Consider the following 72,089-nt stretch of genomic DNA (forward strand, 5'->3'; position numbering starts at 1 on the left):
TTTTAGCGGTTGATAATGCTGTTTGTGCCAGGGGTTTATTGAGCGCTTAAAAGAACACAATCACTGGTTGGTGAATGGGAGCTGTTCTTTAGAAGTTCATTATAACCAAGAAAAATATGTACACACACGGGGAGACATGATCATGCATTCATATATATATGGATATTACATGAACATGCATGTTCATAAAAGCTAAACTTGCATGTTACAATGTCAAAGGTGACAGATCATAGATGGCTGAATGATTGTCAACTCTCTATTTGAGCTTTAGAGATCAATGATGGGGGGGTGCATTCTGCATTTTATGTCTTTACCACCAATGTTGAAACCTTCAACTGCAGTCAGGAGAAATATCAAAAACATAATTGATTAAAAGAATACTCCAGGCAAAACTTATATATTGTGTTATGTCTAGTGCAAATCTTAAGGAAGCAGTGTAGGATTAAGGGATTCAATACACACCAAAGAAAAGGTCATGCATCTGCCCTTCAGACACCAGGCATAACATAGATTATCAGTTTTGCCTTTAAAGATTTATTTTAAAATTGATAACATTTGGTAAAAGTAGTTTGCATTACCTTCTGTGTTTTTAAGGAAAACATCAGCATATAGCAAAAAAATCTCAATGATTGCTGTTTACTTACAATATTTTTCAATTCAGCAACAGAATTAACTGTAGCCAACTTTCTAAAATATAATTGACTATGAAAAATACAGGAAATGAATACAGAGCTTAGCAATATTCATAAAACGTTTTAATGTATTATTGATTTCCCTAATAATCGTATTGTATTGTAACTACAGGAAATAATGTTTAAATATATTTCCTGGTAAAACTAATAATGATTGGCAGCCATTTTAATTATCAAAAATACTTCTTAATTAGAAATCTTAAGTAAACAGTTATTTTTGTAGATGGCCTTTTAAAATTCAATAAAGTTGAATATCATAATTATCCACTATTATGATTATAATCTGTGCTCAAATGTCACGTGTAATGAACAGAAAGGTTATAACTGCGCCTTAAATCATCAGTTATAAAGTTGCACAGTTGGTGTTTTTACCTTTCATAATAAGATAGACAGATAAAAATGATATACTTAAAATTCGAAACAATATTCAATCAAATTACATAGTGTAATTATAAAATAATAAGTAGGGCAATGCGAACACAACCAACCGGAGGCGAAACTCGAAGCTCCTGAGCCCCAATCCAAAATCTGTAAGAGGCTCCAACCTACAATGTACCAATTGTAATACTAATGTCCTCTTATGTGGAAGAGGCAGGGGCGTTGCTAGGGTCTTAAAACATCAGGGGCACAAGCCCCGAGACATATGTTTACCCCTACCCCCCTGAAAAATATATCTTTTTTTTACATATATATCGGAGATAGCATATCTATAAGACTAAGGCTCCTATAGCTACACTGCTGGACAGATTTGGATGTATTGTCTCAGCAGATAGTAACACACATGACAGGCTTAGATATATGGCCCCAGCAGACAGTATCACACATAATAGGCTTAGATTCATGGCCCCAGCAGACAGATTCACACAAGATAGGCTTAGACACATGGCCCCGTCAAACAGTATCACACATGATAGGCTTAGATTCATGGCCCCAGTAGACAGTATCACACATGATAGGCTTAGACACCTGGCCCCATCAGACAGTATCACACATGATAGGCTTAGATTCATGGCCCCAGCAAACAGTATCACACATGATAGGCTTAGACACATGGCCCCATCAGACAGTATCATACATGATAGGCTTAGACACATGGCCCCATCAGACAGTATCAGACATGATAGGCTTAGATACATGGCCCCAGCAGACAGTATCATACATGATAGGCTTAGACACATTGCCCCAGCAGACAGTATCACAAATGATAGGCTTAGCTACAGGGCCCCAGCAGACAGTATCATACATGATAAACTTAGATTCAGGGCCCCAGCAGACAGTATCACACATGATAGGCTTAGATACAAGGCCCCAGCAGACAATATCACACATGATAAACTTAGGGCTCATTCAGACGTGAATCTCGTCTGTCGGCTGTGCGTTGAAACAACGCAGAACACACAGACCCGTTGATTTCAATGGGGCTATTCACACATGTGTGAGTTTTCACACAGCGAGTGTCCATTGCGTGAAACTCACTGCATGTCGTATATTGGTCTGTTTTCACCCACCTAGTCGCCCATTGAAGTAAATGGTGTGCGTGAAAACCACAGACAGCACACAAACGACATCCGTGTGCTGTCCGTGTTTCACGCATCAATTATATTGAAAAAAAAGTGCTTGCGAGTGCGTAAAAAACACATGCCACACGGGAAGCACACTGATGTAAAAACGCAATGCACATGAACCAGATTTACGCTTATTTTGTACGCGCGTAAATCTGTCATGCTCGTGTGAATGTAGCCTTAGATACAGGGCCCCAGCAGAAAGTATCCTTGCACGAAACCACAAGGGCAAATTTGGCATTTCTGGGGCCCCAAGCAAAGTAATATCTTAGGGCTCTAATCAAAAACACCTGTAGAGCGTTCCCCACACAATGCCCCCCAGTATATAGTGTCACAACCCCCTGTATGGTTCCACACATAGTCCCCCTGCCATACATCCCCCCTGTAGACAGTGCCATGCAGTCCCCTGTAGGTAGTCCCACATATCCACCTTGTCTCAGCAAACAGTATCATACAGGATAGGCTTAGATACATGGCCCCAGCAGACAGTATCATACATGATAGACTTAGATACATGGCCCAGCAGACAGTATCACACATGATAGACTTAGAAACAGAGCCCCAGCAGTAAGTATCCTTGTACTAACATATGTTCATGTATATGTATGTGTGTGTGTGTGGATATATATTTAAAACAGCATATCTGTAGCACTCTGACCCTATAGCTATGGAGAGGATTAGATACAGTGGCTCAGCAGACTGTATCACACATGATAGGCTTAGATATAGGGCCCAGCTCGCTGACATTGCGGCTCCAGCGCTGGACCCAAGAAAGGTAAGAATAATAACTGTTTTGCTTTTTTGTGTTACTAATTTTTAAAGGTTTGACCGTTGGACTATGCTGGATTCAGTTGTTGGACTACGCTTTGAGGACTACTTAGATGCAGTTTTTTTTTATTCTCCAGGGGTGATGGTTGGGCACTGGGGTGGCCGCAGGCTGGTGTTATTAGGCTGGGAAAGGCCAAAAACAGTGGCCCTTGCCTCCCTGGTAATGCTAGCCTGCTGCTGCTGTGTTGTATCTGGCTGGTTATGAAAAATGGGGGGCATGTCATTTTTTCCAATTATTTATTTAAATAAATGATCATAACCACACAGATACAACACAGCAGCAGCAGCCTAGCATTACCAGGGTGTGAAGGGTCACTGTTTTTAGCCATTCCTAATTAATAATATCAGCCTGCGGCCGCCCTGCCTTAGTGATGTACGCTGTCAATCAGCCAGCAGCTATTACTAAAGTGGTAGTAATAACGTTTTAATGAAAATACAAAGACATAAATAAAATATTTCATTGAAATAACCCCCCCCCCACACAACCCTCTTTAACCATTTTATTTAAAATAAAAAAAGCCGTCATCAAAGTAGTCCTCAAATCTGACGTAGTCCAATGACTGAACCTGTAAAAAAAACACAAAAAAAGAAAACCATTAGTAGCAGATGTGGTAAGATTAGATACAGGGCCTATCACACAGGATCAGACATGGGCCATGTATCTAAGAATACCATGTGCTCTTAATTTGAATGTGCTCTTTTTTAGTTGTGACTTCTCCCCCTGTCCAGCCAAACTTTCACTGTATTGTTCTATTTAGTTTGCAGCTTCCTAGACATTGATAAGGCTGTAACAGGGCAAACCAGGGTCAGGACGAAGGTTGGGGCCACTCTTCGAAGGGCGGTAGACAGGGTAACACTAGGGTTTGTTCGGGTCACTGGGTAGAAGTGGCTAAAGTATTGTCAATTTTTCTTGATCATACTTCTATTAAAAGTTACGTTTTAGTAATATTGCTTGACTTGCGGTAGTTGCCTCTGTGAGTTGTATTTACTTGTAAATACTACCAGCCTGTTACTATGGGTCTCCAAGCCCTTTACCTTTTGGGTCTGGGATTTTATGTTAGCATGGTTGAGCTTATTACATAGATATTTTACCTGTTCAGCTCCTAGAGCAAAGATATGGTAAGAGAACCAAGCTTACTGCATAGATACAGAAAAAGAACCATGCCTGTAGCAACTAGTAATTGTCGACCAGGCAGGACCATTATTTAGTGGCAGCAGTTAAAAAAAAATGCAATTCTGTGTGTTAGGATGTGCCTGGGCACATGAGGAACACACTGTGTCATAACATTTATGGCATATCCACAGGATATATCGTATAATTGTCTGATAGCTGTGGGTCTTACTTTGCGGTCGCAGTTCCCATAGAATTCAATGGAAAGATGACCACACTTGAACATCGTTCTCTCCATTAAAGCCAGTTCAAGTTACACAAAGAGTCGGGCACTGGACTGCGTCCACTTTAAATTGACGAATGGGGTCACAGGACACCTGTTTTCCCGATAGGTTAGGTATCAAATGTGTGACCCACATCTATCAGACATTTATGACACATCCTGTGGACATGCTATAAATGTTCAGCATAATGGTTCTGTGTTGTATTTATGGCATTATGGCAGAAATATGATTTGTCATCACTGGGCACCGCTGTGCCCTCTGATTGGCTGCAGCGATTACATGCTACATATGTGTAAACAAACTCCAGGAGTGCCGCCAGAGCATTAGCTCTGAATTGCAGGGGGCAAAAATAGGTAAGTATTGTTTTTTCTGTTTATTTATTTAATTTCCAGCCCTTACAAAAAAATTTAAATAAATTCACAACCCCGGATAACCCCTTTAAAGGGAGTCTGTCATTAGATTTTAGCCTAATGGGGAACATTGCAAGTTAACGATAGGGTAAAGCAATAGAAACATGCCAGTGTTAAATATCTTAGTTCTTTCATCGGGGTAAAAAAAAAAAATTATTCTGCTGCGCACCGTATGATGCTGAAGACAAGCAGAGCCATCAATCAACTGCAGAGGGGAGGAGTTGGAGCTCAAGATGCCAGACACTTCCTGGTTCAGCGGACCCTTGAAGGCTTATTTGTATACTACGCGCAGCAAATTAAAACTTTTTTTTTACCCTGATGGCTACCACTATGGATTTCAACTCTGGTATGTCTCTTCTAATTTACCCTTTAGCTAACTAGCGATGCTATCCGTTTAATGACAGACTTCCTTTAATTTTCTGTCTGAACAGAGAATAAAAGAATATATATGTAAAAGTCAGCATAATATAGCTAAAGTATTTGCAAAGATATTCAAAATTTTATATAGAACTGAATGGTAGAACCATGTAAATATTTTTTGCAAAAGTTGAGTTCACCTTTAAAACCTTCTGAGATGTAGCAATTCCTCACACTACTGCAGTTATTAATAGTAATTTGTAATGCGTGTTAATTTAGCAGAGAAAATTTATTAAAATCTTAAATAATATAAAATGTATACTGAATAGTTCTAGCATTTCCAAGGTTGTGCATTTATTGCTTTTCTGGATTATGCTACAATGATCATCATCATTACAATTAATAATAAAACTGATATAAAAGACTGTTATTGTGTTAAAGAACATTAACTTTGTAAAACAGCCTCCAGATGGTTCTCAAAAGATGTATGCGTCATTAGGCAACAAATATAATCACAAAACTGTGCACTAATACTGAGAATTACATAGGTCACATTTAGAACTCGGATGCATTTTTTCTTTCAATGTAGATACTAAGCATTTTTTCTTTTCTCAGAAATATATGTAATAATTTCTTCTTCTCCACCGGCTAGACACACTACAGAATAAATTGCCTTCATTTTCAAAACTCCACTCAAAAGTAATTATGGTATTTCTGTAGAGAGGGCCATTTAACATAATTGTGATAGTAGAACAAATGCATTAGAACTTATATAGGAACAAATCATTTCTTTACTTGTATCCATTTAAAGGACACAAAATTATAGCACACAGGTATTTGCCCTATTTTTCTATATTATATTTTTCAGTGTCTTTTTACATATCTATGGGTTTGCCATCATTGATTTGCAAGCAAATAACACACAAGACTAAACGAAAAAGCTTTCTCTCTCTTTTTTTTAATATGAAAGTTGCAGTAAAACATATGTGGCTTCCCCTTTCTAGAGTAAAGGGGAGGAAGCCTCCAGCTCACCGTTCCAGCGCCCGACACCTTCGCCTCGCCCGGATCTCCGCGACGGTCCGCGGCAAACAATGGTAGATTAGGAAAGAATTTGATCCAGCGCTGCAGATATGTGATTTAAAAAGGATCTCGGTCCCACTTTTATTTGTATCAAAAATTAAAATTCGATATCAGGTGCATACAGGCATCAAGGCAGTATTGTGTAGGTATTCAGCGCCTACGCGTTTCAAGCACGACTGGTGCTCTTAATCATGGCATCCATTCACACACTAAGGCCCAGAATTGTGGATTTATATACTGTGTTTTACCAGGTGGAGCTAGGAGGCCAGCTAGATTGAATAATTGCGAGCAGCTTGTGTGTTTCTAAAACACAGGAAAATTTGACCTGTCTTTTAAATCGTTATAAATGTCAGTCTGTATTGAAAACCCAGAATTCTGACTACATGCTCTGTTATTATTGCAAAAAGAAATTATTATGCGAGCAACATTAGCTTGGTTACTGTGTTTTCACTTTTGCTGCATTATCTTATTATTTAAAAGAGCCCCGATGTAAGAAAGGGGGAAAAAAATAGACTGGCTTATTTTAGAACCGCGTGAAAAACCGTGGTTCAATCTATCTACATTGAATAGAAATAGGGCTTAGTGCCTGTGTGTGAATGGGTGCTGAATTAATACCGATGTTACATCTTGTTTCGAAGTTAAACAATTATGTATAAAAACAAACCAATCTAAATAGAAAAGCCAAAACATGAAAGAGAAAGAAACATATAAAATTGGGCTTTCAAATACCAACAAATGTTATGCTGGGATCTGAAGATAACTAACATGATAAAATAAATGAATATATCATAGATATTACATCTAAGAATATAAAATGTATTGTATTTTTTATTGCTGTAGTGCCTCAGCATAGTATTCATTGTAAGATAGTGGAAGAAACTCCGTATATGCGTATAAATTGATTTCTATACAGAACATTGTTGTGTCATATTTATGTAGCTATATAAGATAGAATTCAGTAATAAGCACAATTATATATAGTTTTGTTGCAATTCATATTTTTCTTATAATTGATGTTACTGCCTAAATATTTTTGTGCATATACGTTTATTTTTTTGTTATAGTTTGTCATTTAATATTGACATCACTTGATCAATATGAAATAGTTTTTGAGTAGCTGTTATTTTTAATTAAACGAGTTATATATATATGAATTTTCATGTTTATATTATATTTATCGTACAGATATGGAGCCGTTATGTAAACTGAGTCTATACTAGATGGAGAGATATGGGAATTGACAGACCTGCCCTTGGAAAAATGAACTTGAGAAATAGCTCATATCTCATATGCTACAACATATCTTGAATATATTTTCAGTTTGGTTAAACTGTACCCTCAGAATTTAGTATAAGAGATTACATTCACTTTTATTCTTTTTTCTAATGGAACATCTGCAGCCAAGCAGGATGGAAGGACTCCTTGTTGTGTGCACCCTCTCCCGTGAAACACTCCCACTTTGTTTGAAAATCGATGATGTACAAATTTCGTCTCGCTATAAGTCATGAGGTATGTATTATTTAAATTAATTTTTCTAGTTTATTTTTCCCTTTAGGGAATTTCTTTAACCATTTTTAATTGTTGATTAATATACGAACATAAGCTCTCTTCTCAAATTAAGTCCGTGCGGAAACCTTGTTTGTAAATTAAATATCCAAAAGGCTTCTCGTGTTAGGAGTGATTTTTTAAGATTTACTCCACGAGCCGTGTGTTTGATTTTTTCAATGGCATATGTTTTTAGATATGTAGTATTTCTGTCATGACAAGTAATAAAATGTCATGCAGCATTCGATATATTAACAATTGCCGGGTTCCTAATGTAACCAAGATGTTCTAGGATTCTTGTTTTGTACTTCCTGGTGGTACTCCCTACGTATTTCAGGTTACAACTGGTACATTCTATTATGTATATTACAAAATCACTGTTGCAATTAATGTATGATTTGATGGGATGACTCTGTTGTCCACTAGAGTTTTCGAATTTTTGGACTATTCTCGTATAATTACATATTTTACAAGGGTGGGATCCACACTTGTAAAAGCCCAATTGCTCCAACCATGTGGTTTTAGTTGTATTGGATGGTAGTAGTGAGGGGGACAATGTGTTCCCTATTGTTAGTCCTCTTCGTGCTACAATTCTGCACCCTTGTTTTAATATATCTTCTAGTTTATCGTCATCATACAATAGTGGAATGTACTTTTGTACCATATTTCTGATAGTGGAGAATTGATTGCTATATTGCAAACTTAATGTAGGAATTTCTTTGTTTGGTTTATTGGTATTAGTCGCTACATACTCTTTGTCCATTAGTAGAGTGTGTCTATCCTTGGTCCTAACTATTTCCTTGGCCCTATTCAACATCCAATTCTTGTACCCCCTTTTGGCCAATTTTTGACTCATGTTTGATTGTTCTTTCTCAAAACTCTGTATTGTGCTACAATTCCTTTTGGCTCTTGTAAGTTCGCCTACCGGTATAGATGTAATCGTATGTTTCGGATGGTTCGAACTAGCATGTAATGTGGTATTTCCTGAAATAGGTTTTTGATATATCTCAGAATGTATCACTTCGTTAGTTGTGGCAACTATATTTAAATCTAGGAAATTGATGTTGTTCCTGCCTATTTTATGTGTGAATCTCAAATTGAATTCATTGTTATTGAGGTAGGTAAGAAAGTCTTGTATGGCAGATACATCTCCCTCCCATATAAGTAGGAGGTCATCGATGTATCTGCCATACCAGTGTATGTATTTGTTAAAGGGATTAGACATAGAAAAGATGGTAATTTCTTCCCACCAGGCCATAACGAGGTTGGCTACTGATGGTGAAAATTTAGCTCCCATGGAGACTCCACGTTTTTGGAGATAATACTGGCCATTGAATTTAAAATAATTGTGGGACATAAGAAAAATAAGGGAATTTCTCGCAAAATCCTGTAAATGCTTGTCGTGTGTGCCATATTTTAATAAATGAAAATTGAGAGCTTTGACCGCAATTGTGTGTGGTATGCTTGTATATAGTGCGATCACATCACAACTTAGCCAAGAATAATTGTGTTCCCATATTTTTTTGGAAAATATCTGGAGGACATCTTTCGTGTCCCTAAGATGACCAGGGACCCTCTGCACAAGGGGTTGTAATAACAGATCGAGCCATTCTGAGAGTCTCTCTGTGAGAGACCCAATGCCCCACACTATAGGTCGCATAGGGGGTGGGACTATACCCTTATGAGTTTTAGGTAGTGCGTGGAATATAGGTATAATGGGATGCTCGGTGAGTATATAATCCAATTCTTTTTTGGAGATAACCCCATTATCTAAACCAATGTTTAGTAGATCTTTTAATTCCAGCTGATAGATTTGAGTTGGGTTATGATCTAATTTTAAATACGTTTCTGTATCCATAAGAAGCTCCATAATTTGTTGGACATATATATCCGTATCCAAAACCGTCACGCTACCCCCTTTGTCAGACATGCGTATAACTAAATTCTTATTATCCTGTAGTGACTTGATGGCTTTTTTTTGTGCAAGGGATAAATTGTGTGTATGTTGGCCCCCTCTAGTAGGCTCCATATCTGTACGATAAATATAATATAAACATGAAAATTCATATATATATAACTCGTTTAATTAAAAATAACAGCTACTCATTAAAAACTATTTCATATTGATCAAGTGATGTCAATATTAAATGACAAACTATAACAAAAAAATAAACGTATATGCACAAAAATATTTAGGCAGTAACATCAATTATAAGAAAAATATGAATTGCAACAAAACTATATATAATTGCGCTTATTACTGAATTCTATCTTATATAGCTACATAAATATGACACAACAATGTCTGTATAGAAATCAATTTATACGCATATACGGAGTTTCTTCCACTATCTTACAATGAATACTATGCTGAGGCACTACAGCAATAAAAAATACAATACATTTTATATTCTTAGATGTAATATCTATGATATATTCATTTATTTTATCATGTTAGTTATCTTCAGATCCCAGCATAACATTTGTTGGTATTTGAAAGCCCAATTTTATATGTTTCTTTCTCTTTCATGTTTTGGCTTTTCTATTTAGATTGGTTTGTTTTTATACATAATTGTTTAACTTCGAAACAAGATGTAACATCGGTATTAATTCAGCACCCATTCACACACAGGCACTAAGCCCTATTTCTATTCAATGTAGATAGATTGAACCACGGTTTTTCACGCGGTTCTAAAATAAGCCAGTCTATTTTTTTCCCCCTTTCTTACATCGGGGCTCTTTTGAATAAGATAATGCAGCAAAAGTGAAAACACAGTAACCAAGCTAATGTTGCTCGCATAATAATTTCTTATTGCAATAATAACAGAGCATGTAGTCAGAATTCTGGGTTTTCAATACAGACTGACATTTATAACGATTTAAAAGACAGGTCAAATTTTCCTGTGTTTTAGAAACACACAAGCTGCTCGCAATTATTCAATCTAGCTGGCCTCCTAGCTCCACCTGGTAAAACACAGTATATAAATCCACAATTCTGGGCCTTAGTGTGTGAATGGATGCCATGATTAAGAGCACCAGTCGTGCTTGAAACGCGTAGGCGCTGAATACCTACACAATACTGCCTTGATGCCTGTATGCACCTGATATCGAATTTTAATTTTTGATACAAATAAAAGTGGGACCGAGATCCTTTTTAAATCACATATCTGCAGCGCTGGATCAAATTCTTTCCTAATCTACGCTTCCCCTTTCTGTTATGGTCCTTTTGTTATATTGTGGTGTTATTTAGTTTTAGCCTCTTGTTACTTAGTTTTAGCTACTAGAGCTGAGAGAGCTGTTCTGGGTCTGATAAGCTCCTGTTGTTTACATGTGTTTTTTTATGTGATCGCCGAGACTAATACAATATCACTTTTTTATTTTGTGTGAGTGCCTAGCGAACCCCCAATGCCTTGCGAAAGGTGTTTATGTTCTTATTAAGTGACTTACAACAGTGAGTGTATATTTTTTTATTTTGAAAATATTAAAGAGGTTTTATCGTTGGGACTAGAGATGAGCGAACTTATCAAAAGTTCGGTTCGGCTAGTTCGCCAAATTTCACAAAAAAGTTTGATTCGGACCGAACTAGTTTGGACCGAACCTGTCACTTCCGTGCGCCGAGCATGCTACTGTCCTGTGCTGATAGAGTTAATGGGCTGCACTAACTCATTCAGCAACCTTGACAGTACATGCTCGGCGCGCAGAAAATACAATTTGAATGTAATAAAAAAATAAAAATAATACGTTCGTACTTACTTTCCTCCTGTCCGGCCTCCAGTGATGACGTTTCATCCCTTTCGCCGCTGCAGCCAATCACAGGCTGTAGTGGCGGTCACGCACGTCAGGATGACGCTTCATCCCACGTGACCGCCTCTGAAGCCAATCACAGGCTGCAGCGGCGACATGGATGAAACATCATCGCTGGAGGCCGGACAGGAGGAAAGTAAGTATGAACGTATATATATATTTTTTTTGGCATGTATGTATGTTGGCATGTATGTATGTATGTATGTATGTTGTCATGTATGTATGTATGTTGTCATGTATGTATGTTGTCATGTATGTATGTATGTATGTATATATGTGTATGTACACTACCGTTCAAAAGTTTGGGGTCACCCAGACAATTTTGTATTTTCCATGAAAACTCACACTTATATTTATCAAATGAGTTGCAAAATGACTAGAAAATATAGTCAAGACATTGACAAGGTTAGAAATAATGATTTTTATTTGAAATAATAATTTTCTTCTTCAAACTTTGCTTTCGTCAAAGAATGCTCCATTTGCAGCAATTACAGCATTGCAGACCTTTGGCATTCTAGCTGTTAATTTGCTGAGGTAATCGAGAGAAATTTCACCCCATGTTTCCAGAAGACCCTCCCACAAGTTGGATTGGCTTGATGGGCACTTCTTGCATACCATACGGTCAAGCTGCTCCCACAACAGCTCTATGGGGTTGAGATCTGGTGACTGTGCTGGCCACTCCATTACAGATATAATACCAGCTGCCTGCTTCTTCCCTAAATAGTTCTTGCATAATTTGGAGGTGTGCTTTGGGTCATTCTCCTGTTGTAGGATGAATTAGGCTCCAATCAAGCGCTGTCCACAGGATATGGCATGGCGTTGCAAAATGGAGTGATAGCCTTCCTTATTCAAAATCCCTTTTACCTTGTACAAATCTCCCACTTTACCAGCACCCAAGCACCCCCAGACCATTACATTACCTCCTCCATGCTTGACAGATGGCGTCAGGCACTCTTCCAGCATCTTTTCAGTTGTTTTGCATCTCACAAATGTTCTTCTGTGTGATCCAAACACCTCAAACTTCGATTCGTCTGTCCATAACACTTTTTTCCAATCTTCCTCTGTCCAATGTCTGTGTGCTTTTGCCCATATTAATCTTTTCCTTTTATTAGCCAGTCTCAGATATGGCTTTTTCTTTGCCACTCTGCCCTGAAGGCCAGCATCCCGGAGTCACCTCTTCACTATAGACGCTGACACTGGCGTTTTGCGGGTACTATTTAATGAAGCTGCCAGTTGAGGACCTGTGAGGCATCTATTTCTCAAACTAGAGACTCTAATGTACTTGTCTTGTTGCTCAGTTGTGCAGCGGGGCCTCCCACTTCTCTTTATACTCTGGTTAGAGCCTGTTTGTGCTGTCCTCTGAAGGGAGTAGTACACACCGTTGTAGTAATGTAAAGGATCTGCCAGGCACTACGTCTGTGGATACTCCCAGGATTAATCAATCGACACCTGAGGCCAGACCTCTTAGACTGACACCGGCTCCCACCAATCAGGATGGCAGGCTCAGGAGTGGGAGAGCCTATCGCGGTCTGGTCAGTCGGAGTTAGCTCCGCCCCCTGTCCATTTATACCTGCCGTTTTCTCTTCCTCATTGCTTGTGATTCTTCCTGGTTTCCTGGCCTTGCTACAGCCTTGCTCCAGCCTGCTTCTGCCTTGCTTCAGCCTTGCTACAGCTTCCGCTTATCCTGCTTCGCTCTGCCCCCGGCTTGCTTCCTGCTCCGTGCTCTGCGTTTGTATACTTCATTACATCCTGATCCTGACTGGTTCATTCACCACTCCTTTTCCTCACGGTGTTCCGTGGGCTACTGCCCCTTCCCTTGCTTGTTCCCTGTTTGTATCCCCTTGCACTTAGTCAGCGTAGGGACCGCCGCCAAGTTGTACCCCGTCGCCTAGGGCGGGTCGTTGCAAGTAGGCAGGGACAGGGCGGTGGGTAGATTAGGGCTCACTTGTTCCCTTCACCTCCTTCCTGCCATAACAAGTAAATCTTCAGTTTCGTGGCAATTTCTCGCATGGAATAGCCTTCATTTCTAAGAACAAGAATAGACTGTCGAGTTTCACATGAAAGCTCTCTTTTTCTAGCCATTTTGAGAGTTTAATCGAACCCACAAATGTAATGCTCCAGATTCTCAACTAGCTCAAAGGAAGGTCAGTTTTATAGCTCCTCTAAACAGCAAAACTGTTTACAGCGGTGCTAACATAATTGCACAAGGGTTTTCAAGTGTTTTCTAATCATCCATTAGCCTTCTAACACAGTTAGCAAACACAATGTACCATTAGAACACTGGAGTGATGGTTGCTGGATATGAGCCTCTATACACCTATGTAGATATTGCATTAAAAACCAGACGTTTGCAGCTGGAATAGTCATTTAGCACATTAACAATGTATAGAGTGTATTTCTGATTCATTTAATGTTATCTTCATTGAAAAAAACTGTGCTTTTCTTTCAAAAATAAGGAAATTTCTAAGTGACCCTAAACTTTTGAACGGTAGTGTATGTTTGCATGTATGTTGGCATGTATGTATATATGTGCATGTTTGTATGTATATTTGCATGTAAATATTTGCATGTATGTATGTATGTTTGCATGTGTGTATGTTTGCATGTATGTAAGTTTGCATGTATGTATGTTTGCATGTATGTATGTTGTCATGTATGTATGTATGTATGTATATATGTGCATGTATGTTTGCATGTATGTTGGCATGTATGTATATATGTGCATGTGTGTATGTATATTTGCATGTATATATTTGCATGTATGTATGTATGTTTGCATGTATGTATGTTTGCATGAATGTATGTTTGTATGTATGTTTGCATGTGTGTATGTTTGTATGTATGTTGTCATGTATGTATGTTGTCATGTATGTATGTATGTATGTATGTATGTATGTTTGCATGTATGTTTGCATGTATGTTGGCATGTATGTATATATGTGCATGTGTGTATGTATATTTGCATGTATATATTTGCATGTATGTATGTATGTTTGCATGTATGTATGTTTGCATGAATGTATGTTTGTATGTATGTATGTATGTATGTATGTATGTATGTATGTATGTATGTTGTCATGTATGTATGTATGTATATATGTGCATGTATTTTTGTGTGTATGTTGGCATGTATGTATATATGTGCATGTTTGTGTATATGTTTGCATGTATGTATGCATGTATGTTTGTATGTTTGCATGTATGTATGTTTGCATGTATGTATGTATGTTTGCATGCATGTATGTATGTTTGCATGTATGTTTGTATGTATGTTTGCATGTATGTATGTTTGCATGTATGTATGTTGTCATGCATGTATGTATGTATGTATGTATGTTGTCATGTATGTATGTATATATGTGCATGTATGTATGTTTGTATGTATGTTTGCATGTATGTATGTTGGCATGTATATATGTTGGCATGTATGTATGTTTTTGTTTTTGCATCTATGTTTGCATGTATGTTTTTAGATATATATATATATATATATATATATATATGTGCATGTATGTAATTATGTTTGCATGTATTTATGTTTGCATGTATATTTGTGCATGCTTGTATATATGTATGTATGTATCTTTGCATGTTTGTTTGTATGTATGTATGTATGTTTTCATGTGTGTATGTTTGCATGTATGTATATTTGCATGTATATATGTGCATGCTTGTATATATGTATGTATGTATGTTTGCATGTATGTTTGTTTGTATATATGTCTGTATGGCCATGTATGATACTGTCTGCTGGCACCCTGTATCTAAGTCAACTTCGCGGCAGGCTTCTATACATGGTATAACAGTCAGTATCACACATTAAACTGAATCTAAGCCTACGACATGTTTTATTTCATTTTTTTTTTACAGGTTTGGTGTTTGGACTACTTCGGTTTCGAGGACTACTTAGATGACGTTTTTTTTTCTACAATAAAATGGTTAATGAGGGTTGTGTTGGGGGTGCTTTATTTCAATAAAACATTTTATCTATATCTTTGTCTTTTTCTATTCAAATTTTATTACTACCACTTTATTAATGGCCGCTGTCTGATTGACAACATCCATTACTAAGGCGAGGCTTAGTGTTAGCCGGTGCAGAGGCTAACACTAACCACCATTATTACCCCGGTACCCACACCACCACCAGGGGTGCCGGGAAGAGCTTGGTACGATCCAGTACCCGACCATCTGTTGTGATCACAACAGATGGTCGGGTACTGGATCGTACCAAGCTCTTCCCGGCACCCCTGGTTGTGGTGGGTACCGGGGTAATAATGGGTGGTTAGTGCTAGCCTCTGCACCGGCTAACACTAAGTACCGCCTTAATAATGGACGCTGTCAATCAGCCAACTGCCATTATCTAGGCACTAATAAAGTTTAAAGAAAAACACAAAGACAATTCTTTTTTATTGAAATAAGAAATCCCCAACAAAACCCTCGTTAACCATTTTATTAAAATGTGAAAAAACTTAGATCTACGCAGTAGTCCAACGAATCGAAGATGTAGTCCAATCGGTACATCAAAATCTGCAACAACATAAAAAACAGTTATCAATGTGAACAATACCAATACTTCTACTCAACTACACACATATATACACGCACACACAAACAGACAACCATACACAAACACACACATATATACACAAACACAACAAGATATACACACACACACATAAACAGACAAACACACACACACATATACACGAACTCACACATATACAAACAAAAACACACATATCCAAACACACACATATACACGAACACACACATATACACGAACACACACACACACATATACACAAACACATATACAAAGTTATACACAAACACAACTAGATATACACAAACACACACACATATACACACATAAACACGAACTAACACATATACACAAACACATATACAAACAAAAACACACATACCCAAACACACACATATACACAAACACACACATATACACAAATACACACATATACACAAACACACCCATATATACACAAACACACACACACAAACATCTGCACACAAACATATACACAAATACACCCATATATACACACACATATACACAAACATATACACAAACACATATACACAAACACACCCATATATACACAAACACACATAAACACACACACACACACACACATATACACAAACACACATATAAAAACAAAAACAGACAAAGACACATACCCAAACACATATATATACACAAACACACACATACACAAACACACACACAAAGTTTCTTTTAAATGCTGCTGGGGAACACGCTCGATCCACTATATAAGGCTGCGCTACAGTGCAGCATTTAAAAGAAACAGGATCCTGACCTGTCCATAGAGTTTAAGGCAGCACAGAGTATTTCAGGAGATGAGCGTGCAGATTCAGTGCTGCTGTGAACTCTGCTCTTACCATTACGTAGCTCTCAGTCTGTTACCTCTCCTCTACTACTGTCCTCAATAACACCTTCATGATTGGCAAGTCACCACGTAATGTTAAGAGCAGAGTTCACAGCAGCACAGAGTATTTCAGGAGATGAATGTGCAAATCTTGTGCGGGGTGGTGACTTGCCAATCATGTGAAGGTGTTCTTGAGGACAGGAGTGGATGAGAGGTAACAGACTGAGAGCTACGTAATGGTAAGAGCAGAGTTCACAGCAGCACTGAGTATTTCATTAGAGGAGCGTGCAGATACTGTGCTGCTGTGAACTCTGCTCTTACCATTACGTAGCTCTCAGTCTGTTACCTCTCCTCCACTCCTGTCCTCAATAACACCTTCACATGATTGGCAAGTCACCACGTAATGGTAAGACCAGAGTTCACAGCAGCACAGAGTATTTCAGGAGATGAGCATGCGGATCTTGTGCGGGGTGGTGACTTGCCAATCATGTGAAGGTGTTATTGAGGACAGGAGTGGAGGAGAGGTAACAGACTGAGCTACGTAATGGTAAGAGCAGAGTTCACAGCAGCACAGAATCTGCACGCTCCTCTCCTGAAATATTCTGTGCTTCTGTGAACTCTGCTCTTACCATTACGTAGCTCTCAGTTTGTTACCTCTCCTCCACTCCTGTCCTCAAGAACACCTTCACATGATTGGCAAGTCACCACGTAATGGTAAGAGCAGTGTTCACAGCAGCACAGAGTATTTCAGGAGATTAGCGTGCGGATCTTATGCGGGGTGGTGACTTGCCAATCATGTGAAGGTGTTATTGAGGACAGGAGTGGAGGAGAGGTAACAGACTGAGCTACGTAATGGTAAGAGCAGAGTTCACAGCAGCACAGAGTATTTCATTAGAGGAGCGTGCAGATTCTGTGCTGCTGTGAACTCTGCTCTTACCATTACGTAGCTCTCAGTCTGTTACCTCTCCTCCACTCCTGTCCTCAATAACACCTTCACATGATTGGCAAGTCACCACGTAATGGTAAGACCAGAGTTCACAGCAGCACAGAGTATTTCAGGAGATGAGCGTGCAGATCTTGTGCGGGATGGTGACTTGCCAATCATGTGAAGGTGTTATTGAGGACAGGAGTGGAGGAGAGGTAACAGACTGAGCTACGTAATGGTAAGAGCAGAGTTCACAGCAGCACAGAATCTGCACGCTCCTCTCCTGAAATATTCTGTGCTGCTGTGAACTCTGCTCTTACCATTACGTAGCTCTCAGTCTGTTACCTCTCATCCACTCCTGTCCTCAAGAACACCTTCACATGATTGGCAAGTCACCACCCCGCACAAGATTCGCACATTCATCTCCTGAAATACTCTGTGCTGCTGTGAACTCTGCTCTTAACATTACGTGGTGACTTGCCAATCATGAAGGTGTTATTAAGGACAGTAGTGGAGGAGAGGTAACAGACTGAGAGCTACGTAATGGTAAGAGCAGAGTTCACAGCAGCACTGAATCTGCACGCTCATCTCCTGAAATACTCTGTGCTGCCTTAAACTCTGTGAACAGGTCAGGATCCTGTTTCTTTTAAATGCTGCACTGTAGCGCAACCTTATATAGGGGATCGAGCGGGTTCCCTAGCAGCATTTAAAAGAAACAGGATCCTGACCTGTCCACAGAGTTTAAGGCAGCACAGAGTATTTCAGGAGATGAGCACGGCCGGCCACGGGCAGCAGTTCGTTTTTCCGAGCCGTGCTCCCATTATGCAAACGATCGTAAAAACACCCGTTATTGCGGGTCGTAATTACGACCCGCAATAACGGGCTCATAGACTTCTGTTACCCACGGGTACCTTCCCGTTAAAAAAATAGAGTCGTAATTACGAGCACGGCCCGTAAAATAAAAAAATAGAACATGTTCTATGTTTTTAACGGCACGGGCACCTTCCCGTGAGAAAACGGGAAGGTACCCATGGCTAACAGAAGTCTATGGGCCCGCTATTTCGGGTCGTAATTACGACCCGTAATAATGGGTGTTTTTACGTTCGTGTGCATGAGGCCCCGTAATGACAGGTGGCTACATGTGTGCACCCGTCATTACCGCAGCGTTGCTAGGTGACGTCAGTAAATAGTCACTGTCCAGGGTGCTGAAAGAGTTAACTGATCGGCAGTAACTGTTTCAGCACCCTGGACAGTGACTACCGATCACAATATAGAGTAACCTGTAAAAAAAAAGACGTTCATACTTACCGGGAACCCCCTGCTTCCTCCAGTCCGGTCTCCTGGCCGTTGCCTTGGTGACGCGTCCCTCTCAACATCCGGCCCGACATTCCTTGATGACGATGCAGCCCATGTGAGCGCTGCAGCCAATCACAGGCTGCAGAGACCTCTGCAGCCAATCACAGGCTGCAGAGGCTTCTGCAGCCAATCACGGGCTGCCGCGTCAGAAAAGAAGGTCGGACTGGAGGAAGAAGAGGGACTCGTCACCAAGACAACGACCAGGTACGTATGAAATGCTTTTTATTTTATTTTTAATCAGCAGCCTCTTTTCTCTATCAATGATTGATAGAGACAAGTGGCTGCCGATTTGTATAATATTTTTGACCGGGTTCGGTCAAAACGGGTTCGGCCGAACCTGGTGAAGTTTGGATTCGCTGCGAACCGAACTTTTCCGGAAGTTCGGACCGAAACCGGGTTCGGTTGTCCCGGTTCGCTCATCTCTAGTTGGGACGTTATTGGTGCATATGAACGTAACAGAGACAGAGAAAAAGTCCTCTGCTCAGGTCCCTACTCTGTTGGCTATACATGGGCATATTTACCTGTATGTTGCATTTATACCAGGGCCGGGCTGGGACTTAAAAGCAGCTCTGACATTTTAAAGTACACAGGCCCACCTGTTGTGCATGCAAAATATGTTTCTCAGTATTGTGAGACTAGACATAGTGTAATGATGGGGGTAGGGAAACAGACAAGTGAGCCCTAATCTACCCGCCACTCAGTCCCTGCCTACTTGCAACGACCCACCCTAGGCGACGGGGTACAACTGGGCGACAGTCCCTACGCTCAATAAGTGCACGACAGACAAACAGACAAGGGTACACAGAAGCTAAGGGAAATGGGGCCGAGTCAAACCAGGAGTGTACAAGGTACCAAACGCAGAGCAGGAGAGTAGTCAGTAAGCCAGGGTCAATATGAAGCAGGGTCAAATAGTTCAAGAAGCTGCAGCAGGGCCAGGAAACCAAACGAGAAGAATCACAAGCAAGGAGGAACAGGAAAGGCAGGTATAAATAGACAGAGGGCGGGAGCTAGCTCCGTCTGGCCAGGCCGTGATAGGCTCTCCCACTCCTACTCCTCCCACTCCTAAGCCTGCCATCCTGAGTGGTGGAAGATGGAGTCAGTCTCACAGACATAGAAGCAGGTGCAGACTGATTACCTATGGGCGTTGACAAGAAGCTGTGCCTGGCAGATCCTTTACAGTACCGCCCTTTTATGAGGGGCCACCGGACCCTTTCTAGGTGGACCTGGTTTATTGGGGAAACGAAGGTGGAACCTCCTGACCAATACCCCAGCGTGAACATCCCGGGCGGGTACCCAAGTCCTCTCTTCAGGCCCGTATCCTCTCCAATGGACCAGGTACTGGAGGGAGCCTTGGACCATCTTGCTGTCCACAATCTTGGCCACCTCGAATTCTACCCCCTCAGGGGTGAGAACGGGGATAGGAGGTTTCCTCGAGGGAGCCAAGGACGGGGAGCAGCGTTTAAGGAGGGAGGCATGAAACACGTCGTGTACTCAAAAAGATGGGGGAAACTCCAGTCAGAAGGAGACAGGATTGAGGACTTCAATGACCTTGTTCGGCCCTATAAACCGGGGAGCAAACTTCTTGGACGGGAATTTAAGGCGCAAGTGCTTTGACGATAGCCACACCAGATCCTCGACCATAAACAAGAGATTAGCAGAACGTCTTCTATCTGCCTGATTTTTTTGTATGCTCTGGGATGCCTCTAGGTTCTTCTGAACCTGGGCCCAGACTGTGCACAGTTCCAGTTTAACGACCTCTACCTCGGGATTGTTTGAACTACCAGGTGAAACGGAGGAGAACCGTGGATTAAACCCAAAATTACAGAAAAAGGGAGAGACCCCTGACGAGTTACTTACCCGGATATTAAGGGAAAATTCGGCGAGGGGAATGAATGAGACCCAATCATATTGACAGTCAGAGATAAAACACCTTAAATATTGTTCTAGAGACTGATTAGTCCTCTCGGTTTGGCCATTAGTTTCAGGATGGAAGGCAGAGGAGAAGGACAGATCAATCTCCAACTTTTTACAGAAGGCTCTCCAAAACAATGAAACAAATTGTACCCCTCTGTCAGAAACAATATTGACAGGGACCCCATGGAGACGCAGGATGTGTTTGACAAACAAGGTAGCTAACGTCTTAGCATTGGGTAGTTTCTTGAGGGGCACAAAGTGTCACATCTTACTGAAGCGGTCTGCTACAACCCACACCACCGACTTGCCTTGAGATGGAGGCAAATCGGTGATAAAATCCATGGGTCCAAGGTCTCTGGGGAATGGGCAAAGAACGTAGTAAGCCCGCTGGTCGGGAGCTGGGAGTCTTGGACCTAGCACAAACCTCACAAGCGGCGACGTAGGCCTTAACGTCTTTAGGCAACCCAGGCCACCAATAGTTTGTGGCAATGAGGTGCTTGGAACCCAGGATGCCTGGATGACCAGATAGTGCGGAGTCATGATTTTCCCTAAGTACCCTTAGCCGGAATTGCAGGGGAACAAACAGCTTGTTCTCAGGAAGGTTCCCGGGAGCTGAACCTTGATCAGCCGCAATTTCAGAGACTAAATCAGAATCAATAGAGGAAATGATTATACCTGGAGGCAAAATACAAGCAGGATCTTCCTCCGAAGGAGGGCTGGCCATGAAGCAACGCGACAATGCATCAGCCTTAATATTTTTAGACCCAGTCCTATAGGTAACCAAAAAGTTGAATCTGGTAAAAAATAACACCCATCGAGCTTGTCTCGGGTTTAGCCTCCGGGCAGATTCTAGGAAAACCAGATTCTTGTGGTCGGTAAGGACCGTTACCTTTTGCCTAGCACCCTCCAGGAAGTGGCGCCACTCTTCAAATGCCCATTTAATGGCTAAGAGTTTGCGGTTGCCAATATCATAGTTACTCTCAGTGGGCGAAAACTTCCTGGAGAAGTAGGCACAGGGACGGAGATGGGTGAGGGACCTGGGACAAGACAGCCCCCACTCCCACCTCGGATGCGTCAACCTCCACGATAAATGGCTCCATTTGGTTGGGCTGAACCAGCACCGGGGCCGAGATAAAGCACTTCTTAAGGACCTCAAAAGCCTGGACATCCTCAGGAGGCCAGTGGAGGAGATCAGCACCTTTGCGAGTGAGATCCGTAAGAGGCTTAGCGATGACCGAGAAGTTAGCAATAAATCTCCTGTAATAATTAGCGAACCTCAAGAAGCACTGTAACGCCTTAACGGAGGCAGGTTGGACCCATTCCGCCACAGCCTGGACCTTGGCGGGGTCCATGCGGAATTCATGAGGAGTGAGGATTTGACCCAAAAATGGTATCTCCTTCACCCCAAACACACATTTTTCGGTCTTCGCAAACAGTTTGTTTTCCCAAAGGACCTGAAGCACCTTCCTGACATGCTCAATGTGGGAGGACCAGTCCTTGGAAAACACAAGTATGTCATCAAGGTACACTACAAGAAATACCCCCAGGTAATCTCTTAAAATCTCATTTATGAAATTCTGGAAGACCGCGGGAGCATTACACAACCCAAACTGCATGTCGAGGTATTCGAAATGACCTTCGGGCGTGTTAAACGCAGTCTTCCACTCATCCCCCTCTTTGATGTGGATAAAGTTATACGCCCCCCGTAGATCAAACTTAGAGAACCATTGGGCCCCCTGAACCTGATTAAAGATATCAGGAATCAAAGGAAGGGGATACTGGTTCCTTACAGTGACCTTATTCAAGTTACGGTAGTCAATGCATGGCCTAAGACCACCATCCTTCTTCCCTACGAAGAAGAAGCCAGCACCTACCGGAGAAGTAGAGGGGCGAATGTGAACCCTTGGCCAGGCATTCCTGGATATACTCTCTCATGGCTTCACGTTCGGGACAAGAGAGATTAAATATCCTACCCTTAGGGAGCTTAGCTCCTGGTACCAAATCGATAGTGCAATCGTATACTCTATGAGGAGGTAACACTTCGGAGGCCTCCTTAGAGAAAACATCAGCTCTGACATTTTAAAGTACACAGGCCCACCTGTTGTGCATGCAAAATATGTTTCTCAGTATTGTGAGACTAGACATAGTGTAATGATGGGGGTAGGGAAACAGACAAGTGAGCCCTAATCTACCCGCCACTCAGTCCCTGCCTACTTGCAACGACCCACCCTAGGCGACGGGGTACAACTGGGCGACAGTCCCTACGCTCAATAAGTGCACGACAGACAAACAGACAAGGGTACACAGAAGCTAAGGGAAATGGGGCCGAGTCAAACCAGGAGTGTACAAGGTACCAAACGCAGAGCAGGAGAGTAGTCAGTAAGCCAGGGTCAATATGAAGCAGGGTCAAATAGTTCAAGAAGCTGCAGCAGGGCCAGGAAACCAAACGAGAAGAATCACAAGCAAGGAGGAACAGGAAAGGCAGGTATAAATAGACAGAGGGCGGGAGCTAGCTCCGTCTGGCCAGGCCGTGATAGGCTCTCCCACTCCTACTCCTCCCACTCCTAAGCCTGCCATCCTGAGTGGTGGAAGATGGAGTCAGTCTCACAGACATAGAAGCAGGTGCAGACTGATTACCTATGGGCGTTGACAAGAAGCTGTGCCTGGCAGATCCTTTACAGTACCGCCCTTTTATGAGGGGCCACCGGACCCTTTCTAGGTGGACCTGGTTTATTGGGGAAACGAAGGTGGAACCTCCTGACCAATACCCCAGCGTGAACATCCCGGGCGGGTACCCAAGTCCTCTCTTCAGGCCCGTATCCTCTCCAATGGACCAGGTACTGGAGGGAGCCTTGGACCATCTTGCTGTCCACAATCTTGGCCACCTCGAATTCTACCCCCTCAGGGGTGAGAACGGGGATAGGAGGTTTCCTCGAGGGAGCCAAGGACGGGGAGCAGCGTTTAAGGAGGGAGGCATGAAACACGTCGTGTACTCAAAAAGATGGGGGAAACTCCAGTCAGAAGGAGACAGGATTGAGGACTTCAATGACCTTGTTCGGCCCTATAAACCGGGGAGCAAACTTCTTGGACGGGAATTTAAGGCGCAAGTGCTTTGACGATAGCCACACCAGATCCTCGACCATAAACAAGAGATTAGCAGAACGTCTTCTATCTGCCTGATTTTTTTGTATGCTCTGGGATGCCTCTAGGTTCTTCTGAACCTGGGCCCAGACTGTGCACAGTTCCAGTTTAACGACCTCTACCTCGGGATTGTTTGAACTACCAGGTGAAACGGAGGAGAACCGTGGATTAAACCCAAAATTACAGAAAAAGGGAGAGACCCCTGACGAGTTACTTACCCGGATATTAAGGGAAAATTCGGCGAGGGGAATGAATGAGACCCAATCATATTGACAGTCAGAGATAAAACACCTTAAATATTGTTCTAGAGACTGATTAGTCCTCTCGGTTTGGCCATTAGTTTCAGGATGGAAGGCAGAGGAGAAGGACAGATCAATCTCCAACTTTTTACAGAAGGCTCTCCAAAACAATGAAACAAATTGTACCCCTCTGTCAGAAACAATATTGACAGGGACCCCATGGAGACGCAGGATGTGTTTGACAAACAAGGTAGCTAACGTCTTAGCATTGGGTAGTTTCTTGAGGGGCACAAAGTGTCACATCTTACTGAAGCGGTCTGCTACAACCCACACCACCGACTTGCCTTGAGATGGAGGCAAATCGGTGATAAAATCCATGGGTCCAAGGTCTCTGGGGAATGGGCAAAGAACGTAGTAAGCCCGCTGGTCGGGAGCTGGGAGTCTTGGACCTAGCACAAACCTCACAAGCGGCGACGTAGGCCTTAACGTCTTTAGGCAACCCAGGCCACCAATAGTTTGTGGCAATGAGGTGCTTGGAACCCAGGATGCCTGGATGACCAGATAGTGCGGAGTCATGATTTTCCCTAAGTACCCTTAGCCGGAATTGCAGGGGAACAAACAGCTTGTTCTCAGGAAGGTTCCCGGGAGCTGAACCTTGATCAGCCGCAATTTCAGAGACTAAATCAGAATCAATAGAGGAAATGATTATACCTGGAGGCAAAATACAAGCAGGATCTTCCTCCGAAGGAGGGCTGGCCATGAAGCAACGCGACAATGCATCAGCCTTAATATTTTTAGACCCAGTCCTATAGGTAACCAAAAAGTTGAATCTGGTAAAAAATAACACCCATCGAGCTTGTCTCGGGTTTAGCCTCCGGGCAGATTCTAGGAAAACCAGATTCTTGTGGTCGGTAAGGACCGTTACCTTTTGCCTAGCACCCTCCAGGAAGTGGCGCCACTCTTCAAATGCCCATTTAATGGCTAAGAGTTTGCGGTTGCCAATATCATAGTTACTCTCAGTGGGCGAAAACTTCCTGGAGAAGTAGGCACAGGGACGGAGATGGGTGAGGGACCTGGGACAAGACAGCCCCCACTCCCACCTCGGATGCGTCAACCTCCACGATAAATGGCTCCATTTGGTTGGGCTGAACCAGCACCGGGGCCGAGATAAAGCACTTCTTAAGGACCTCAAAAGCCTGGACATCCTCAGGAGGCCAGTGGAGGAGATCAGCACCTTTGCGAGTGAGATCCGTAAGAGGCTTAGCGATGACCGAGAAGTTAGCAATAAATCTCCTGTAATAATTAGCGAACCCCAAGAAGCACTGTAACGCCTTAACGGAGGCAGGTTGGACCCATTCCGCCACAGCCTGGACCTTGGCGGGGTCCATGCGGAATTCATGAGGAGTGAGGATTTGACCCAAAAATGGTATCTCCTTCACCCCAAACACACATTTTTCGGTCTTCGCAAACAGTTTGTTTTCCCGAAGGACCTGAAGCACCTTCCTGACATGCTCAATGTGGGAGGACCAGTCCTTGGAAAACACAAGTATGTCATCAAGGTACACTACAAGAAATACCCCCAGGTAATCTCTTAAAATCTCATTTATGAAATTCTGGAAGACCGCGGGAGCATTACACAACCCAAACTGCATGTCGAGGTATTCGAAATGACCTTCGGGCGTGTTAAACGCAGTCTTCCACTCATCCCCCTCTTTGATGTGGATAAAGTTATACGCCCCCCGTAGATCAAACTTAGAGAACCATTGGGCCCCCTGAACCTGATTAAAGAGATCAGGAATCAAAGGAAGGGGATACTGGTTCCTTACAGTGACCTTATTCAAGTTACGGTAGTCAATGCATGGCCTAAGACCACCATCCTTCTTCCCTACGAAGAAGAAGCCAGCACCTACCGGAGAAGTAGAGGGGCGAATGTAACCCTTGGCCAGGCATTCCTGGATATACTCTCTCATGGCTTCACGTTCGGGACAAGAGAGATTAAATATCCTACCCTTAGGGAGCTTAGCTCCTGGTACCAAATCGATAGTGCAATCGTATACTCTATGAGGAGGTGACACTTCGGAGGCCTCCTTAGAGAAAACATCAGCGAAGTCCTGAACAAACTCAGGTAGGGTATTCACCTCCTCATTGGGAGAAATAGAATTAACAGAAAAACATGACGTCAAGCATTCATTACCCCATTTGGTAAGATCCCCAGTATTCCAGTCAAACGTGGAATTATGCAACTGCAACCAGGGAAGGCCTAATACCAAATCGGACGATAATCCCTGCATCAACAGTACAGAGCACTGCTCCAAATGAATGGAGCCAACAAGGAGTTCAAAAACAGGGGTAAGCTGTGTAAAATAACCATTAGCAAGAGGAGTGGAGTCGATACCCACTACCGGGACAGGTTTAGGCAAATCAATCAAAGGCATAGCTAGAGACATAGCACATTCCACAGACATGATATTAGCAGACGACCCTGAATCCACAAAGGCACTGCCGGTAGCAGACCTACCACCAAAAGAGACCGGAAAGGGAAGCAAGATTTTATTACGTTTCATATTTACGGGAAATACCTGTGCGCCCAAGTGACCTCCCCGATGATCACTTAGGCGCGGAAGTTTTCCGGCTGCTTATTCTTACACCTAGGACAGGTGTTCACTTGATGCTTGTCGTCCCCACAATAGAAGCAGAGACCATTCTTCCTGCGGAACTCTCTACGTTGTTGGGGGGATACGGAGGCCCCGAGTTGCATAGGTACCTCCGAGTCTTCCGTGGAAGAACTAAGCAACGGAACCTTGGGAGGCATCATGGGGGAGTCAGAGGAGAAAACACAGAAACTTTCAAGTTGTCGTTCCCTGAGACGTCGGTCAAGTCGTACCGCTAAAGCCATAACCTGGTCTAGGGAGTCAGAAGAGGGATAGCTAACTAGCAGGTCTTTCAGGGCGTTCGACAGACCCAACCTAAACTGGCACCTTAAGGCAGGGTCATTCCACTGAGAAGCTACACACCACTTCCTAAAGTCAGAACAATACTCCTCAACAGGTCTCTTACCCTGACGTAAGGTCACCAGCTGACTCTAGGCAAAGGCAGTCTTGTCAGTCTCGTCATAAATGAGTCTGAGAGCAGAAAAGAAAAGATCAACGGAGGAAAGTTCAGGGACGTCAGGAGCCAAGGAGAAGGCCCATTCTTGGGGCCCTTCCTGGAGCCGGGACATAATTATACCCACCCGCTGGCTCTCAGAACCTGAGGAGTGGGGCTTTAAGCGAAAATAGAGCCTACAACTCTCCCGAAAGGAGAGAAAAGTCTTCCGGTCCCCTGAGAACTGGTGAGGCAACTTGAGGTGGGGTTCAAGAGGTGAGGTGAGGGGCACTACCATGGTAGCATCAGGCTGGTTGACCCTCTGAGCCAGGGCCTGGACCTGTAGGGAGAGACCCTGCATTTGCTGAGCCAGGGTCTCAAGGGGGTCCATAGTAGTGTGAGGGACCAGGGTAGACTAGGTATAACGGCTTGTGATTATGTAATGATGGGGGTAGGGAAACAGACAAGTGAGCCGTAATCTACCCGCCACTCAGTCCCTGCCTACTTGCAACGACCCGCCCTAGGCGACGGGGTACAACTGGGCGACGGTCCCCACGCTCAATAAGTGCACGACAGACAACACCGTGAGCAACAAGTGTGGTGAATGAGCCGAGTCAAACCAGGAGAGTACGAGGTACCAAACGCAGAGCAGGAGAGTAGTGAACAAGTCTAGTCAAACCAGGAGTGTACGAGGTACCAAATGCAGAGCAGGAGAGTAGTCAGTAAGCCAGTGTCAATATGAAGCAGGGTCAAATAGTTCAAGAAGCTGCAGCAGGGCCAGGAAACCAAACGAGAAGAATCACAAGCAAGGAGGAACAGGAAAGGCAGGTATAAATAGACAGAGGGCGGGAGCTAGCTCCGTCTGACCAGGCCGTGATAGGCTCTCCCACTCCTAAGCCTGCCATCCTGAGTGGTGGAAGATGGAGTCAGTCTCACAGACATAGAAGCAGGTGCAGACTGATTACCTATGGGCATTGACACAGAAGCTGTGCCTGGCAGATCCTTTACACATAGACCGCACATCCACAGTACATATTTTGATCTATAGCTGCTAGGCAAAATTTATAAACATGAACATGAGGTTCTTTGTTAACATTTTGATAACATTGTATAAGCCCAATTGCGACTTCACGGCGACCACTTTAAAGTGGGTCCCTACTCAACACCGCATGGCGGCTACTGCCACTGCGCTTCTGCAGAAGGAGCAATCCAGAGACCCAAAAGCACCCTTGCTGCCAGGCCACGCCGAGCCTCCTTGACTCTGACATACATCCCCCCATAAGTACAGCACTACAGCAACAGATAGTACCACAACATGTGAACACATTGAATAAGCTCACCTCACCATGCGCTCCCAGTGGCCAACTGAGTGCACAAGCAAGAGCAGAAACAGTTATACGGGCAATCCCTAATTAAAAACAGCTAGGCCAAATGTGTGGAATGCTGGTACAAAGTAAAACAAAAAAAATGAGGGGGATAGGCTACATACTAATATCAGTATTGTGAGACTAGGCCGCACATCCACAGTATATATTTTATCTATTGCTGTTAGGCAAGAATTATAAACATGAGGTTCTTTGTTAACATTAAACAAACTTTTAAAACGGCGCACACTATATGTTCATTACTCATTAAAGGGTCATGGGGCGGTGCTGCTATCCTGAAGAGTCACATTGTCCTGCCTCCAAACACACGTTTCCTTGCTTGATTGACATGCCCTTGGCTGTTATACATTACAAGCAGTCTCCTCCAACTTTCTCGGATGCGCCATTGACTTGTTCTACTTGGGCACACACCATGCAGTGTGGTGTACTCTGCCCGGCTTCATCGCTGCACCGCGCATTCCTGGGGAGTACAAGGCAACGATGCATCTGCAAGAGTTGGAGAAGGCTGTAGGGATGTAGAACATCCAGGGGGATGTCAATCAAAATCTGGGGTGCACCATTTCAATTTTCACCTCAGGCAGCAGAAAAGCTAGAATCGGCCCTGTGTGGCGGGGCAATGCAGACAAAATGGTGTCTGGGCTATACATCCTGGTGGCAAACAATTTGGGTTCCAGAAAGCCAATTATCATTTGCCCTCACAAGGAACTGTCATAACGTTACAGTGCATAGCATAATCAGAGCACAACTTAACCCCTTCCCGCCGCAGCCCTTTTTCAGATTTTCATTTTCGTTTTTTCCTCCCCACCTTCCAAAAGCCATAACTTCTTTATTTTTCCGTCGATATAGTCCTATGAGGGCTTGATTTTTGCGGGACGAGTTGTAGTTTTTCGTAGCACCATTTATTGTGCCATATAATGTACTAGGAAACGGGAAAGAAATTATTTGTGGGGTAGAAAATGAAAAAAACAGAGATTCCTCCATTGTTTTTTGCGCGTCGTTTTTACGGAATTCACTGTGCAATTAAAACAACATGTTAACTTTATTTTGTGGGTCAATCCGATTACGGCAATACAAAATATATATAGTTTTTTCTATATTTTACTACTTTTACAAGTAAAAACCTAAGTGTAAAAAAGTAAATTTATTTTGTGTCGCCAAATTCCGAGAGCCATAACTTTTTTATTTTTCCGTCGATTAAGTGGTATGAGGGCTTATGTTTTGCGGAATAAGCTGTCGTTTTTAATAATACCATTTTGGGATACATGCAGTGTTTTGATCACTTTTTATTTTATTTTTTGTAGGAGATGAGGTGACCAAAAAATAGAGATTCTGGCGTTTACAATTTATTTATTTTTTACGTCATTCACCGTGCGGGTTAAATAATGATATATTGTACTAGTTCAGACTTTTACGGACGCGGCGATACCAATTCTGTTTATTTATTTATTTATTTTTTTACTATGCTCTAGGGGGAAAATGGGAAAAGGGGGTTTTTGAACTTTTAATTTAATTTTTTTTTACATAAAAAAAACCTTTATTTAACTAATTTTTACTTTTGCTATCAGTCCCCCTAGGGGACTTCAACCAGCGATCGTTCGATCGTTTGTACAATATACTGCATTACTAATGTATTGCAGAATATTATGATTCTGACAGGCTTCCATTAAGCCCTGCCGGAGGCAGGACTTAATAGGAGCACAAAGATGGCGAACCTTGGGGCCTTCATTAGGCCCCCAGGCAGCCATAGCAACCGTCACCCCGCCGCGATTGTATTGCGGGGGGCGCGATGAGCTGTTAGAGTGGGTCGCCCCTCTCTTTCTAACGATTTAAATGCTGCGGTCGATATTGACCGCAGCATTTAACAATTTAAATGAGCGGGATCGCACTCGAGCACGATGCCGCTCGTTACTCTGAAGTGTCACTCCGTGAGCCCGTTCCGTACTTCCCCTACCCGACATTGGCGTATGGATATGTCAAATGTCGGGAAGGGGTTAAGGACACATACTGTAAGTGCAATAGGAAGGACAGGCCTCTCCTCCTGCAGTACACCATTCAGGGGGAAAAAACAGCACAACAGACAACACACGCTAAAGGCATGGGCAAATGCAACACATAGGGAAAATAAATATAGATGCCATTACTGGCCAATATAAATAATCAAAAGTCCTCTTTAACCCCTTCCCACCACAGCCACTTTTGGACCAAATCACAATCTGACGTGTGTTACTATATGTGGTAATATCTTGGGAATGCTTTTACCCATCCAAGCGATTCTGAGACTGTTTTCTCATGACATATTGTACTTTATGTTAGTGAAAAAATGTGGTCGATATATTCAATATTTTTGTTTGAAAAACACCAAAATTTTGAGAAAATGTGCAAAAAATTAGCCTTTTCTAAATTCAAATATATCTGCTTGTAAGACAGATAGTTATACCACACAAAATAGTTACTAGCTAACATTTCCCATATGTCTACTTTAGATTGGCATAATTTTTTGAACATCCTTTTTTTTTTCTAGGACGTTACAAGGCTAAGGCTGGGTTCACACGACCACATTAACGTCCGTAATGGACGGACGTATTTCGGCCGGAAGTCCCGGACCGAACTCAGTGCAGGGAGCCGGGCTCCTAGCATCATAGTTATGTACGATGCTAGGAGTCCCTGCCTCGCTGCAGGACAACTGTCCCGTACTGTAATCATGTTTTCAGTACGGGACAGGAGTTCCACGGAGAGGCAGGGACTTCTAGCATCGTACATAACTATGATGCTAGGAGCCCGGCTCCCTGCACTGAGATCGGTCCGTGACTTCCGGCCGAAATACGTCCGTCCATTACGGACTTTAATGTGCTCGTGTGAACCCAGCCTTATAATTTTAGCAGCAATTTCTCCCATTTTCAAGAAAATTTCAAAAGCCCATTTTTTTAGGGAACAGTTCAATTGTGAAGTAGCTTTGAGGGCCTTATGTCAGGTTATATATTAGAAACCTCCACAAATCAAAACAGCATTCAGAAAGTTTTTTAACCCTTTAGGCGTTTCACAGGAATTAATGCAAAGTGGAAAGAAAATTTGCAAATTTCATTAGTTTTTTTTTCAGAAATTCAATGTAATCAATTTTTCCTGTAATACTGAAGGTTTTACCATAGACACACAACTGAATATTTATTGCCCTGATTCTTCAGTTTTTAGAAATATCCCGCATGTGGCCCTAGTGTGCTCATGGACTGAAACAAAGGCCCCAGAAGCAAAGTAGCGCCTAGTGGATTTTAGGACCTTCCTTTTCTTAGATTATATTTCAGGCCCAATGTCAGGTTAAAAGAGGTCTTGTGGTGCCCAAATAAAGGAAACACACAAAAAAAGACCCCATTTTGGAAACTACACCCCTTCAGGAATTCATCTAGGGGTGTAGTGAGCAATTTGACCCCACAGGTGTTTCATAGATTTCATTAGAATTGGGCGGTGAAAATGAAAAATTACATTATTTTTCAATAAGATGTAGCATTACCTCAAAAATTTGTACTTTTTCAACAAATAAATGAGGAAAAGCACCCCAACATTTGCAAAGCAACTTCCCCAGAGTACGGAAATACCAAACATGTGGTCATAAACTGCTGTTTGGGAAAGCGGCAGGACTCGGAAGGAAAGGCACGCCATTTAGCTTTTGGAGCGCTGATTTTGCTGGATTGATTTCTCTGCACCATGTCGCATTTGTAAAGCTCCTAAGGTACCAGTACAGTGGAAACCCCCCAAAATTGACTCCATTTGGGGAACGACACCCCTTGAGGAATTCATCTAGGGGTGTAGTGAGCAGTTTGACCCCACAGGTGTTTCATCGATTTCATTAGAATTGGGCAGTGAAAATGAAAAATGACATTATTTTCCAATAAGATGTAGCTTTACCTCAAGATTTTAAATTTTTTCAAGAAATAAATGAGAAAAAACACCCCAACATTTGTAAAGCAACTTCTCCAGAGTACAGAAATACCAAACATGTGGACATAAACTGCTGTTTGGGCAAGCGGCAGGACTCGGAAAGGGAAGGCATGCTATTTAGCTTTTGGAGCGCTGATTTTGCTGGATTGATTTCTCTGCACCATTTCGCATTTGTAAAGCTCCTAAGTTACCAGTGCAGTGGAAACCCCCCAAAAGTTACTCCATTTGGGAAACTACACCCCTTGAGGAATTCATTTAGGGGTGTAGTGAGCATTTTGATACCACAAGTGTTTCATAGATTTCATTAGAATTGGGCAGTGAAAATGAAAAATGACATTATTTTCCAATAAGATGTAGCTTTACCTCAAGATTTTAAATTTTTTCAAGAAATAAATGAGAAAAAGCACCCCAACATTTGTAAAGCAAGTTCTTCAGAGTACGGAAATACCAAACATGTGGTCATAAACTGCTGTTTGGGCAAGCGGCAGGACTCCGAAGGGAAGGCACGCCATTTAGCTTTTGGAGCACTGATTTTGCTGAATTGATTTCTCTTCACCATGTCGCATTTGTAAAGGTAGCAGTGCAGTGGAAACCCCCCAAAAGTGACTCCATTTGGGAAACTACACCCCGCAAGGAATTATTCAAGTGGTATAGTGAGCATTTTGACCCCACAGGTGTTTCATACACTGGGCAGTAAAATAAGAAAATTAAATTTTTTTCAAAGAAAATGTTGCTTTAGCCCCAAAGTCATCATTTTCACAAGGGGTTAAAGGAGAAAAAGCACCCACAGTTTGTTACGCAATTTCTCCTGAATACGGCAATACCCCATTTGTGGAGATAAACTTCTGTTTGAGCACATGGCAGGGCTCAAAAGGTAAAGAGCACCATGCAACATCTGAGGCCTACTACGATGGCATTTACTGCCCTGTGTCATGAAAACAGAGGCTCTGGGGTGTCAAAACATTAGAAACCCAGAAAAGTGACCCCATTTAGTAAGCTAAACCCCCCAAAGAATTCATCTAGCGGTATAGTGAGAAGATGTATATTGTAATGTAACACCTTTCAAGGTATTCATCTAGGGGTATAGTGAGAATTTTTAATTTGTGAAGTGACAACCCTCTAGGTATTCATCTAGGGGTATAGTGAGAATTTTTAATTTGTGAAGTGACAACCCTCTAGATATTCATCTGGGGGTATAATAATAAATACTTTAATTTTAGTAACTAAGGAGGATAACCTGGAAAACCCACAATGGAGGGAGAGGGAATGGCAGGTCTCACTACCAACCTACCCACCATTCCATAAAATCCAGCCCAAAAAATAAATCATAGGCCTCAGCAAAAAAAGATTTGCTGAGACAACCAATCTCATCTGGATTTATTCCTCTCACCCAGATTTACAACCTAGGTGAGAAAGACAGTCCCTCGGGTTCTTGGTATAGTGAGAATTTTTAGTTTCGTTTTAGGTGTTTTTTTTACAAATTTTAAATGATCAAAATTTGAATTGGGCTGGTCAGTAAAAAAATAAATAATTGGTCATGGCCAATATGGGAGACAGAAAAGGTGAATGAAGAATAAATAAATAAAAAATCCAAGGAGGTATGATATATTTTGAAACATTGTTTCATGCACAGGCCGTGATTTGTGGGACACGTCTCGCATTGGTATGTGGTGTCCTTATGAATGCCTCGCTTGGCGCACACACAGCATTTTTTGGGGGCTTCTGTTCTTTTTCAGTGGGGGGATTTCTGCTGGGGAAATGCTAGCCGGGAATTATCCTGCTGACGGAAGAATCGGATGAACTGCCCTTTCCTACCTGGTCAGCAAATATCAGGGACTTGATAACTTTTTCCTGAAATTGCAGGAATGTATCCCCACTGCCAGCGTATCTGTAGAGGACAAAGGCGTTGTATAATGCCATCTGTGTAAGATGCACAGACAGCTTTTTATACCATACCTTGGTCTTGTGCATGGCGCTGTATAGTTTTATGACCTTGTCAGACAGGTCAACGCAACCCATATATTTGTTGTACTCCTGTACACAAAATGGTTTGGGAACTTGGGTGGTGGATCCACATACAGGGACAAGGCTGCCTCTGCTGTCGTGAATGCTGGTGGTCAGTATAAGGAAGTCCATTTTATCCTTATACTTCAGGAGCAGCAGATCGTCACTGCAGACAGTTCTGCTCTCTCCTAATTTTAGTATCTGACCCAGCAAAGTTTTGGGGAGGCCTGTCTGATTTTTGCGCATTGTTCCGCACGCCAAGGTGGATCTGGATGAGAGAACTTTTAGCAATGGGACACTGTTATAAAAGTTGTCCAGATAAAGATGATATCCTTTGCCGAGCAAAGGATGAACAGGATCCCATACGATCTTTCCACTAATTCCAAGGAAGGGGGGGGGGCATTCTGGGGGATCTATATGGAAGTGTTTCCCCTCATAAACCCTAAAAAAGTGGGTGTAACTGGTGGCAATTTCACATAGTTTGTACAGCTTTATGCCGTACCGGGCTCTTTTATTGGGTTAGATACTGCCTGAAGTGCAGTCTACCCTTGAAGCTCACTAATGATTCATCTACCAAAATATTTTATTGGGGGTTATGAACTTGGGAAAAACTTTGGGAGTAGTGGCCAATTAATGGTCTTATTTTATAGAGCCTATCAAAATTTGGGTCCTGTGGGGGTGGTCAGTGACTATTGTCATTGTAATGCAGGAACTTTAGGATTTCTTCAAATCGCATCCTTGTCATTACTGTGCGGTAAAGGGGGTTGTTATATAAAATATCAGGGGACCAATAGTCTCTAATACTGTAAGGCTTTTTTACGAGACCAAAGCTTAAAAATAAGCCCCAAAACTTCCGCAATTCCACTGCGTTAGTGGTGGTCCAATTTTGTCTTCTCCCATACAAAGAGTTGAGGTTCTGGGTGATAAACTGTTCCGCATAGATATTGGTCTGCTTGACCATTAAATCTAAAAGAGCGTGCAAAAAAAACCCTTTAAAATAATCAATGGGGCTGAAACCCGTAGTGCCAATTTGAATGCCTGAAGGGGCTGTAAATTCAGGCACCTGGGCGGTATAATTGTCCGCAGCTTCCCATGTTAGCTCAGGCAGAGCAGGACCTATGACTCTTCTGCGCTGACGGGGAGGGGGGGTGCCGATTCAGAGTCACTGGATACGGATGAAGATGAAAGCATGAACTGTGCTTCACCTTCACTTGCGCTGTCCGTATCGGAACACATCATTTGATACGCTTCCACGGCTGTGAAAACTCTTTTGGCCATATGAAATAATTTCGTTCAGCTAGTAACTAACTAACAAATTTCTTTTGTAACTTTTTTTTTGTAACTTTTTTTTTTTAATTTTTGTAACTATTTTTTAAAACTTTTTTTTAACAAAAAATAAACGGCGCTACTCCCAACTGGGGAATGAGAACAGACAAGCGACCCTGCTGTATTCAATAAGTAAGGGTATGCTACCTATCAGGGGAAAAACGAAATGAGACGTTTCATTGCTACCTAACAGGGAACTCGGGCAGTGGGCAATCTAGGGACACAGCAGGGTGATGGCGACTGGGTACTGCGACAGGTTATAGCTGGACACAGATCATAACACGGCAGAAGGACACTGTGGGTGACTGAAATTATATAATTATATATTTGATAACCAGTGGGCACCAAAGGGGGTGATCACTGGTCAGTGGGCACAAAAGGGGCAGAAATGGGGCAGATCGCTGTTTTTTTTTTAAACACTCTTGCACTGTATTCTGGCTTCCGACTCTGACAAGCTCTCTGACGGAAATGAGCATGTCAGAGCCGGAGATGCCGGCAAAACAAGTCTCCTGTGCTGTGATTGGCCAGTCAGTACTGACTGGCCAATCACAGCTCTTGCCAACACGGGACCACTCTGATTGGTTCTGTGCCGTAAGTCCTGCTCGGCAACTGTCTATGACAGTTGCGATCAGGACGCTGTCACCGTGTCTATTGACATAGTGACAGTTTAAAGCTTGGGCGTAACTGTACGCCCTATTGCGGGAATTCACTTTGATTCCGGACGTACAGTCACGCGAAGGAGTTAAGTCACGGGAAGGGGTTAAGGGTGGAAATTCTCCCCTACACACTTCACCATAATTTTTCTATTTATAGCAAAACAAAATCTACAAATAATGTTGAGCTAATGCTTATCATAAAGCTCTGTTCGCAGACGGCAGCGCTATTCTTGCAGTCAAAAATACATCTTTTTTTTTTTTAAAAGGACACTCTGTCCAAACTAAACTTTCCCATGTGTACCATTATGGTATTCCATGTATCAGTCTCTCATCTGTTATTTTTCTTGCTGCTTCTATCTCTATATATCAGACTGGGATGGTTGCTTAGCAGCAGTGTGAATCAGGCTCAGTGACAACTTTTCTCTACTTGAGTCTATAGAGATCTATGCCTCACCCATCACAGGCTGCAGCAGTTCCTGTACCACAATAATTTTAGACAGGGGGGACAGAAACTTCTATCATCACCTACCACTGATACTTAGACAGGTTCCTATCACACGAGTATAATGTAAAGGAATATAGGGCAGACTCCTTGGCTGTATACTTATGGTTTCTCAGCTTATTTAGGAGAATATAGAGAGAATTATAATCACTGTGTCCTCCAGCATGCAGAAATGGTATGGTCTTTAGCTGGTCATGTAATGCTGGGCTGAATCATCATGGGATTGATAGCAAAGCAGAGAGGAAGAGAAAGCTGGGGAAATCTAAGAATCAAAATTGAGGCTTTTTTAAAGCACAGACATCAAGGTGCCTGAACTTCCTCATGTGAAGGTTTTTAATCTGGAAGAAGGTATTATAAATTGACAACAAATCCAAAATATGAAGTATTGAAAAACATGAAAATATTTATTGAGCCCACTATTTCACAAATGCAATATAAGGTACAGATATAGTTGTTTTACCAAACATTAGACCATCTCCAAACCACAGCCCCACAGCCCAGGCACTGAGATGGTGGGTCCCAGGGCCAATCCCCCAGCGCTAATATGTCCCAGTTTCAACTGTATCTGTGTCCTCAGGATGCAGAAACAGTTGAATTCAATGCTGGAGCACAGAGTTGATGGCTCCGTGCTCCAGCATTCACTGTGTAATGCCAGCTCCAGCTCTGAGTGGCTCGAGGCAGACAGGCGCGATGTAGTGACGTCATTGTGCCTGTCTGCGCAGAACCACACGCTGCACAGAGAGAAGGAGCAGAGGGATCTCCTCCACTCGTCGTGGGAATGGGGATAGGTAAATATTTATTTGATTATTTATTAGGCACTATACTATGTGGTGGCAGCTAAGGGGGCATTATACTGGGTATGGGGGCTGCAATAGGGAAGTTTACTCTATTTGGGGAGCTTTGGGGGTATTATTCTGTATGGGGAAGCTTTGGGGGCATTATACTGTATGAGAGCAGTTATGGGGCATTATACTATGTGGGGAAGTTATGGGGACATTATACTGTATGGGGCAGATATGGGGCATTATACTGTATGGGGCAGCTATAGGGGCATTATATTGTATGGGACAACTATGGGGGCATTATACTGTATGAGGGCAGTTATGGGGGCATTATACTATGTGGGGGTAGCTATGGGGGCATAATATTATGTGGGGGTATCTATGTGGCCATTATACTGTATGGGGCAGCTATGGGGCATTATACTGTATGAGGGTAGCTATGGGAGAATTATACTATGTGGGGCAACTAAGGGGGCATTATACTGGATGGGGCAGCTATGGGGCATTATACTGTATGGGGCAGCCATAGGGGCATTATACTGTATGGGGCAACTATTGGTGCATTATACTGTATGAGGGCAATTATGGGGGCATTACACTATGTGGGGGCAGCTATGGGGGCATAATACTATGTGGATGAAGCTATGGGGGCATTATACTGTATGTGGACAGCTATGGGGGCATTATACTATATAGGGCAGATATGGGGTTATTATGCTCTATGTGGGCAGCTATGTGGCATTATACTGTGTGGGAGCTGCTATGGGGCATTATGCTGTGTGGGGTAGCTATGGGGGCATTATACTGTGTGGGGGTGGCTATGGGTGTTATACTGTATGTGGGCAGCTATGGGGCATTATACTGTGTGAGAGGCACTATATGGGCGTTATACTGTGTGAGAGGCACTATATGGGGATTATACTGTGGGAAACATCTATAGGGGCATTATACTGTGTGGGGCCAGCTATATGGGCATTATACTGTGTGGGGATAGCTATGCGGCATTATTCTGTGTGGGGCCACTAAGGGGTCATTATACTGTGTGAGGGTCACTAAAGGGTCATTATACTGTGGGGGCACTAAGGGTTCATTATACTATGTAGGGACAGCTATGGGAGCATTATTCTGTGTTGGGGCAATCATATGGGCATTTTCCGGTGTGGGGGCAGCTATAAGGGCATTTCTATTATATATTTTCCAAAGTTTGTTTGAAGACCGATTTTTCATTGGTTTAAAATGTATCACGTCATCTGTAAGCCATAACAACCAATCAGATCGCTGCTTGCATTTTTAATACCTGCTTTGGAAATTATAAAAGCTTACCTGATTGGCTGCTGGTAGGGATTTAACAACCAGAGTAATTTCACACTGCTGCTGCTGACATCATAATCTGCCTCCCGGTACATTATTCAGAGACCAGACACACATCTAATACACCGCCTGCTGCCACAAGACTCCACATCCAGGAGAGGACGCACAATATTCCTCACAAGACCATACTTCATCTCCTGCTACAAAGAGAAGCCATCTCTGCTGTGTTTTCCTGGGACATGATCAGAACAACTTCCTACATGTAACATGGGAGACATCACAGTCCTTCTACTATACTGGATAAAGGTTAGTATATATAGGCAGGTTGTGTATTTTGGTATGTTTGCCAACAACCCCGTTTTGTGGGAGACAGTCCAGCAAGCCAGGTTAGGAAAGGTGGTGTTTATGCAAATTTGTGTTTTCAGGCAGAAAGGGGGCGAGTCATCAATGCTTTGCTACTATGGATTTGGGTTGATTGGTAATGATAAATAGTACGGGAGTGGGGTATGAGTGAGAATATAACCTATTTGTTCATCCACACACTAACGCTCTGTGCAGTAACGGGACGTCTCTGTAATGGAAATGTCTCCAGATTTATTATGGACACAATCCATTATAACGTTCATTTTTATATCCATGTTACAGACAATTCTTTTGGTTATTGATATAAATTAGACTTTCACTGTTAGTGTTTACTGAAAATTACAATGTTATATATGTCTCATAATGAGAGCCACTGTAGTTTATATGAGAAGAATGTGTTGTGCTGGTTACTATGGTGATAGCAGCCATCTTAGGGCTTATGTCAGAAGAATGCATTGTGTGGTTGCTGTGGTGATACCAGCCATCTTGTGCCTTACATGAGAACAATGTGTTGTGCTGGTTGCAATGGCAGACATCTTGGAACTTATGGGAGAAGATTGAACCTCATTTAACACAACTGTCTAATAGAAAAACTGGATTTGTTGAACATAGCAACCAATCACAGTGCAGCTTTCATATTTCCAGTGCAGTGGGGGAAAAAAAATTAAAGCTGAGCTTTGATTTGTTGCTATGGGCCACAGGATATGATTTTCTATTAAACAGTTTTGATAAATGCGGCTCAATGTGCTGTGCTGGTTACTATGGTGACGGCAGCCATCTTGTTACAATCAAAGACAGTTGGTGTGAGCAGCCTGATACTGGATAGAACTTTATAAAGTTTGTTTGTTTGAAGCCCGATCAGGGAATAGCTATTTTTGATTGGACATTGAACAAAGTTTACCTCCTTTTGTGATTTTTAATTGGATTAACTGGTTCCCGACCACTGACTGTATTTTTACGGCCAGCGGTTAGGGTCCTTAAAACCCGAGCCATAGACTTTTTACGGCTCGGGTTTTAACTTGCTGCCCGCACGATCGGGCAGCTGAATGTCGGGTCCCCGGCTGTCAGTGACTGCCGGGGACCCTGAGGAGAGGATAGAAGCAGCTTTCGCTGTTTCTGTCTTCTCCGATGTCTTTTTACACAGCGCTCAATGAACGCTGTGTATAGGAATAGAGACAGCAGCAGCGGCGCTGTCTCTATTCCTCCCGGTGATCATGTGACTGGTCACATGATCGCCGGGTGCCGTTACTGACAGACTGCTGATGGGTCTTACTAGACCCAGCACAGTCTTATTCGTGACAATCGTCACTATGAGAAGGTTGATTTCCCCTGTAACTGGGGCTGCTGTGCAGCTCCAGTTACAGTGGAAAAACATGGTGTAAAAGAAAGAAAAAGAATATATAAAGTTCTCCAAAGGTCTTTTTTGACTTTTGAGGGACAGACCATAGTAATAAAAAAATAAAAGTAAAGTAAAGTGCAAAAAATAATTAAATAATAAATACACATAAAATACCCACCGCAAAAAAAAAACTTTCCCCCCCGCCAATCATTGTTGTAACGGTAGCGCTGACCCAATTACCCTAATATAGACATGTAATATATTAAAATTTACGGTAAACAATGACGATTACAAATAAAAGGTCTATTTTAGGGTAAAACTATGTTATTACCAAAAAAAAATAGCTGAAACGCAAAAAAGCTTATTTTTTTACTATTATTTTCAAACTTTATGAATAAAAATTCTAAAATAGCAACAAAGGTGTGTATAAAAACGATAAAAAAAGAAACCTGCATTGTCTACAGAAAAAACGTTGCAAAAATCACGTCATTAGCCCAACAAATAGAAAAGTTATAGCCATTTAACTAACATGTGCTAAAAATGGCTAAACGGTGTCTGGTCCTGAAAGCGCAAAATAGCCCGGTCCTGAACTGGTTAAAGAACGCTTTTACTGAAAGTCACTTTTGCTGAAATTTACTTTTCACTGCCATTCACTTTTCAATTTGCATCGAAGTACACACTTGCCTGATCGTGATTTTTGATTGGTTGAAAAGCTAACCAATAGCGATTTTTGATTGGTTGAAAAACAAACAAACACGATTTTTGGTTGGTTGTAAAACAAACCAGTAGCGATTTTTGATTGGCTTGGACATTTCACAAAGTTTGTCTCCTTTTGCAGATTTTGATTGGTTTAAAAGTCACTTTGATTGGTTGAAAAAAAAAACAATAGCGATTTATGATTGCATTGGACATTGAACAAAGTTTGCCTCCCTTTGCGACTTTTGATTGGTTTAAAAGTCCCTTTTACTGAAATTTACTTTTCACTGACCATGGCTCCCAAAAGAAAAACTCCTGAACAAAGAGAAGGTCGACACTTGGCTCAAAGAATACGTCGAGCAGCAGAAACGCCAGAAATGACCAATGCTCAGCTTGAAGATCAAAGATTGCGACAAGCGACCGCAAGAGCTGAAGAAACACCTCAATCGACTGATCGTCGGGTTCGAGCACAAGGCACAAGAAATATTGTTTCTCGACGAACATCTTGGGATTGCATGAACAAAGCTGCAATGCAATACGACCCAACAACTAAATATGATCTGCACGACTTGGTCAATATTGGAAACATGGACACCACCTGTGAACATTGTGAAGCCTAGAAGTGGAAGTCCGAGCCACCTGGCATGTGCTGCTCTGCTGGCATAGTTCAACTACCCCCACTTACTGCACCACCAGAACGACTCAAGTCACTGATGACTGCGAACACTCCCCAAACCAAGCACTTTCTGGGAAATTTGAGGCGCTATAACTCTTGCTTTCAGATGACTTCGTTTGGTCTGAACTAAATTCGAGAGAGAGGCTTCATGCCCACCTTCAAAATTTAGGGACAAGTTTGCTATCGACTTGGATCGCTCCTGCCATTGCCCAATGATCCACCAAAGTTTCTGCAGATTTAATTTATGGGCGATGAAAAGTTTCAAGTTCAGCAATGACAGAGCATCGTCCCTGGATCTCGGGTCGACATTTTGCTGGAACTGCAGCAGATGCTTCACGAACATCACTGTTATGTCGAGATATTCAAGAGCTCTTTGGAAATTATGACTTCGGATAACTACAAAGTGGTCATCAAGGCTGACCGAAGGCCAACAGGAGAGCATGAGCGGCGATACAACGCACCAACTGTCAATGAAGTTGCTGTCGTCATCGTTGGGGAATTTGAAAATCGGGATATTGTGCTGCAGAAGCGTGATAATCAACTGCAGAGAGTTTCTGAAACCCATCGATCATATGACGCACTTCAGTACCCACTGATCTTTTGGCAAGGCGAAGACGGATAAGATATTTAAATCTTCCAAACAAATCCAAGTACTGGAAATGTTACCGCCGGGAAAAAAGTTTTGTTCATGGCCTTCTACACCTATCGAATTATGATGCGGGCGAGCCATTCAAATCACCTCTTGATGTGCCAAAATCTTTTCCATCAGTTTTTGGTTGATATGTATGCCAAAATCGAAACGGAGCGACTTTGCTTCATCCGTTTCAATCAGAAGGCACTTCGCGCTGAAAGCTATATCCACCTTCAAGATGCTGTCGTCAACGATGGAAACACGAGCAATGTTGGTCAGATGGTTATCTTGCCTTCCAGCTTCACAGGGAGCCCTCTTGACAGAATAATCGGCGCCTGATAGACACGATCTGGTAGCCCGAGTCTTTTGACAAAAGGTTATCAAGTTCATGAATGTTCTCACGAAGGTCAAGGTATTTGGAGAAACTCAATGCTTCATGTGCACAATCGAATGGCAAAAACGAGGTTTGCCTCACGCACATATACTGATCTGGCTGAAGGAGAAGATCCGACCAAATCAGATCGATTCTGTCATTAGTGCAGAGATCCCAAATGCACAAGAAGATCAAAAGCTATTCGACATCATCATGAAGAACATGGTCCATGGACCATGTGGAAGACTGAATCCAAGCTCCCAATGCATGAAAGATGGCTTCTGTACAAAGAGATTCCCAAGACAGCTGATCCATGAAACTCAGTCTGGAGATGATGGTTATCCACTTTATCGTAGAAGAAAAATGGGAGAAGACGGGTTCATTGCATTGATGAAGATGAAGATTGGCAATAGTTACCAGGACATCGAGGTCCACAACAGATGAATAGTACCCTACTCACCATTTCTTTCCAAGACCTTTCAATCTCACGTCAATGTTGAATATTCCAACTCAGTTAAGGCGATCAAGTACAAGTGCAAATTTGTCAACAAAGGATCGGATCAAGCAGCATTTGGCTTAGAAAGAACAACTGATGAAATCAATCACCAAAAAAGACAAGAAAGAACAATTTATGAAATCGATCGCTTCCAAACTGGACGTTACATCAGTAGCAACAAGGCTGTATGGCAAATTTTGGACTTTCCAATTCACGACCACTATCCGACGGTAGTTCATATCAACGTCCATTTGGAAAATGGACAGAGAGTCTATTTCACCAAGGAAACTGCTGCACAACAAGTTTTGCAGCCCAAAGACACCAGGCTAACAGCATTCTTCAAGCTTTGCCAACAAGATGACTTTGCAACGACAATCCTATACTGCGATGTTCTAAAGTATTATATGTGGAATAAATCTACAAGAGTTTTCAAGCGAAGAGTCCAAAGGAACACCAGTTGAAGGTCATGTTGGAGTCAAGTCAAGTGATGCTCTTGGCAGAGTCTACAAAGTGCACCCAAACAACCACGAGTGCTTCTTCACACAGTAGCAGGCCCGACATCGTTTGTTAGCCTTAAGACTGTTGGCGACCATGTTTGTACAACCTATCGGCAAGCATGTCAAGAAAGGGGACTACTTTAGAGTGATTCTCATTGGGACAAGACTTTAGAGGAAGCAGCAACCTGCCAATTACCAGCAAGCTTACGAAACCTATTTGCTGTCATACTCACGACGTGTGGACCATCCAAGCCACTTGAACGGTGGGAAAAGTACAAAGAGCACCTCTCGGAGAATGTTCTTCTGTAACCACGACGGCAAAACCCGGGACTCCAATTGGACAGCTGTACTCCGCAAATGTTCAACATGTCATTGATCCTACTTGAGAAAAGACCCTCATGATGGTTGGAAAGAGATTTGAGCAACTGGGACTTCCCGCAACGGAAAGGAACAACAACGAAAAACTTGGACAGGAATTGCTTTGAGAAACAAGCTATAACATGAGCGCTCTGGAGACTTATCTTGCAACGAATTAACCTTGTTTGGTTGCTGACCAAGCGACAACGTACAATTAGATCTTGGACATGGTTATAAAAAACACCGGTGATTTTGTCTTCTTGGATGCTCCTGGCGGAGCAGGAGCATCCTTGAGCATCCTTAGGTAAATTACCATTTATTTTCCACTGTTGGAAACACCTTACAAAATTCGGAAAGTTCAGCGTGGCATATACAGGCATGTGATCTGACCACAGCATAGAATCTACTGAAGAGAGTTTGCCAGGTAAGAAGCTTGTGGTTTTGTAGGAAAAGATCGAATCTTTTGTACATGTGGTAAAGCGGTGAGTAATAGGTGTAATCTACAAAAATATAACAAAAGTACATACGGTAAGATAATAAAAATAATAAAATCTCCCCAAAGTTATCCATAGCCTTTCTTTTCCAAACAGTTTTATTGGTTTTATAGGAAAAAGAACAAAGGAAGCAAAACTAGTGTTGTCATAAGCACAAGTAAGACAATATGGAGTAACAACGTCAGTTTACGGAAAATACCATATTAAGAAGTTTAACAAAATAGGTGTATATAAACATATGTTTAGCATAATTTGCAAAGTACAAATATGAGAGTTGGGATCTGAGTTAAGGTATGTCAGAAAGACATAGGGGTGAGATAAAAAAAAAAAGCAAAAAAAAAAAAAAAGGGATGTCTTCCCCAAAAGGTAAGAGGAAAGGGAGTATGGAAGAGGGGGAAAGAGAAGAGGGAAGGAGATGTAATCCATCCCGGAGGACCAGCCTTTGAGAGTGGTTGGGGGGGTTGCCCCAAACTTAGAGGGGAGTTAGGAAAGACAAGGCTATTGAAGGATGGGCATAGGTGATCCAAGGAAGCCAGATTTTTTGGAGTGGGTGGTCATGTTGTTCAGGATGCTAGATAGATGTTCATTGACCATACAATTATCTATTCTCGATTTAACATAGGAGAATGGTAGGGTGAGGGATTTCCTTGCTTGTGCTATGGTCTGTTTTGCTGCCAGGAGGATGTAGGTGAAAAGTTTGAATTGTGAGTTAGTAAGATCAGGTGGTCAAAAATGTTACAGAGCTGTCCAAGGGTCCTGAGTGACTGGGATGTAAAATAGAGAGCGTATGAGATTGCATACTCTGACCCAAAAACAAACAACCTTGCGAGAGGTCCACCAGATATGAAGCATGTCTCCTTTATTGAGGCAACCTCCAAAGCAAGTGGCAGGGTACCCCGGGGCAGCATTTGAAATTAGACTTGGGACAAGGTGCGATACAGTGAGGACTTTATCGGTCAATTCCATGGTAGTGATATTAATGGAGCAGTGTGAGATGACATCCCAGGAAGAGGTCCAGTTCGCTTTCTCACGCTTCTGATTGAGGTCCTTTTTCCAGTTAGCAACGTACAAATGTATAGTCGGGTTTGTGCAGTAAGTTAGCTTTTTATATAGGATCGAAATCTGGCCACAGGAATGGGGAGAAGTGGCACAAATGCACACAAATTGCGTACATTTTGTAAATGTAGAATCTCGTTGGATCAGCGTAGAGATCCAGTGTGTTAATTGTAGATATCTAAATTTCTCCAAAGGTGCAATATTGTGTTGGTCAGCTGGGGTCTCAAAAGTGTACACGCCTGAAAGTGAGAGTAGATTATGAATCTGGTTGGAAGCCCTTCTCTCTCCACCAGCAAAAAACAGTCAAATGCGGGGCCCCAGGGGGAAACAATGGGTTATGCCACAGGTTAATTTTTCATTTTTTCCACCCCACCTTACAAAAGCCATAACTTTTTTATTTTTACATCAATATTGCCTTATGAGGGCTTGTTTTTTGCATGATTTCCACGGCACTAATTATTGTACCATATAATGTAGTGAGAAACTGGAAGAAAAATATTTGTGGGGTGGAATAGAAAAAAAAGCAGCGATTCCTCAAATTTTGGGTGGTTTTTATTTTTACGGCGTTCACCGTATGGTAAAAACGGAATGTTAATTTTATTCTGCGGGTCAGTACAATTACGGTGAGACCAAAGTGATATAGGTTTTTTTCTTTTACTACGTTTACAAGGAAAAAAATAATTATTAAAAATAAAATTTGAGTTTTCTTGCCATATTCTGAGAATCCTAACTTTTTTATTTTTCCATTGATTGAGTGGTATGAGAGCTTATTTTTTTGCGAGAATAGCTACAATTTATATTGGTACCATTTTGGGGTACATGAGATTTTTTAATCAATTTTTTGTGGGAGATGAAGTGACCAAAAAACTGAGATTTTCTACGATGTTCACCATGCGGACTAAATAATGATATATTGTAATAGTTCAGACTTTTATGGACGTGTCGATACCAGTTATATTATCTTGTTATTTTTTTACATTGTGCTTGAGGGAAAATGGGAAAAGATTTTTTTTAACTTTTATTTATTTTTTTATTAAAAAAGACTTTATTTTACTGTTTTACACTTTTTTTACTTGTCCTCCTAGGGAACTGGTACCAGTGATCATTGGATCACTTACATAATATACTACATTACTAATTTATTGCAGTATATTTTGATACTGACACTCTCCTATAAAGCCCTGCCGAAGGCCAAAGATGGTAGAACTGGGGCCTTCATCAGGCCCCCAGACTGCCATGCCAACCAACGGCATCCCACTTTTGCGTAATTTAGTCATCTAAATGCTGTGTTCGCAATTGACCACGGCTTTTAACAGGTTAAACGAGCGGGATCGTGCTCGAGCGGGATCCCACTAGTTACCCTTAAGTGTCGGCTGTAACACACAGCCAATACACTTGTTCTATAGAGCAGGCTCAGCCCATGAGCCCGCTCCATATTCCCCCACCCGATGTGCGCTGTATATATACGGCAGATGTCTGGAAGGGGTTAAGGGTAGATGCGAAGAAGCTAGACCACTGGAGGACTCCACTGATTCCCATACTGCAAGGGAATATTTCAATACGGAGCTAAGTGACGGGGGTCGAAGATGTGGTGGGATCCAAAGTTATGAGGAGGCTGGTATGGGGCAGTTAAAAAAAAAAAAGCCAAGTCTGTTGTGTTATGTAATGGGGCTAGTTGGGCAAATGGTGGCATCCTGGTAATATGTGTATAGATTTAGGTACACCTAAACCACTGTCGCATTTTAGACTGTGTAGGGTGAATTTGAAAGACGCAACGTCTCTTATCTAGCCAAATAAACAAGGTGATTTTATACTGGAAGTTGTGCAGGAAATAAGGGAGAATTGTTACAGGGAGTACTCTGAAAAAAGATAAAATTTTGGCGTTGAGATATTTTATGTGGAAGGAGGACCAAAGGGAGGGGAAGTGCGGGCGCAGAAGGGAATCTGTGTCGTTAGGAAGTGAGGTGTTAAGGTCCAGGGATTTGGACAAACTGATAGTCAAGCCAGAGATAACAGCAAATTCATCCAAGGTCTTAAACAGATTAGGGAGAGTGGTGTGAGACTGGGTGAAGTGAGCAAAATGTCGTCCACAAATAAGCAGATTTGTGATCTAGGCCTGCCACCTCAATTCCTTAAATGTTGACATTGGAGCGACTCAGTTTGGCAAGAGGCTCTAAACAGAGGACAAAAAGGATGGGGGAGAGTGGGCAGTCCTGACAAGTACCACATTTGACAGGGAAGGATTTTGACTCGTAGCCCGCATAGCGAGCTGAGGCGGATGGGGAGGTGTAAAGGGCTGAGGCCCAGGAACGAAATTAGGTCTGAAGCCCCATTTGTGGAGTATGTAGGTTATGTATTCCCAGGAGACAGAATCATTTGCTTTTTGTTTGTCCAAAGAGAGGGACATACTATCAACATTTCTAGAGCGAGAAATATATGCCAGGTGCACAACTCTGGGAATGTTATCGCCTGTCTGTCTAACACGAACAAAGCCTGTTTGGTCTCTATGTATTAATGTGCTCAGGAAGCGGTTCATACGAGATGCTAAAATGTTTGCTAGGAGCTTAAATATCAACATTCAGAAGTGAGATGGGGCGATAGTTGGTAACCTGCGGGGGATCTTTATCTGGTTTTGGGACCATAACAATTTTAGCCTAAAGAGAGGAAGGGTGGAGAGGATTTCCCTGTGTCAATGACCTTTTAAGGTTTTCTAAATGGGGAATGACGATATCTGAGAATTTATTATAGTATAAAGGGGGAAACCATCAGGGCCCAGTGATTTGGAGGATTTTAAGTTTCTAATTGCCAAGCTGACTTCGTGTGGTGATATGTCATGTTCCAAGGTAGTGAGGCATCTAGATGGGAATGACAATTGTTCAAAAAGTTGATTCGCCCTTACAGTGTCAAAGTGGCAAGGTTGAGAATATAGGGCGGATAATGTTGAATGGAATAGGGAAACTATTTTCCTGGGGTCCGTCGTTATAGTGCCAGAGGATGTGCATAATTTAATAGGGTGTAAACTGTTGAGGGGGGATTTAATATGTTTGGCTAGAAAGTAACAGGGTCTGTTGCTTTGGGAGTAGTATTTTTGTTTTGTCCAACGTCGCCTCTTTTCTGTCTGGTTAGACAGAAAGAGATTAAGTTCTAATTTAATGTAATTTGCTTTGTTTTCAGTGGCTGCGGAGGGGGAAGACTTCCAAGCTTTCTCAGCATTTTCAAGCTGATTCGTCAGTTCATTTATCTCTTGAGTGCACTCCCTTTTCTTGAAAGAAGCTATAGAGATAACGTTTCTTCGAAGAATGTCCCTGTGAGCTTCCCAAATGGAGATTGGAGATGAAATGGACTGTGTATTTAGGTGAAAGTAATCCTCCACCGCCTCCTTGATTTTCGCAAATGTATCTTTAACTGTGAGGAGGGAGTCGTTCAAATGCCAGGTATAGGAAGGTGTCCATAGCCTTTAAGGTATAACAGGCATTATTACTGCTTAGCTTTGGGTGCCTTTATGTGGCCTAGGGCTGTCAGTATAAAATATGATTCTGTGACTAACAGGCACTTGACAAAAGGAGCCCAATCACTGATTGTCAGCACCACAATCAACATTTATCACTGTTTTTTAAGGGATATACCGGCCGTTTAAACTTTCCTCCAATTTCTTCAGTGAGAGCAGGCGGGCAGCTGTTAATCACAGTCACCCTACAGCTGGTGATCCCATAGGCACAGCTACATAGATTTCTATGCATGCCATATTTGGGATCAATGAGACACCGATCCCAATGGCTTGACACTTCAGATGAAGCACATGTAGCTTTGTGGTTTGAGTATCATTCTGAATATTCTTAGTAGGGGATTAACAACTGATTTCCATTTGCAAGTCTTAAAAAACGAATCTAAGATGTTTGCTATTTGCTATTTATATTTCAGGACAAAGATTTGAAATCTAATCTAGAGCCTTTATAGAACTGCACTTCAAATGACTTAATGCAGTATATATACTTTATGTTTTGCTCTTGATATGCTGCATGTCCATCTGGCAGATATACACCAAAAAAAATTATCACTGCAAACCATTGTACTTTTGCTGGACTGATACTGCCAAACTTCAATTATCTGCCATATCCCAAAACTGACAGAAGGCTATTTATAACAGTGGGCATAACAGTAAACTGATGATAAATGATTAAATGTGCTGTATTTTCATTTATTACTGCTTCTATGTATGCTGTCATAGCTGTTAGCTAAAAATGTATTTTTTTTATTTCTTCTTTTAATTTAAAATTCACTGTCCACTAAGATATTTATTTGTGAAATGTTCTGACTTTTACCTTTGGCGGTGCAAGGTGCCTTAAATACTCAAAATAATAGTATTGCACTTGAATTCAGAAAAATGGACCGTCCAAACATGGACACTCTAAAAGGAACAATTTAAAATCCATTTTCTTGGCATAACAGAGGAAATACTGACACTTCATAAGTATGCTCTTGGAAAATCATTCCTGACACCTCCAAGGCTTGATTTGATGGTTTGATATTGAACCTGCAATGCCTGTGGGTGAGTAATGATATTTTTCAATCATCAGAATCCTGGTAACCTGCCATTTCTTTTCTTGCTTGACCCTCAGAGATCAAAGCATTTCAATTTGATGTACATAGTTTTGTGTAGTTTTATTTGACTATCAATCCATTCTTATCCATTTAGAATTTTTCACAATTAATATTAATTGAGGCTATTGCATTATGTCATTATTGCTAAATAACATTTAGAAAACCATACATACTGGGGGAGATTTATTAATACAGTAAAAGTTAGAGAGGATAAAACTAGACCAAAACGAGACCAAACAGATGAAAAACGAGGCCAAATTAATCTCAGTGGCGCACGCTGCATTATAAATTTGGCACTTTTTGCAAAACATGTTAGAGACTTTCCTCTTCCTACTGCCACCTCATTACTACTATAAAAGAATGGCAGACACAATTAATAAATCTTGCACATTTGAAGACTCCTCTTGGCACCACCTCTCTCTCTAGACATTTTTTTAAACTGTCCAGTGAGTTGTATAAAGTGTCTTAAACACATCAGAAATTTGGCACCTGGCATGTATTATATTATATGTTAGTTTTTTGGCGCAATTTGACACAGAATTCTGGCACATATTGGTTTGTAATGACTCGTTCACATCTGTGTTAGGGGCCTTTGTCGCAGATCCAGCTGAGATACCGGAAACAATAGTGCAGCATGCTGCGCTATTGCTTCCGGTAAAACCATGGACATCTCGATTGAAAACCGACGGAACCCATTAAAGTCAATGGGTTCCATCATCTGCCAGTGGTATTTGTCATGCAACGGACCTGGTGATTCCGGTTTTTCCATACTGCTCCTTTGAGGGAGCAGAACAACGGAAAGCCATTCTCAGATCTAAACGAGGCCTAAATCTCCCCCAGTGTTCCAAACTTTTCTTTTAAAGTGTACCTATTGTTATAACTTTTTTGCATCATGTGTACATGTGACTATGTGAAACATTGTAATATGTCTTAATAGGGAAAATAGGCATCCTCCCATTGGTAGTTCCCCTTTCTCTGCCTATAGGCTCACTGTGATTTTTTTTAGAAACCTCTTCAGTCACCAAAAAATACATCTAGACTGATACAGTAATTCCTAGACATCTCTATAATCTCTGATGATCTAGGGTGGGGATTGATTGAGTTAATGTATGTATCCTTGTTGTTTAGGAAGGTAATAGGGTTATTCATAAAATTTTACCTGGTTTCCAGTAAGTTAATTATCTCTCCAGGTTCCGGTGCTCTCCTACTATGAATGCAGTAATTTAGCTTCCAATTCCCGTTCTGATCATATCATTGATATCAGTGCAGTACATGACACAGAGAATGTGAACATACAACAAGTACATAGTTCTCTCTATGGCTGGTCAGAGGGTTCAGCTTGAAGGTAAGCTATGCGGGGACGTGGCAGCCAAACAATAAAACTGGTAAAGCAACTTGCAGCCTTCCATCCTTGCTTTTACCTGCCTGAAACAGCTTATCTCTCCGACGTCCACATGGCGAGAGGTCCCAAAAAACAACGAGGAACAGCCTAGACTTCTACTTTGACTGGGAGCGCAGCAAAGATGGTAGAGAAGCGGGCTCGGACTCCCACTCAGATGCCTTGCAATGCAACTCCATAGGGACTATCTACCCTGCGACCAGTATTCTGACCTGGGGACGGCGGATAGAAGAGACTTCCCTGAACCGCTGGCACAACTTTTACCTCCAACTTCAGAGGACATTATAGCGCTGGCGCGAGAACCGCCAGACAAGCCTACCATGCACATGCCGCATGCACATGCCCTCCATCAGCTCTATAAAACAAAGACCAGGCTTTCTCAATGAGGATGCACAGCGGGTGAGTAATGTGCAACTTACGGAATTTGATAATAACATAGAAGCTGAAGGCTGGCATTTATTTAAGGATATGCATATATTTGACAATCCTGCCTCTGAACACACTTTGAAAGAAATGCTGCTAGCACTCCATTCACAAAGGTTTCCCCAGTTAAGATACTCATAATAAGAAATAGTTTCATCAAAACACTGGAAGAAGGAAAAGATCTGCTCACCTCATGAAATATAACTATAGAAGCATTTTCCAGAAGATTGCCAACCTCCACAACATCTCCAAAGAGAATGGCGGTTGACTCCATCCAGGAACAAACTGTCACATAGCGGGTTAGTGGACCCACTAGGTCGCAGGGAGGCAGCTGGCCAAACAAAAGGAACCCCAGAATACAAAGTCCCGCACAAGGGTACCTGGATAGTCCAGACAGTGCCCGCAGCTCTGGCACAGAAGGAGATGGGAGCAGCAGGTATCGCCAAATGTGGCGAATATCACAGGTGCCGCAGGTTGCGCCAGATGTGGCGAATTCCTCTGGACGTGGCAGAAGACACAGGACGTGGCGGATGACACAGATGCTGCAGGTTGCGCCAGACGTGGCGAATTCCTCTGGACGTGGCAGAAGACACAGGACGTAGCGGATGACACAGATGCTGCAGGTTGCGCCGGACGTGGAAAATTCCTCTGGACGTGGCAGATGACACAGGACGTGACACGACTCTGACACTAATAGGCACAGGAACAAGAACAGCACGGGATACAGGAAAAGGTAACAGGGCACGGGTAACAACTGGAACGGGAAACACTAAGGGACCATTTGCAAGACAGACTGGGAAAACTAACAACGCTCAGTCAAGGATCAGAAGGCCTGGGGCCTTCTTATAGACCAGGAACTCATGGCAGTTGATGATCATGATTTCCTCTGTGCGCGCACTGGCCCTACGGGACACAGCAGACCGGAGCAGAAGTGAGCGCTGGCGTCTCCTAGGAAGGAGATGGAGACCAGCATTCATGGTTCCATGGCTGCGGGCGTCGGGAGAACCCGACGTCCCGTGGCCTTGGACGCTACAGTATCCTCCCTCTTATGCCCCCTCTTCTTGGAATTTTTTTTATAAGAGCAGGAGCACTGAGGTCCTCTTCTGGCTCCCAGGACCTCTCCTCAGGACTAAACCCTCTCCAGTCCACCAAATAGAAAGTCCTTCCTCCTACCCTTTTGCAGTCCAGGATCTCCCTCACCTCGAACACATCAGAAGAACCGCTGGGAGCAACTGTGCAACTAGAAGTCTTGCTGTAGCAGTTCAGGACCACAGGCTTCAGGAGGGACACATGAAAGGAGTTGGGGATTCTGAGGGCAGGAGGCAGCCGCAGCTTATAGGTGACAGGGTTTATTTGTTGCAGAAATTCGAAAGGACCAAGGAACCTGGGAGAAAACTTGTATGAAGGCACCTTCAAACAAATGTTCCGAGAGGACAGCCAGACTTTGGTACCCGGAAGATACTGAGGCGCTCTCTTCTCCTTGTATCTGCTTTTCGCTTAATGAGATCGATTGCCAGCAAAATAGAGGACCGGGTCTGTTGCCAGATTTTCAGAAAGTCCCCATATGCAGAGTCAGCAGCGGGTACCTGAGATGTGGTCGACACTGGAAGAAGGACTCTAGGATGTTGACTGTACACAATGTGAAATGGAGTGGAAGTGGTGGACTCACTTGTGTTGTTGTTGTACTAGAACTCGGCCCATGAAAGAAGATGTACCCAGTTATCATGTTGTGAAGAGATGAAGTGGCGGAGATAATTCTCCATGATCTGGTTGTATCCTCTCAACTTGACCATTGGACTGGGGGTGATAAGCTGAGGAAAAGTCCAATCTCACATCCAGGAGTTTAAAGAGGGCTCTCCAGTACCTTGAAGTAAACTGAACCCGCCGGTCGGACACAATGTGAAGAGGCAAGCCATGCAAGCGAAAGATGTGTTGAATGAAGAGACTTGCCAGTCGAGGAGCAGAAGGTAGGCCGGTCAGTGGGATAAAATGTGCCATCTTAGACAACCGGTCCACTACCACCCAGACAGTGTTGCATCCTGCTGAGGGGGGAAGGTCTGTGACAAAGTCCATTGCAATGTGCTGCCAGGGGGCATTGGGTACAGGCAGAGGTTAAAGCAGGCTGGCAGGCTTGGAGTGAGTAACTTTGTTAGAAGCACACACCGTGCAAGAAGAGACAAAGTCGAGAACATCTTTAGGTAGCGTGGGCCAACAGAAATGACGCGCAATCAGGTCTCGGGTTTTACGGACACCAGCGTGCCCAGCCAGTTTAGAACTGTGTCCCCAGCGGAGAATTCTTCTCCTGTCTGCCAACCGAACAAAAGTCCTCCCCGGAGGGATGTCTCTAACCTGCAGAGGATTAGCAGTGACAATGCAGGACAGGTCTATGATAGTCTGAAGGGACTCCACCGTGTCTTCGGTCTCAAACGATCTGGACAGGGCATCGGCCCTCACATACTTGTCTGCGGGACGGTAGTGGAGCAAAAACTGGAAACGGATGAAGAACAGTGACGACTTGGCTTGACGGGGATTCAGTCGTTGAGCACTTTGATGGTAGGTAAGGTTCTTGTGGTCGGTGAAGATCAGGATGGGATGAGCTGCGCCCTCCAGCAGATGTCTCCACTAGAGATGAGCGAACTTATGAAAAGTGCGGTTCGGCTGGTTCGCCGAATTTCATGAAAAAGTTCGATTCGGACCGAACTAGTTCTGACCGAACCTGTAATACAAGAAAGCCCCTAAAAATCGTGTATAACACTGTTTAAAAGCCCTAGAAGCCCTGTATAACACTCTTAGGTCACCCATGAGTGTATCCAAGTACTTTTGAGCTGTCTTTAAGGCAAAGTTAGTGTCAAAGTTACGCCAACATGCATGGATATAGGAAAACGAATGTGACACGGTGATAACTAACAGAAACCACTGCACTTGTGCATGTTGTATGCTTAATGCATTGTTAAAAAAAGTACAAAAATTAACCATTTTTGGCGGCAGATGCCTGCCAGGGTTCATACATATAAAGTGGTAAAAGAAGAAGCAATGGCTTTTGACAAGCCCTCAAAAAATGTACCCTTTATGGTGGCAGATGCCTGCCGGGGTTCATCCATACATGGATGTAAAAGCAACAAGCAATGGCTTTTGACAAACCCTCCAAAAATGTACCCTTTTTATTGGCAGATGCCTGCCGGGGTTCATCCATACATGGATGTAAAAGCAACAAGCAATGGCTTTTCACAAGTCCTCCAAAAATTTACCCTTTTTATTGGCAGATGCCTGCCTGGGTTCATCCATACATGGATGTAAAAGCAATAAGCAATGGCTTTTCACAAGCCCTCCAGGCCTGCTTGTAGCAGACGGCAGTGGAGGTGTATTGGTGGTAGTAGAGGTAGCCAACGGACAGCACGGGTGGTGGTAGTAGTAGTAGTAGTAGTAGTAGCAGCACATTAAAAGAGACTGGACAGTCACAGGACAAAGCCCTGTGGTGGGGCAGGCCTGCTTGTAGCAGACAGCACTGGAGGTGTATTGGTGGTAGTAGAGGTAGCCATCGGACAGCACGGGTGGTGGTAGTAGTAGTAGTAGCAGCACATTAACAGACTGGACAGTCACAGACAAAGCCCTGTGGTGGGGCAGGCCTGCTTGTAGCAGACGGCAGTGGAGGTGTATTGGTGGTACTAGAGGTAGCCAACAGACAGCAAAGGTGGTGGTAGTAGTAGTAGTAGTAGCAGCACATTAAAAGACATGGACAGTCACAGGAGAAATCCCTGTGGTGGGGTAGGCCTGCTTGTAGCAGACGGCAGTGGAGGTGTATTGGTGTTAGTAGAGGTAGCCAACGGACAGCAAGGGTGGTGGAAGTAGTAGTAGCAGCACATTAAAAGACACTGGACAGTCACAGGACAAAGCCCTGTGGTGGGGCTGGCCTCGGGCCTGCTTGTAGCAGACGGCAGTGGAGGTGTATTGGTGGTAGTAGAGGTAGCCAACAGGCAGCAAGGGTTGTAGTAGTAGTAGCAGCACATTAAAAGAGACTGGACAGTCACAGGACAAAGCCCTGTGGTGGGGCAGGCCTGCTTGTAGCAGACGGCAGTGGAGGTGTATTGTTGGTAGTAGAGGTAGCCAACAGACAGCAAGGGTGGTAGTAGTAGTAGCAGCACATTAAAAGAGACTGGACAGTCACAGGACAAAGCCCTGTGGTGGGGCAAGCCTTAGGCCTGCTTGTAGCTGACGGCAGTGGAGGTGTATTGGTGGTAGTAGAGGTAGCCAACGGACAGCACGGGTGGTGGTAGTAGTAGTAGTAGTAGTAGTAGCAGCACATTAAAAGAGACTGGACAGTCACAGGACAAAGCCCTGTGGTGGGGCAGGCCTGCTTGTAGCAGACAGCACTGGAGGTGTATTGGTGGTAGTAGAGGTAGCCATCAGACAGCACGGGTGGTGGTAGTAGTAGTAGTAGCAGCACATTAACAGACTGGACAGTCACAGACAAAGCCCTGTGGTGGGGCAGGCCTGCTTGTAGCAGACGGCAGTGGAGGTGTATTGGTGGTACTAGAGGTAGCCAACAGACAGCAAAGGTGGTGGTAGTAGTAGTAGTAGTAGCAGCACATTAAAAGACATGGACAGTCACAGGAGAAATCCCTGTGGTGGGGTAGGCCTGCTTGTAGCAGACGGCAGTGGAGGTGTATTGGTGTTAGTAGAGGTAGCCAACGGACAGCAAGGGTGGTGGAAGTAGTAGTAGCAGCACATTAAAAGACACTGGACAGTCACAGGACAAAGCCCTGTGGTGGGGCTGGCCTCGGGCCTGCTTGTAGCAGACGGCAGTGGAGGTGTATTGGTGGTAGTAGAGGTAGCCAACAGGCAGCAAGGGTTGTAGTAGTAGTAGCAGCACATTAAAAGAGACTGGACAGTCACAGGACAAAGCCCTGTGGTGGGGCAGGCCTGCTTGTAGCAGACGGCAGTGGAGGTGTATTGTTGGTAGTAGAGGTAGCCAACAGACAGCAAGGGTGGTAGTAGTAGTAGCAGCACATTAAAAGAGACTGGACAGTCACAGGACAAAGCCCTGTGGTGGGGCAAGCCTTAGGCCTGCTTGTAGCTGACGGCAGTGGAGGTGTATTGGTGGTAGTAGAGGTAGCCAACAGACAGCAAGGGTGGTAGTAGTAGTAGCAGCACATTAAAAGAGACTGGACAGTCACAGGACAAAGCCCTGTGGTGGGGAAAGCCTCAGGCCTGCTTATAGCAGACGGCAGTGGAGGTGTATTGGTGGTAGTAGAGGTAGCCAACAGACAGCAAGGGTGGTAGTAGTAGTAGAAGCACATTAAAAGAGACTGGACAGTCACAGCACAAAGCCCTGTGGTGGGGCAGGCCTCAGGCCTGCTTGTAGCAGACGGCAGTGGAGGTGTATTGGTGGTAGTAGAGGTAGCCAACGGACAGCAAGGGTGGTAGTAGTAGTAGCAGCACATTAAAAGACACTGGATAGTCACAGGACAAAGCCCTGTGGTGGGGCAGGCCTGCTTGTAGCAGACGGCACTGGGGGTGGATTGGTGGTAGAAGTAGTAGCAGCACCAACAGCGGCACATTAAAAAAAGAGTGGACAGGACAGAATCCCGTAGTAGCAGGCGGCAGTAGCAGGTGGCAGCGGCAGCAGCAGCAGCAATGTCAGATCTAATCAGTGGCATCAGGCACAGGGGTTTTAAAATTCTCACCGATCCACGCTTGATTCATTTTCAGAAACGTGAGATTTTCCAAGCTGTTGGCGAACAATCTTGTTCGCTTAGGGGTGACGAAGACCCCTGCCGCGCTGAATACCCTCTCTGACGCTACACTGGAGGGTGGACAAGACAGTACACCCATGGCAAACTGGGCCAGTTATTGCCAATGATCCAATCTGCTGACCCAGAAGTCCATGGGGTCTGGGATCAGCATTTCTGACGGAGAAAGGGCACAGTCCAAGTACGAGGGAACCTGGTTGTTTAGGTGCTGCACCTGGTGATGGTGAACATCCCTTTGGTGACTGCGATGTGTGTCAGGTCGGGGTATTGGATGTAAAAATGTTGTCATCATATTTTCCAAACTGAATTTGCTGCTGCTGCTGCCGCTGTTGCCACCTATTGCAGAGGTAGCTCTGCCAGAGGCGGTGGAACGATGAGACAGTGGGGAGCGGAGAGTGGCCCCCCGGTCAGACATGCTTGCAGCAGGTGTTTGCCGTTTGAAAGCCGTGACAAGCTGGCTGCATAGCTTCTCTCGATAATAAGCCAATTTTGCCTCCCTCTCGGAAGGCGCAAAAACCCCCCCCATTCTGGCTTTATACCGAGGGTCTAGAAGTGTGGCTATCCAGTACTCATCTCTTTGCTTAATGCTAAAAATACGACAGTCAGCGCGCAAGTAACGAAGCATACAGCTCGCCATCCTGGCCAGCGTTTCAGAGGGCCCGGTTGGTTCCATCTCCGCCCCATACTGCCATGGTTGTCCATCATCAAGGTCGTCGTCAGACTCGTCATCACCACCATCACTGTCATGTTGTGCGGCTGCCTCGTCCCCTATCCCTTCCTGTGATTCCATCTCCAAATCCAGCTCCTCTTCAGGTCCTGTTTCTTCCTCCTCCTACTCCTCCTCAACATCCATAGCCTGATGTGATCCTTCCTCCATCCTTTGCTGAATCATCGCTATGAGCATTTTCTCCATGATGAATATCAGCGGCATAACATCATTCATTCCGCTAGTGTCACGGCTCACAAATCGTGTGGCCTCTTCAAAGGGCCTCAAAACGCGACATGCGTCTTTAACCAGCTGCCAGTACCTGAGCTCGAAATTACACTGGCTCCAAACGCTGCCCGTCTGCTGCATCAGGAAATCATTCACGGCTTTCCGCTGTTCGTACAGACGGTCCAACATGTGCAGGGTGGAATTCCAGCGTGTTGGAACGTCGCAAATCAGGCTGTGTTCTGGGAGATTGTTTTGATGCTGCAAGTCCAGGAGGGAGTGCTTAAATGCATATGAATGTCTAAAGCGAACACAAACCCTCCTGGACATGGCCAGCACACCCTTCAAACCAACATATGATTTTAAGAAGCGTATTATGACCAGATTGATCACATGTGCCATGCAAGGAGCGTGTGTCAGGTGACCTAGACGCAGTGCAGCCACAACGTTCTTCCCGTTATCAGAGACAACATTGCCCAGTGTGAGTTTCAGAGGAGACAGCCAGCGTGCGATTTCCTCCTTGATGCACAGCAGCAGCTCCTGCCCTGTGTGGCTTTTCTCGCCCAGGCTCAGCAGGTGTAAGACAGCGTAGTGGCGCTTCACCTTGCACCTATGACAAGAGGAGGGAGGAGGAGTGGAAGATACGCTGAGGAGGGCAAGGAGGAGGAGGAGGAGTAGGAGGAGGAGGATGGTAGGCGCCAGGTGTCCGGAGTTGAACCAGAAAGATACAAGCGTGGAGGTGGTAATGCCTGGCATTGCTGCGGTGTTGCATCGGACTGCAAAATATTGACCCAGTGGGCCGTGAAAGACATGTACTGTCCCTGCCCATAGTTGCTGCTCCACGTGTCGACAGTGGCATGTACCCTGCTGCACACGGATAATTGCAAGGACTGGCCCACCTTTTCCTCCACGTGCTTGTGCAAGGCAGGGACAGCTGTTTTGGAGAAGTAATGGCGGCTAGGTATTCGCCACCTAGGCTGAGCGCACGCCATCTATTGCTTGAAGCCGGCGGAGTCGACCAGGTGGTATGGCAGCGACTGCACCACCAACAACTTAGCCAGGTGTGAATTAAGCCGCACGACAAGTGGATGACTGGGTATATATTGTTGCTTATTGGACAACGATTCTGTAATGGATAACTGACGGGACGTAGGAGGAGCACTAGATGACAGTGATGATGATGATGACAACGACATGGTGGATAAGGCCTGGCTACTACTTAGATGACAGGGACTCGGAGCAGCAGCAGCAGCAGCGGCAGAGGGGTCTTCATTAGATGTACATGATGGTGGGGCATGTCAATTGTCCCACATGGCCTTGTGATGCCACTCCATGTGTTTACGTAGAGCGGTAGTTCCTACATTGCTGCCCTGCCCACGCCTTACTTTCTGCTTGCAGATACACAATATGGCCTTTGAGTCCGCAATACAAACAAAGTGCAGAAGTACGTCTGCGTTGTCTCTTCTGGGTAGACAATTTGACATAGTTACTCTGCATCGGATCCTCTGGTGGGACAACTCAGGAAGATTGCTGGAAAGTACTATCCAGCCTAGGAAGTTCTCTCTACCGGAGAACCTCTTGGGAACGCTCCCGGACCCTCAGGTTAACCCGGGAGGCGAGTAGGATAAGATTGTCCAGGGTAGATGGCAGATTGCGAGCTGCCAGCTCGTCCTTAATCCCTGAAGACAGTCCCTGCCAGAATGTGGCCACCAAAACCTCATTGTTCCAGGTCAATTCAGCAGCCAGCATACGGAACTGAATGGCATACTTGCCCACGGAGAAGTCTCCCTGGTGCAGGGTCAGCAAGGATGCAGCAGCCGAAGAAACTCTCCCATGTTACCCAAAGATCGAGCGGAAGGTCTGCAATAAGCACAGCAAGTCAGGGGTCTCTGGTCCCTGATGTTCCCACAGAGGATTAGCCCATGCCAGGGCTTTGCCAGTAAGGAGAGAGATGATCAAGGCGATCCTGACGTCATCCGAAGAGAAGGACCTGGCATGTAGTCTGAAGTGGATCAGGCACAGGTAATCGGTCTTTTTGTGACTGGAGACCCTCCATCTCGGCCTGCATGGCTTGTGTCGTCAAGGTTTCAGGTTGACCAGCAGGGTCTATGGCATGAGCGTACTGTCACGTAGCGGGTTAGTGGACCACTAAGCTGCACCGCCGTAGCAGGGAGGCAGCTGGCCAAACAACAGGAACCCCAGAATACAAAGTCCCACACAAGGGTACCTGGATAGTCCAGACAGTGGCCGCAACTCTGGCACAGATGGAGATGGGTGCAGCAGGAATCGCCAAACGTGGCGGATGTCACAGGTGCCGCAGGTTGCGCCAGACGTGGCGAATTCCTCTGGACGTGGCGGATGACACAGATGCCGCAGGTTGCGCAAAACGTGGCGAATTTCTCTGGACGTGGCAGATGAAACAGGACGTGACACGACTCCGACACTTATAGGCACAGGAACAAGAACAGCACGGGATACAGGAACAGGTAACAGCGAATGGGTAACAACTGGAACGGGAAACACTAAGGGACCATTTGCAAGACAGACTGGGAAAACTAACAACGCTCAGGCAAGGATCAGAAGGCCTGGGGCCTTCTTATAGACCAGGAACTCATGGCAGTTGATGATGATGATGATGATTTCCTCTGTACACAGCAGACCGGAGCGGAAGTGAGCGCTGGCGTTTACTAGGGAGGAGGTGGGGACCAGCGCTCACGGATCCATGGCTGTGGGCGTCGGGAGGTGAGTAAACCCGACGGACCGTGGCCATGGACGCTACACAAACCAAAGACATGAAGGTTTGGAGATGGACTTTGATCCCACTGGTAACCTAACACGGCTATGTTAGCTGTATTAGAGCTTATTTCTTTATGCAAACTTACGATTGTGTTATTTGAAACTTTGTGGTTTCTTTTTTATTAATATGTGCCTTAGTTGCTATATATTTGAGACACATACAAGGCATAACATGATATTACATTTTACGTCACTTAAGGTGAAGGGACTTACCTATCCACAAAAATGCTCATACTTATGGAGGGAGGTGTTATCTCTTCAAGCAGACATTTTCTGTGTCCAGGAGGCACGTATTGTAGAAAAAAGATGCGCATAGAATTAAGCATCATTTATTCCCAGTAATTTATCACATTATAATAACAGAAAGCAAAGAGAGGTAATGGTCGCTTTTAGAAATTCCGTAGCCTTCCAATAGGTCTCTAAAACTTTTGACGCCAAGGGACGATTTCTGATATTGGTTTGCTCCCTGAATAATGTTTTATATTCGATTGTGAATCTATATGCACCCAAAACTAGAGTATGGAGCTGAGAGAGACTTTATGTTCCTTTCTAATGCACACCACTTTTATTCACATAAAAACATGTTTTTACTGAATAGACAACTTTTCTTCCAGACAAAATCTTCCACTATATAACTTATCATATGGTCTGATCATGCAGCAATAACGTTATCTATAGAAGAGAGATTTAATGTTAGACCTAATTATATGTGGGAGAAACAACACTTTTATCATGTGACACTCTGCTTATAAGAAGGAAATTGAAAGAGAAACATTTCCAATTCAATACTGCCTCAGTAGAAGACACATATGAAATTAATGGAAATGATTCAATGCACATAAGGCCTTAGGGGGTCCTGATTAAACTCGCACATAGAGATAAAAAGCAGATTGAGAAAAAGATCATGAAGACCCTTACTGCGATAAAGAACTTAGAGACAACCAACAAAATGCACCACTCCTCAGGTAACTCTGACAAACTTCTAATGCAGGATTACGAAAAGACTCAAAGCCAAATATTACTCTCAAAACAATAAAGCTGGTAAATTACTAGCTCAAAAACTTAAATTAGAACATAGCAATTCTACAATCCCTTACTTAATGGCTGCTTCTAACACCTCCAAAGTAATGAATCCTCAGGCAATAGCAAACCAATTTAAAGATTACTATGCCATTTTGAATAATTTGCAGGATCAGACTCCCCAGTTTTCTTAATTTTCGGACATATTAACTACCTTTTTCAAGAAGATCTCCCTCTCTCTCCTCCCTTTCATAAGGACAGTTTTCAGCACTTAATAGACCTCTTAATTTATTTTCCAAATGAGAATTCTTCAGGCCCCGATGGTTTAACGAAAGAATACTTCAAGCAATATGCTACAGTGCTACACCCCCATCTCACTACTATCTTTTAAATAGAAATCGTGCAGGGGGGCACGACGGCAGACGTCATCTCTGTCTGAGTGTCATATTGTCAAAGTGTCCTGGCAGTTATACATGGCAGTTAGACAGGGTAAGTGACAGGTAAGCTGCAAAACCAAACAAACTAGCACACATTCAAATTATTAGATTCAATATTCTATCAGTTTATAAACAAAATACAAACAAACATGTTCACTACCGCACTCATCATTATACCTGCTCTTGGTTTACAATCCTACCGCCCATTTAGGCCTTGGCAAAATTCAGCCCACATCAGTCCCTCTCTCCTTCCCTCGCCCATGTACAGCTCCCATGCACTATTCACTTTCCTCAGTCAACTTAACTCATCTCATCCCACTGCCCAACATAAAAAATGCTCTCATAAATCACAGAAGCATCTGCTATCTCTCTCCATTCTCCTGCTACTAGCTGCAGGGGACATATCTCCCAACCCTGGTCCTCCCTTTTCTTCTGCCAAGCTCAACCACTTACCTGCCACACATATAAACCCTGCAAATCTTCTTACCATCCTTGTACGTCTTCTCCTGTCTCTTTTAACTGTGCTCTCTGGAATTCTCGGTCCGTGTGCAACAAACTCACCTTTATTCATGACTTATTCCTTTCTAACTCTCTCAACCTCCTGGCTCTTACAGAAACATGGCTACACCTGTCTGACACTGCTTCCCCTGCTGCTCTATGTTATGGTGGTCTCCAGTTCTCTCATGCCCCCAGACCTGAGAACAGGCAGGGTGGAGGAGTAGGTATACTTCTTTCCCCACACTGCACTTTTCAGGTCCGTCCCTCGGTCCCCTTACTCAGATTTCCCTCTTTTGAAGTCCACACCCTCAGACTCTTTCAACCTTTTTCCCTCCGAGTGGCAGTTGTCTTCCACCCCCCTGCCAATTCCTGGATCAATTTGCTGCCTGGCTTCCACAATTTCTATCCTCTGAAACACCCACTCTCATCATTGGTGACTTCAACGTCCCCATTGATAACCCAATCTCCCCATCTGCCTCCCAGTTTCCCTTTCTTTAACCTCATCCCTAGGTCTGTCACAACTTACTAACTCTCCTACACATGAAGACGGGCATTCACTTGACCTGGTCTTCTTCCGTCTCTGCTCAGTTTCTGACTTTATTAATTCTCCTGTAAAGGATCTGCCAGACACAGCTTCTGTGTCGACGCCCGTGGTTAGTCAGTCTGCACCTGCTCCTAAGTCTGATCGAGTGACCCCCTCCTTCTACCAATCAGGCTGGGAGGCTGAGGAGTGGGAGAGCCTATCACAGCCTGGCCAGACGGAGCTAGTTCCCGCCCTCTGTCTATTTATACCTGCATTTCCTGCTCCTCCTTTGCCTGTGATTCTCCTGTTTCCTGGCTCTGCTGCTGCTGCTTGAACTATTTGTCCCTGCTTCATATTGACCCTGGCTTACTGACTACTCTCCTGCTCTGCGTTTGGTACCTCGTACACTCCTGGTTTGACTCGGCTTGTTCCCTACTCTCCTGCTCTGCGTTTGGTACCTCGTACACTCCTGGTTTTACTCGGCTCATTCACTACTCTTGTTGCTCACAGTGTTGCCGTGGGCAACTGCCCCATTTCCCTTAGCTTCTGTGTACCCTTGTCTGTTTGTCTGTCGTGCACTTTTTGAGCGTAGGGACCGTCGCCCAGTTGTACGCCGTCGCCTAGGACGGGCCTTTGCAAGTAGGCAGGGACTGAGTTGCGGGTAGATTAGGGCTCACCTGTCTGTCTCCCTTCCCCGTCATTACATCTCCTCTCCCGCTCTCTGACCACAACCTTTACTATCAAATATTCTCTGCCTCCTCAGGTCATGCCTACGTATCAGACATACAGAAATCTACATGCCATTAACACTCAGAAACTCATAGACAGTCTACAGTCCTCATTGTCCCCTATCTCTTCCTTCTCCTGTCCCAATCTATCTGCCAAACTTTGCAATAGCACTCTCAAAAATGCATTGGATGAAGCAGCCCCCCCTACACTCCGAACCACCTGACAAAGACGATGACAACCCTGTCCCGCTTTCTTCAGCTGTGCTTGAGATGTGCCGAACGACTGTGGAGAAAATCGCATTTGGCTGCAGACTTCCTCCATTACAAATGTATGCTCAAAACTTACAACTCTGCCCTTCACCGCGCCAAAAAGTCTATTTCACTTCTCTCATCTCCACACTATCCAGTAATCCAAAACGCCTCTTTGATACTTTTCACTCCCTCCTTAGTCCTAAAGTGCAGACGCCAAATACAGATCTCAGTGCTGAAGACCTGGCCACTTGTTTTAAAGTTAAAATTGACAACATCCGGCATGATATTATCTCCCAGTCCCCTAGTAACATCGATCCCCTTCCCTCCCGCACTCCCTCTTCTTCACTTTCAGCATTTGACCCAATAACAGAAGAAGTCTCTAGGCTCCTCTCTTCTTCTCGTCCCACTACCTGTCCTATTGATCCTAACCCCTCACACCTCGTCCAGTCCCTCTCCCCAGCTGTCATTAATTCACCTGACTAAAATATTTAACCTCTCTCTTTCCTCTTGTATTTTTCCCTCCTCTTTTAAACATGCCATTATAAACCCAGTACTGAAAAAAAACAACTCTTGACCCATCCAGCGCTGCTAACTACCGACCAGTCTCCAATCTGCCCTTCATCTCCAAACTCTTGGAACGCTTGGTCTACTCTCGCCTTATCCGCTATCTCTCTGCTAACTACATTCTTGACCCCTTACAATCTGGTTTCCACACTCTACACTCCACAGAAACTGCCCTTACTAAAGGGCCTCAAATGATCTCTTGGCGGCTAAATCGGACGGTAAATACTCTCTCCTGATTCTTCTGGATCTCTCTGCAGCCTTTAATACTGTAGACCACAAACTCCTACTTAACATGCTCCACCCTATTGGACTCAAGGACGCTGCTCTCTCTTGGTTTTCCTCCTATATCTCTGACCGGTCGTTCAGTGTGCTATTTGCTGGTTCTACTTCTTCTCCTCTTCCCCTTGTTATCGGGGTTCCTCAGGGATCAGTCCTAGGTCTGCTCCTCTTTCCTCTCTACACAGCCCCTATTGGACAAACAATCAGCAGATTTGGTTTCCAGTGCCATCTCTAGGCTGATGACACCCAATTATATGCCTCTTCCCATGACATCACCCCAGCTCTAGTACAAAACACCAGTGTTTGTCTGTCCGCTGTCTCTAACATCATGTCCTCTCTCTATCTGAAAATGAATCTTTCTAAAACTGAGCTCCTTGTGTTCCCAGCCTCTACTAACCTCCCTAAACCTGATGTCTCCATCCCTGTGTGTGGCACTATCATAACTCCTAAGCAGCACGCCCGCTGTCTCGGGGTTATTTTTGACTCAGATCTTTCCTTTACTCCTCACATTCAATCACTTTCACGCTCCTGTCATTTTCAACTCAAAAACATCTCCAGAATCCGCCCTTTTCTTACAGAGGAAACAGCCAAAATGCTCAATGTTGCTCTGATTCACTCACGTGTTGACTACTGTAACTCATTACTAGTCGGTCTTCCCCTCACTAAAGTCTCCCCTCTCCAATCTATCCTTAATGCAGCAACCAGGCTCATATTTATGACCAACCGCTACATCAATGCCTCTAATCTTTGCCAGTCACTGCACTGGTTGCCCATCCCCTTCAGAATAAAATTCAAACTTATTACTCTTACCCACAAAGCTCTCCACAGTGCTGCACCTCCTTACATCTCCTCCCTCATCTCTGTCTACCGCCCTACTCGGGCTCTACGTTCTGCTAACAACCTTAGATTAAAATCCTCCATAATCCGAACCTCCCACTCCCGTCTCCCAGATTTTTCTCGTGCTGCACCAGTCCACTGAAATGTGCTACCCCAGACGATCAGATTAATTCCCAATATCCACAGTTTGAAACGTGCCCTGAAAACACATCTATTTAGACAGGCCTATAACATTCCCTAATCTGACTCCTTTCCATGGCCCCCCTTTTAGATTAGTCATCAGAATAAGATTCCCTCACACTCCTTCTCTTCATGTCAGTCATACATGGATACTGGCTGGTGACCGGCTCATGCAGCTTTAGGTGTACCACCCATGTGTATAAAAGATGGCTGGACCATTGTACAGAACAAACACTGTTACACTTTGTGTCTCCCTTATTTCCTCATAGATTGTAAGCTCTTGCGAGCAGGGTCCTCACTCCTCTGGTTTGAATTGTAAATTAACTTTGTCACTAAGTAATGTCTGATATTGTTTGCTTCATGTTCCCTCTAAATTGTAAAGTGCTGCGTAATATGTTGGCACTATATAAATAAAGATTATTATTATTATTATTATTATTATTATTATTATTATATAGCAAAGGCTGGTAGACATTTCCCTTCAGTGATACTTTCTGCGTTAATTCTCACCTTGCCTAAACCAGATAAAACACCAGATGTCCATCAAAATTTCTGTCCAATCTCCTTACTGGACTCAGATATCAAAATATAAGCCAAATTATTAGCAAAAAGATTAGCCCTATTCTACCCTCCCTGGTCATGACAGACCAAGAAGGGTTTGTTCAAGGACAAGAAGGCCTCTGATAATACCAGACGAGTCTTAAACCTTGAACTGTAGATTATGTAGAACAAAAACACTTACCAAATTTTTTGGTAACATTAGATGGCGAAAAGGTATTCAACCGCATTAACTGGCAGTTTGCCTTTTCGTATTGGGAAAAATGGGTTTTACAGGGAACACATTTTTGGCCATTAAAAACGTATATTCCTTGAACTCAGCTAAAGTCTATACTAATGGGGTCACCTCAAATAGCTTTGCTATTAAAAATGGAACTCATCAGCATTGCCGCCTTTCCCCCTTATTTTTAATATATCTATAGAACTGTTAGCTCAAGCCCTCAGAAGTAAGGGAAAGATATTACAAGTATTTAAGAAGTTTTACTCTAATTTATATGACTCAAAAGCAGGGTACACACCTCAACAGTTAGAGGAGTATCTAGGGGAGGTTTGTCTTCCCAGATTGGGAAGGGAGGAGAGAACGATGTTGGAGGAGCCTATTTCTCTGGAAGAACTCCTTGAAGCAATAGGGACACTGGCGAACGAAAAGGCTCCAGGGCTGGATGGCCTCCCGGTAGAGGTTTTTAAGGAATATGGGGGGAGCTTACTCCTCAGTTACTGGCTACTCTGATGGAAAGTTTTGATAGGGGACGGCTTCGGGATTCAATGTATGAGGCCACCATAGTGGTTCTGCCTAAGGAGGGCAAATATATTCAACTGCCAGAATCCTATAGACTGGTGTCCCTGTTGATGACAGATATTAAAATTATGGCGAAGGTCTTAACACTCAGGCTCTCTAGAGTAGTGGATGGGGTGGTACATGAGGACCAGTCCGGCTTCATGCTCTGTAAATCGATGGAGGTGAACCTGAGACGATTGCTTTTGAACTTAGAGGTGATCCCGGATAATCCTATAGGAAGAGCCATTCTTTTGATGGATGCTGCTAAAGCTTTCAACTGTGTGGAGTGGGGATATTTGTGGTCAGTCCTGGACAGAATGGAATTTGGTCCTAACTATGTAAAATGGATTAAGCTGTTATATATGGCCCCCAACTGCAAGGATACGGGCGAATGGTGCGTTCTCTGATCGGTTTTCGTTGACTAGGGGGACGCGTCAGGGCTGTCCCTTGTCACCGTTATTATTCGCTCTAGCAGTAGAACAGTTGGCATGCGCAGTCCACCAACATGTGGACATACAGGGGTTGAGATATGGGGCGGTGGAGGAGCGTATTGCATTATATGCTGATAATATGCTGTTGTTTATGGCGGATACCGAGCACACCCTGCCGATAGTTATAAATCTTATTAAACGCTTTGGGAAATATTAAGGATTAACTATAAACTGGTTGAAATCTGCTCTTATGTTAATAGATCCGGTTGTTATCCCGACGGGATGATGAGGTAACGATACCAGTTGTCACAGAACTTAAATACCTGGGGGTTCGGGTAATGGCGAGCGTAACGGATTACATGTCCCTTAATATTATACCAATGTTGCCAAAGATAAAGGCCAAAGTGGAGGCTTGGAACAAGTTCCCACTTTCTGCTTTGAGGAATAACTAATTTAATCAAAATTATCCTCATGCCTCAGGTGCTATATGACATCCATAACTCCCATATGTGGATCCCCAAACACTGGTTTAGGAGGCTGCATAACCTTTTTCGAGATCTAGTGTGGAAGCGGGGAGTGCCTAGAATAAAACTGGAGAAGCTGCAATTGCCTAACGACGAGGGGGGCCTAGCTGTGTCCAATGCGTGGGTGTATTACTTTGCTGCTCAATGCCAGCATTTTTGGGGGTGGGAACATGTGGAAAAATGGGGGTCCTGTGCACATATTTTAGCATATTTGGGGAGAGGGGAAAATCCGCTGGCAGGACTGGAAGCACACACATATGAGAGGCTAGCGAGTAATAAACCAACATTGCTTCTCATACATAAAGTGTGGTGGCAATGTAAGCAATTGTTGAAGAGAGTGGAATGTAATAAGTATACTCTACTTTGGAGGAATCCATATATGTGGGAATTGTACCAATTAGAAGGGATGCAGGGTTGGGAACAAAAGGGCATTATAAGACTGAGTCAGCTGTATGAGGGGGATACGGTCAAATCTTTCAAGCAACTACGGGAAAGGTTTCAATTGTATCCACATCTGTTTTATCAGTATCTACAGATTCATCATGCCTTACAGACGCAAGCTACCAGGATAGACCTGAAGATATACGCACTGGGAGTGTTGGAATATATTGCAAATGCAGCTACATCGAGGGGGTTGATCTCTTTGGTATATCACAGGTTGTTGTCTGAACATCTGGGGGATCTTATGGCACCTGTTAAAGCTAAATGGGAACGTAATGTGGGACCTACTCCCAAAGATCACTGGGGGGGATATACTGGCGTCACCAAGTCTTCTGTCAATTAATATGGCGCAAAGAAGATCCCAACTCTTTTTGATACACAGGGTATATAAGACCCCCTGGGTTCTGAAATGTATGGGATTAAGTACAGATGCCAAGAGTCCTCAGTGTCCGGAAGAAAAGGCGGACATTTATCAAATGTTTTGGTCCTGCGGGTTTCTGGGGAACTTGTGGAGGGAGATGTCAGAGTTAGTAGGGAAAGTGTATGAGGTGCAGATTGCAATACACCCAATAGTGATGCTTCTGGGATATGTTGGAGATTTGGAGGGGGAACGGCTGGAATGTTTGGCTATTGCCAAAATGTTGTATCAAGTCAGGAAGGGTATAGCTAAGCATTGGTTGGATATGGAACCGCCTTCAATGCAGGAAATCATTGGTACAATCAATTACAAGGTTTTGATGGAGTATAGGATATATTCAAAGGCGGGATCTATTAAGAAATTCGAGAAACAATGGGCTAGATGGATTGATCATTCTGGATGGGCATCAGCGGAACTCCTGGCACTTTGCTCGTTTCTTTCAGATTAACATGGCAGGAAGGACTGATGTGAGTACTGAGGTCCAAGAGGGTAATACTGTGGTATTGGGCAATGCAGCTTCTGCGCAGGGATGGAGTTGGTATACAGAGACTGGTAGGGAAATGGCAATAGTAAGTATGGAGAGGATACTCTTGTGAGGTTCAAAATTTTTGGTTCTGACGGTATGAATATGGTATGCACATGAGGGGAATGAGAGAGGAGATGGGCTGGAATAAATAGAAGCAGGTGATAACTTATTGAAACTTTTTGAAAGATGGACGACTGAGGGGTTGCGGGGGGGAAAGGGGATGGGGGAGTTTGGGATGGGTGTATTTGTTATGTTGGCAATACATATTGGGTCTTTGATGTACTGACTTCATTGTATTTAAGATTGTATGATGGCCTGTAATGCTGTTGTTATCTGTTGAACAAACTTGAACTGATTTTAAAAAAAAAAAAAAAAAACTTTACCATATCCCATTTCAAACCTTTAAGAACTTAAAGTTTAACTAAACGTTCGACAAACTTCTGACATGTCATAGTGACATGTCAGAAGTTTTGATTGGTGGGGGTCCGAGCACTGAGACCCCCACCAATCACTAAAATGAAGTGGCAGTTTCTTTTCGGCTTTTTCAGGAAATCAATGTATCGAAGTACGGGCTCAA

The sequence above is a fragment of the Rhinoderma darwinii genome, chromosome 1 (genome assembly GCF_050947455.1).
Source record: "Rhinoderma darwinii isolate aRhiDar2 chromosome 1, aRhiDar2.hap1, whole genome shotgun sequence".
Classification (NCBI taxonomy): Eukaryota; Metazoa; Chordata; class Amphibia; order Anura; family Rhinodermatidae; genus Rhinoderma; species Rhinoderma darwinii.